At 41.9% G+C, this 70,069-nt stretch overlaps 5 protein-coding genes across 10 annotated transcripts; 1 reads left to right on the top strand and 4 right to left on the bottom strand.

The window, feature by feature from the left end:
* The first annotated feature begins 12,641 nt into the window (after positions 1–12,641).
* lhcgr (luteinizing hormone/choriogonadotropin receptor) lies at positions 12,642–21,142 on the top strand. Its single transcript, XM_029521914.1, has 11 exons — positions 12,642–12,896; positions 13,103–13,174; positions 15,108–15,182; positions 15,434–15,508; positions 15,977–16,051; positions 16,322–16,399; positions 16,577–16,645; positions 17,083–17,157; positions 18,554–18,742; positions 18,919–18,969; positions 19,741–21,142. The coding sequence occupies exons 1-11, from the start codon at positions 12,733–12,735 to the stop codon at positions 20,888–20,890; spliced, it is 2,073 nt and encodes a 690-aa protein (XP_029377774.1). The 5' UTR covers positions 12,642–12,732; the 3' UTR covers positions 20,891–21,142.
* A 1,153-nt stretch (positions 21,143–22,295) lies between these two features.
* Positions 22,296–26,711, bottom strand: gtf2a1l (general transcription factor IIA, 1-like). The gene is made up of 7 exons (XM_029521790.1): positions 26,688–26,711; positions 25,983–26,084; positions 25,669–25,792; positions 24,296–24,786; positions 22,953–23,195; positions 22,699–22,788; positions 22,296–22,597 (listed from the first exon to the last, which is right to left on the bottom strand). The coding sequence occupies exons 1-7, from the start codon at positions 26,709–26,711 to the stop codon at positions 22,490–22,492; spliced, it is 1,182 nt and encodes a 393-aa protein (XP_029377650.1). The 3' UTR covers positions 22,296–22,489.
* A 1,702-nt stretch (positions 26,712–28,413) lies between these two features.
* Positions 28,414–35,628, bottom strand: ston1 (stonin 1). Of its 2 annotated transcripts, none has more exons than XM_029521911.1 (4): positions 35,501–35,628; positions 29,717–31,634; positions 29,404–29,606; positions 28,414–29,297 (listed from the first exon to the last, which is right to left on the bottom strand). In XM_029521911.1, the coding sequence occupies exons 2-4, from the start codon at positions 31,548–31,550 to the stop codon at positions 29,232–29,234; spliced, it is 2,103 nt and encodes a 700-aa protein (XP_029377771.1). In that variant the 5' UTR covers positions 31,551–31,634; positions 35,501–35,628; the 3' UTR covers positions 28,414–29,231. The 2 variants fall into 2 exon arrangements, with proteins under 2 accessions (XP_029377771.1, XP_029377772.1); XM_029521912.1 differs by having other exon boundaries at positions 29,404–29,603.
* An 813-nt stretch (positions 35,629–36,441) lies between these two features.
* Positions 36,442–48,942, bottom strand: ppp1r21 (protein phosphatase 1, regulatory subunit 21). Of its 5 annotated transcripts, none has more exons than XM_029521595.1 (22): positions 48,274–48,942; positions 47,161–47,229; positions 46,356–46,502; positions 46,013–46,114; positions 45,745–45,909; positions 45,606–45,664; positions 45,139–45,233; positions 44,854–44,906; positions 44,383–44,532; positions 44,179–44,280; positions 44,011–44,099; positions 43,794–43,930; positions 43,497–43,589; positions 42,882–43,009; positions 42,171–42,320; positions 41,780–41,872; positions 40,700–40,954; positions 40,269–40,308; positions 39,404–39,513; positions 38,708–38,806; positions 38,504–38,632; positions 36,442–37,910 (listed from the first exon to the last, which is right to left on the bottom strand). In XM_029521595.1, the coding sequence occupies exons 1-22, from the start codon at positions 48,331–48,333 to the stop codon at positions 37,881–37,883; spliced, it is 2,355 nt and encodes a 784-aa protein (XP_029377455.1). In that variant the 5' UTR covers positions 48,334–48,942; the 3' UTR covers positions 36,442–37,880. The 5 variants fall into 5 exon arrangements, with proteins under 5 accessions (XP_029377455.1, XP_029377454.1, XP_029377456.1 ...); XM_029521594.1 differs by having other exon boundaries at positions 39,404–39,520; positions 40,273–40,308; XM_029521596.1 differs by having other exon boundaries at positions 39,404–39,520; positions 40,273–40,308; positions 46,013–46,090.
* A 2,251-nt stretch (positions 48,943–51,193) lies between these two features.
* On the bottom strand, positions 51,194–68,742 carry foxn2a (forkhead box N2a). The gene is made up of 6 exons (XM_029521874.1): positions 68,598–68,742; positions 58,431–59,008; positions 56,237–56,361; positions 56,011–56,060; positions 55,306–55,374; positions 51,194–54,396 (listed from the first exon to the last, which is right to left on the bottom strand). Exons 2-6 carry the CDS (start codon positions 58,992–58,994, stop codon positions 53,972–53,974), a joined length of 1,233 nt encoding a protein of 410 aa, XP_029377734.1. The 5' UTR covers positions 58,995–59,008; positions 68,598–68,742; the 3' UTR covers positions 51,194–53,971.
* Between the last annotated feature and the right edge of the window lie 1,327 nt (positions 68,743–70,069).

The raw sequence follows: 70,069 nt of genomic DNA, 5'->3' as shown, positions 1-70,069 counted from the left end.
AGTGGTCACCATGGTAACCTACAGCAGGATACAGTACAGTCCGTTTACATGCAGAGGAGTTGGAGGTGTGCAGGCGATGGTGGCTGTGTTTTATTTTGTTTTTTGCCGTTTGCCTTATTCCTTTGCAAAATACATAACTGGCCAAACTGCCAAAAAAAAAACTGCAGGAAAAAAAAAATACATTGTTTTCTAAATACTGAATATGTTGTCTGCTGTCAGTGAGTCAGAATAAAAAACCCTATCCATTGTTTCACCCGCTGACACTTGAATCTAAAGCAGCAGTAGGGTGCACCGTATGCATCAGGATAAGCGATGTGACAGTAAACTGTGAGGCTGATATTAATGAGATTATATGCAAAGGATTACATGCATGCATCATTTACTGTGAGTCCCTCATGCTTAGGTAGATAATATGACAGTTCTCTGCCTCTACTGATCAAATGTGCTTCACATAGGGATCATTTCTACATGTCAATGCAGTAAGTGGCCATTACTGAAGAACCATGAACAGGGTTTTAATTCCTTTTTATTTATTTTTTTATGTTAGGGATTATAGTTGAATCGCGACTATTTCAAAAGCCCCCGAAATGCCCCTTTGGCAAATTACAGTAAATTGCATCACCTCCATTTTGGATCTGTGTAGAAGTTGTGACCTTAGGGACTTAACCGATAGTTTCCTGAACAGAACATGGAGGCGCACAGCATCTTAAAGTTTATATTTGTCAAAGAAAGAGAACCTGTTCTGTGTCCTCAAAGGGCCTCCTAACAATGTCATTGACCTTTTCTCTGACACTGACTGTATTTCAGTCAGCAGAATGCTCAAACAGCCAAAGCTGGAGCCCGGGAGATGTGGTTTGGTGTGGCATGATTAACACCTTTCTCTCCCAATCTCTGACAAGCACAAGGGCCACCATGTCCGTGTGATACACTCCTTCCCAAATTGAATCCTCTCCTCCGTTTCTTGTCCGTGATGTAATCGCACTCGGTACGGCCACTTCTCACAGGACAGCTATCCTCTTTTCATTTCCAGCAATAAAATATAATGTGTGAGCCAACTTCGGCGGCGGCTTACAGGATGCGTTTTGGGGGGTATTGAGGTCAACACGGGTATTCATCAGTGCTGCTCCCTGCTGTGGATGTAATGATCAAAGTTTGTGTACCACTGGCGGAGCACAATTTGCAGCATCCCCAAGCGCCCTTGCCCGTCATTCTGCACAGCACTAAGCTTATTGTTCAGCCCAATTATGCGCCCCAGTCAAAAGAACACAATTGCCATTCAGTAACAGTGGTTTGCCATATAAATACGTGCTTTAATGACCTTCTCGCTTCCCTTTCTCTACTTAATTACGGGAGGGGGATTGTCGAGGCAGTATTTGTCGGATGGATTGTGTTACAACAGCAGACTATTAATCTGCATTTGTTTGTGTTCTTCATTTTGTTTGTTTGTCTGAGCCCTTTAACTATGGCTGACCAGCATCAAACCCAGTTGTGTAGTTGCAACCATTTGAGCATCACGCTGCAGCACGTCCAAGAAACCACAGAGACCGATCCTGCCGTCGGGGCTGCAGGTTGCAGTCTCTGATGTGGCGTGTGTGTGGTGAATTAGAATCAAATATAGTCAGTGACATTTTTATATTCCGTTACAGTGACAGCACACTGCCGATTTCTACGAGGCTGACATGTGACACATTATGCAACCTCTCCCAATAAAAACAGCTTGATGAACAAACATTGAACATTCACAAGAACGAGTTCTTCGATAAATGAAATTGCACAAACCACAAAATATAAATATAAAGACATCAGAATGACATGGAGACTAAATGGGATGTCTGGTATAAGACAGGCATTTAACTGGTGGTATTTATGGTGCTGCCACTTTAAAAATCCTTCCCGGCAAACACTGTGCACAATAATCATTAAAGCCATTGACTTTGCCTTTCATCACTCTTACACATCAGCAAAACAACGGGAGCTCATCATACATCTGTGCAATCTATGTAAATTTCCTGCTTAAGCACAGCAGAAGCCAAAAATCAGCAGTGTCTGACAAGAATCAGAACAAGATCAGGCTGTTTAAAGGGAAGGTGGTTTCATCTTCTTCCTTGTGCCCATTATAATTTTACCCGGTGGCAGTCGGTTGGCTGGACTTCTTTGTGTTAAAAGTATCTGTATGTGCGAGAGCGTCCCCTGTTCCTCACATCATGACATCATTACCTCTTTTCATTGCTGTTCTTTCATTCTTTTTGTCAGCTTTTTTGCATCTGCTAACGCAGAGGTTGACATTTTTGTTAGTCTCCTCTCAGTTATGTCAATTGCAGAGTCGTCATCAAGAAACAAGCCAGAAACAAGGTGACTTTCCAAAATCCTCTTAGTCAGCAACCGGACCACTTACATTTAACATTTTGTTTTTTATACAATTTAGATGCAACGATTGGCATAATATTTCTGCTTTGCCTGAAGATTCAATTATTTCAGACTTCTTGGCTCGCCTTAATGCAATTCTTACTGAGCATTTCCGTGATATTATTGATATTCCTTTTTTCTTTTTTTTTTTCTTCAGCATAACACTCCCTTTAAGAGACTTGTGAAGTATCCTGTTAGGGGTGACCACTGGTGTCACTGTCCTTTCCTCGCAGGACACTGTGGTGTGTTAGCAGAGTCAGCACTTAGCACCTGATTGACAAGAAACAAATAAGTTTCTGCTCACTCATATCTGATAGTAGCTGATTACGCTCAGGAATGTTGTAAAAGACAAACGTTCACAGAGCAAAGAGAGGAAATAAGGGTGGAGGAATTGAGATGCAACAAAAGGTCCTGAGATAAACTCCAACTGGGCATGCTGAGGTTCCTCAGCTGGTGTCTCAACCCCAGGGCTCAGTCTCGCCTTAATTTTTCTTAGTAGTAAGTGAAGTCATGGATGTGGAGGGCAATGCATTAAATGCAAGTGTTTCATCCACATACAAATCCCTTTCATTGGGACAAAGGTGCCTTAGTCAAACAAAGAGTAATTAACCTTTACACTCAACCAGAAACTGATCAGTCATCTCTGTTCTTCGCCCAAATTGCTATTTGGTGGCTTAATGTTTTCACTGTTTTCACATGTCAGATAATGATTCGCATCTCATTAAAAATGCAGCTTTTCTGATTTTCAATTTTTAATTAGCATATTTGGTTGACACCAGGAGTACCAGCTGCTTGTGTATGTTGATCGGCAGCACCAGCTGCCCTCTGCACACAGATCTGCCTCATACACAGAAGCACGAGAAAATGAAGATTTCCTCCTTTATGAGTCATTTTGGCTCAAATGGCCCCCAAATTATTCATACTGTGAATGTTGTTGAAGAGTGTGGAACTAAATTAACTCTGTCTCTTTTGGTTGATACAAAGTCTTCTATCAGGAATACTTGCTTATTGTTTGTATCACTGATAAAAACATAGATTATAGTAGTTGGTCAAAAGCCCAGTATTCCTTTCAGCAAATAAATTCAAGGTGCTTGACGTCCAGGGCCAGGCTCAGATCGTGTCCAAGTACAGACAGTGCCGTCCTCAGACATCCCGAAGAAAATGAGTGGGAGTGTTTTTAGGGACTTGAGTGGATCGTTCTGTAGAGCCACCAGGCAACCAAAATGTCTTTCCTTCAGCGAGATGTGTCCTCAGTGAACAACAACTCTTCTCCTTGATAAACGTCACAGCATCCAGAGGAAAAGGTGTGCTAAGATGTGTTTATAAAAACAAATATGCCAAGGGCTGGGACTTAGTCCAAGTCTCACACACACACACACACACACACACACACCACTGCTGCAGTCCAGCTGGCACTGAAAGAGATGCTTTGATGTTGATGGAAGCCAAAAAAATCTGCTGGAATTGCATGAAGGGGAGAAGTTGTGAGCAGATCTGCCTGTAGTAAACATATTTTAGCTACTGTGCTGGAGCTGATGTTGAGAGACTTGGAACAAAAACATTTAAATGACTGCAAACTTCCCTAAGATCTTTGTATGCGTGTCGCTTGGACCTGCAGACTGGACACAGACTCTGCTGGTTGGCAAAAATTGAAATATTGAAGGGGTTTCGATTTTGGACACTGAAGAAAACAAAGAACAGTTTCAAATTCAGATTTTTCATCTTTAAACTCATCTAAAGGTTTAAAATAAAGTATTTAAAAGGAACTGTTACTATCCCTCTTTGCTAATTGGCAGCAATTATCTCATAGGAAGAGAAGACCATTAGGGGGAGAAATTAATTTCATCAAATGCTAAAAAACACAGATTTTTTTTTTCTTAAAATTTATTCAAACCTGTCATACATTGGATTGGAGATGCTGAAATAACCAGCTCCTCTTTACATCAGGCATCACTCTAAAACAACATAATACCTCTGAAATCTTCATGAACGCAGAGCTAACCGGTCCTGACACGCTATAAAAATAAATAAATGCATTCCTGTACATCCGCCACTCTGTGGACATCATTTCAGTTCACTTTCCTCAACCTACTCTGCAACCAGACCTGTGTCTCATGTTCACAGCACTGATTATTCTACAGCAATAGATCAGAATGACTCCGTGATCAGAGACCAGCTGCCTTTTCACAGGTAGGACCCTGAACTCAATCCCACATATGAAAGAGAAGTGCTCTCTGATGCCTGTTGATCAAACTGAAGAACTACAGCCACTTCTGACAAAAGCTATCAATACAGTAAGAGCATCAAAGGGCGAGGCGCCAAACAAAACACGGCAGAAAAGAATATAGCACGGGCAAGTGAGAGCTTTTCTTTTTGCTGGCCTGTGCACTGGTCAAGAAACCTTAATGTTGCTGCAAAACTCTGCACCGAACGAGGTTCATGTTCTGCCTGGTTGTGAAAGGGTTAACTCAGTTATGATGTGGTATCTCTGTGATGCACTTCGAATGTCCAAGGACCCGTGAATTCCTGCTCCGATAAGCTGTCAGGAGCATTGCCTCGTCTACAAATTGTATGTGCACAAGTGTGTGTGTGTATTATGTACGTTTGTGTGTGTAAATGAGAATTGAGAGAGACAGCTTCAAGGTCATATGCCATTAAAAACAAGACTGCATAAATTCCACCTAATAATTCATAATAATGACTCCCCTGTTTGTTGGTTGCTTGTTTATCCCCTGTTCATTAACATGCCAGCCTCATGGTGCTCATACTGCAAAGTGTCTTATGAGTGGGAGTGAGGAAGAGTGATGAGAGGGCATATGGAAATGATTATAACCTGCTGAAGTGGAAGTTGCCAAGATCCACTGCACTCACTCATGAACACAGAGGATTAAGTTAATAAATTAGTAAGCAGAAGTCCTCTGTGAGAGTGTACAGTATGTGTGTTGAGGTTTGTGAGCGTGTGCTGCTATCGCTGCTTTGTCATGTCGAACTCTCTTGACACTCTCGTCTCCTTGGCCGTCACTTCTTTGTTCATGATATGAGATTCCTGTGGTGCCCTTGAGTTTAGAGCCTTCATTTCTCCATGTCGTGAAGGCAAAAAATCATTTTGGTTTTCCTCCTCCTTCCCAAAGTTTAAATTTTGCTTTTACAGTATTGTACGTATGCTGACATCATGAATTAATGCAAATATATATATATATATAGATTTTGAACCCTCGCTATATATCAGCATAAACTGAAGGCACTGAAGGTAATTTCAGAAATAAGTTCAGGAAGCAAGTTATCCAAAGAACAAGCTGAAGAGATACTGTGAGGGTTCTGGGTTTGGACCCAAAAGCTGGATGTCACTGACCTGGTGCAAGTACTGACGGCGGGCTGGGGGGGCGCAGGCAAGGAACACAGGCAGTCAGCGTAGTCCTCCGAGGCTTGCAGGTCTCAGGAGATGAGGTACTCAGGGGCGAAGGCCGAACCACCAGGCCCTTCTTTTCATGAGCTGATGGAACGGCGGCCTCCTCGTGAAGTGGAAGGGAGGGAGGTGCAGCCTGCTCAGGATCAACCATGAGCTGGCGGTCCAAGATGAACCCAGGAGCGCTCCTCTGTGCCATACTTCTCCCAGTCAACAAGGTACTGCTGACCACAGGTGTGAAGGAGGGCTCACAGCGAACATTTAGCCCCCGATCAGTGAGCTGTGGAGGAGGCGGCGGCGACACCGGGAACCTGGAGTACATTCAGTCAGCAAATAGACTCAACCCCAGAGAAGACTGCTGGTCCGTGTTTGTCGACTGGTTCAACTTTATTCTCTCCTACAAGGGTCTGAACATGCTGGGCCTTCCAGGGAGAGCAGCCAGGGAGCAGAGAATAGGCAAGCCCAGGATCAGATGGCCAGTCAGCTTTCTGGGGCAGAACCAGTCCGGTGGAAGTGGTGGAAAGCCGCACAGGAGGGCTGAGAACAAACTGCCAAACAGTGAGCAAGGGAGCAGGAGAGGCTTATATACTGACTTGATTAGTGATCAGGAGAAGCTGTGTGCAGCAGGTGAGGGGAGGAGCCCAGGTGAGGTGGGCGGGGCTGTGAGTTCAGGTGAGTGGAAACCAACAGAGATTGTGACACATACCAACTAAACACAAAAGGATTAGGGTGAGCACAGGAATACAAAACTCTCTGACGCACTCATACAAGCTTGTATTTATCACATATATTCAAACAGAAAAATCTGTAAAGATAGTCATCCCTGGCTAATTTTAACAAAGTAATAATCACATCAAAGCACTGATCCAGAGGAAAAACGAGTCATGAAGAGTGAACATATTAAGTGCATTTTATTGACTTTTAATTTCATTTGACCAGCTTTACAGGGATCAATAGAAGTGTTTGGTTAAATGGGTATTTTTAAGTTCAGCCACTTGCCAGTAAAAAGGAAACATAGTGAGTTTGGCATGAAACAGAACTTTTGTTCCCCTCCATTCGTGGAAATCAACCCTTCTATCACTATCCTTATTTTCAGCCACTGATATTAGCATACTAATATAATTGTGTAATATAACAGGATGCTGTGCGTCATGCCGCTGTGGTTTCATTTGAATGAAAACAAGCTCTTTCCCGGAAATCATCTATTTACATGACAAGTGCAACTATTTATATGGCCATTCACAAACACCTGGCCAGCATGAACAGGAAATTGATTGTGTACTATAAAATGTGCTTGCCTGATAAATTGTAAACAAAAAAAAAAAAAAAACTATGAGTGCAGAACCACAAAGGCAGTTAAGGCGTTAACACTGTGTTAACGTGCAGAATTTCACCACCACAACAGCTGCTAACAAAGACAGCAAGGTCAGTGACACTCATGTTGCTTTCGCTGACTTTCTGGCAGTCATGGCTGAGCCCACACCCAGTAATGGGATTGAGTTATCTGGCTTCAGTTTCAGGGCTTTCTAAAATTCTAGCAATGTGGAAGGGAGGCGAAAACGATGCAGTATATGCTTTTCAAAACAAAAGCAGAGCAGTGTGGTCGAAGCCTGCTCAGAGGGTTTGTCTGCCCTATTTTCCTGCAAAGCAACAGTGGCTGGAGCTCTTTGCAGGACGGATTGGTTCATGCTAACACCCCATGAAGCAAAAACAAAACTTAACAAAAAGCAATTTCAAAAACTTGAAGTAATATGTGTTATATTACCGGTTTAATGTGGCTGGGAGTGGGCTCACATAATCCCTGTTCACTTTTTAAGAGATCATAGTTCAGTCTGATAGAGATGGGGACAAGTTGTTGTTCACTTCTGGGCTGCAGCTTGAGTGAAGTGCAAAACAAAGGGAATTTCAGAGCACACACAGTTGCCCTTGTTGCCAATTACTGCAAATGCCACACTGATGTGTGCTCGCTCTTGAACCCACTCCCTGAAAATGTCACTTTATGTGGAAATAACAAGTAAACAGCATTTGACACAGATTGCCGCTTCCACCACTCTTCTGTAATGATTGCAAGCCGGTTCTGTCTCAGACCTGATGTGTTTTACTGATGTTTGTCCTGAGGTGCAATTTCCCCCTTTGTGCTGTGCGGTGTTGTTTCGTTTTGCGTTCCACTGTTTCGTGATAGACTGTATATTGCACTGTTTCGCTGTCGTCGTGCTAGATCACATCATTTCAGGTTGTGTTGTTGGGTTTCTCGCACTCTCCTTATGCGCCCTGGTAACCGGCAGGATGCTAACAGGTCAACAACTTTCTAACCAGAGCCTCGAAGAAGCTCGTCCCTAAAAAAGGAACCTCTAACGACATACAGCAACAAGGAAGAGAAGGTGACGGTGTGGAGTGCAATCCTACAGGAAGTCTTTGAAGCCACTTTCTCGTAGTTCTGAGTGGCAACTATTCTCATCTGCCCCCCACTTGCTCTACAAAAAGAGTTTTAGTCCATCTTCCCCTCATGTGGAGTTGATTCATTAGTGTTTACGTGTCAAGGGGTTTAAACGCTCACCAGCATTTGCAGATTGTTGTTTTCTGCTGCAAACATGAATGGATAAAAAAAAATTGCAAGGTCAGAAGTGTTCAAAAAAGGGATGTTTCGATGTTAATCTGCGTGTGTGGACACGCTCAGATCCTGCTCAGTAAGCATGACCTGAGTCCCCTTCGGACGACGTGCAGTTTGTTCGTACTGAGAATGTCTGAATCTGAGCACATTAGGAGAGCTGCGCCAACCACCAGTAGTTTTGTTGTTTTGTTCTGATATTTGAAAAACGTCAAATCAACTTGCAATGTGGGCTGAATGTCGTTTTTTTTGGGGGGGTGTGTGCGGGGGGACATGCTAACTTCCCTCCTGTCTCAAGTAAAGAAATATTGGATCACAGCATGACAACCAAAGCAACTGGCAAATTACCGTGATGAGTAAAAAAAAAAAAAAAAAAAAGACCACGATGAGGACAAATAGGGAAAACAAATTAACCACAAACAGAATCACAACGAAGCATTTTGCATGTGTGTGTCCAGGGGTAGGATGCTTCATAAGCTAGAGGCCATTTTGACTCGCAAATACCAACTGTTTATGTCAAATATTAGAATAATTTATTGTGCATTCTTCTATCACACTAAATAATGAATAGAGAATGTTACTATTAATTATGTAGTTAGCTGCAGACTTTAAAACAGAGTCTGGGCTCATTTTCACTCGGTTTCTAAATGTGCCCTCCCAGATTAAAACACAGCCAACACAGTCAACTCAGCAGCTACTGGAATACTCTGTTAAGCACTTCTGAAATGTTAATGGGCTGTAACTCGGATTTTGAAATCACTGCTTTTCTGCCCGAACGCCCCCCCACCCTGCTGCGTGTGACCTTCTAGGTGTGATGTGATGCACAGCGTGGCGGTTAGTGCGAAGACATGGGGCTGAATCATCAAGGTCCGCGTGCATAAATTAGTCTGTCTTCCGCTGTCAGTGTGTTTTTTTCTTCGGCACAGTTCAACCTACTGGAACTTGACAATGTTCTCAGCAGAGAGGCTGGCAGGGAATTCAAGAGTCGGTGGTAAACAGCACTGGGCAGTAACCCCTCCGGGGAGCTGAGTGGAGTGTGTGTGTGTGTGTGTGTGTGTGTGCAAGTGCTCCTCAGCAGCAGTCAAAAGAAGGTGTTGCTGCTCTGTTGACATGGGTTATGGTGGCAGGGTGCAGGGGTTGGATGAGGAAGCTGTATAAAGAGGGTCAGGGTCACTGACAGCTGAGGAGATGTTGGTGACACAAAGCTTTACGTTTGACAAACCGGTGTAAATGGGACACGGCCTGTCGTTGATGTAAGGTGTAAAAGACCGTGTGGTTTTACAGCAGAAAGGTTATGTTGAATTTGTGCTGTTGCATTTCTCTCTCTCTCTCTCTCTCTCTCTCTCTCTCACCAAGTTTGAAAAGCCATCCTGTGAAAAGGACAAACAGAAGAGCAGAAGCATTTTCATCCATTGACAGTCGCTGCAGCAAGAAACATTTTCCGCAGATTAAGCACTGCACTGATTCAATGGAGCCAACCCCCAATGTTAGCGATCAGATCACTGAGGTTCAACATCACACATCCAGCTGACATCAGCCTTGGCTTTCCGCAGACATGGTCTACACCAGAAAGTAAACATCAGTCCCTCACATTTTAGTCTAAAACTTCAGACAAGCTTTAATAATGATAATAAATAAAACTGCCGCATACCAACAAAGTAAACAGTGTTTTGTTTTTAAGTCGCAGCTTTCACAGCTACTCCCCATGTGAATTCATATTTAGATTGGTGTGACTCACGAATAACAACACTTCTCTGCGGCATATGTCTCAATTTTGATTTGCAACATTTTAAATCACACAACCAGAGGGCTTTTATTCCCATTAGCCTTTTGTTTTTATGTTTTTGTGTTTGTTTTTTCTTCTAATTGTATCGGTGTTTCCTTTCAGGGGTCGTTGGAGCACAGCTACAGCGACTATCGTGTTCTTCGTCACCTCTCTTACCAAGGCCCTTTTCCACTCAAATGCTCAGTTTGACCAGTTAAAAGGTAGAACGCTTTACTTTCATTTAGGAACCACAGAAGCCAAAATGCTTTCAGGAACCTTCAATACAGGAACCTCTTTTTTTTTTTGGAGCATTCTGTGCTTCAACACAATCCTGTCTCAGCTCTGCCGTCGGCCTTTCAGAGAAAGATGTATTCCTTCCCACATTATGTCCAATTTATTGAATTTATCACACCTGGAGTCCGATTAAAGGCGTAGAAAAATCTCAGCTATGAGGAGCAAGAGAAATTGGAGGCACCTGAACTGAAACACTTTTGTTTTTCATAGTTCATAGTTTTTCATACATAGTTTAAAAAAAAAAAAAAAAAAAACTTCACTAAAATTCTGTCTTCATTTTGTCATTATGGGATGTTGAGTGTGTATTGTTTCTTTACAACACTACGAGACCTTTGACCACTTTCTGGATGCATCATATATACGTTTCTAGGGGGTTTTAATAGCGCCTAAAACTCCTCCACACTAAACGAGGGTTAACCTTAACCCTAACCCATCCATAGATAATTTGTGAACTAATATTTTTGCTTTATATAATTTTTATTGGCCGAGGATGTCATTCATTTCCACTAACCTAGTCCACTTTCTAAAACAATTTAATCTATCTGACTGACCAACAAGTAAGACTGACTTTCTAGCTGAGAGCTGGTCTAAGAAACTTGCTTGCAGTCCATTTGAAGGATACGTTCCACAAACGTGGCACATACCACTGTCCACATAATCTAGATGTGCACACTTTTAATCAAATGAAAATGGTGGTATCCATATGTAGAGAGCGACAACCATCAACTGTACATAAGAATGGATGTGAAAAATTAAACCAATCCAGAGGTGGGTCAAACCTGCACGATGTCTGATGTCCATCAGGGGGCGACTTCCAACTGACTTCTGACTTCATTTAAGAGGTCAGTGTTCATTTTCCAAATGATTTTTTGCTCTCAGATTCCAGTTTTACATCTTCTATGATACAAACTAATGTAAATTTTTCATTAAATCTAGAGTAAAATCAACCATAAAGCAAGGTATGCTTTAGGGCGTGGCTACCATGTGATTGGCGTGCGTTGTAATCAGGACAGACTACAGAGCCAGCCGGAGCGGAGTCAACCTTCTGTCCTTCTGAGCTCCACCTTTTCCTCCTGGTCTCAGAAAACCAAGATGCCGATGGCCAAATTATAAACTCAAGGCCTCAAAAACGAACCAGACGGTGATGTAGCAGTGGATTGCTGCTTGGTTACAGCACAAATGGCAATCCCCTTCTACCGCTTATCCATTTCCGGGCCGCGGGGGGGGTTGAAGCCAGCTCACATTGAGCGAGGGCGGGGTCACCCTTGAAAGGTCACCAGTCCATCACAGGGCCAACACACAGAGACAGACAGAGACCAACAACCACTCGCACTCAGACCTACAGACGATTCGGAGTCGCCACAACCTAAACACGATGTGTTTGGGCAGTGGGAGGAAACCCACGCAGGCACAGGGAGAACATGCAACCTCCACACAGAGAGGCCCCAGGCCGGGAACCGAACCTGCCTTGTTTGGGTGGGCAGCACAGCAGCATAGTGGTTAGCCCTGTTGCCCCACAACAAGAAGGGCTGTTTGTTTGCTAATAAACAGACCTTCTTTTTGTGGGGCAACATTGCGGGGGCACTGACCCTAACCATAAGTGTTTTTAAATGTTAACTGAACTTTAAATAGCAGGAGGAGCATACCCTTGGAGCCAAATTTGTGCACCATGCAAGTAGAAATGGTTAATTAAAAGTCTAAATGATGTACTGCTAATTAGAAAACTAAATTATGGTCCATTAGCTTTAAATCAGTCGGGGGGGGGCAACTAAAACAACTACAACAATAATTACCAATAATTACACTTAAAACCTATGAAACTGGAGTTTCCAAAAAACAAATATATATAAGAAGAGAGGAAAGGATAAGAAACTCACTCAGCATCCTTATAGGCGGCAGTGAGGGACCCCATCAGTCTTTCACGCCAGATCTCCACCCACTGAACGTCACATCGCTGCAGCCCAGCTGTCAAGTCTCACTGTCAGAGCAGAGCACTGAGAGCAACCTCGCATTTACGGGAGCACCTGAAGGCAGCACTCGATCCTGGGACTCAGTTATAGAGCAGCTAAAAAAAAAAAAGAGAGAGAGAGACTATCATACTATTTTAACCTGCTGGCGTTGGCTTCATATGTGAGGTCTCTTAGAGAAGTTTATCGGACTGCAACTTTCAGGAGACTCGGAGTTAGTTTTTATTTTTTTAAATTTAGATTTTATAAATATATAATTTTTTTTTATAGCTCCGTGGTGGCACACATGGCTCCCCGGGCGGTCTGGCTCCTGGTCTCACTGTCCGGTGTCCTGGCTGTGCGCTCCTGCTGGGCTTATAGCTGCCCGGCCATCTGCCGCTGCAGCGCCGACACCTTTGGGTGCAGCAGGGACAGTCAGCTGTCCCGCACCGAGACGTCCGCAGCTCGGCTGTAAGTAAACACAGCTCCTCACATCCAGCCCGGATCCTCTCTGGCACTTTCTTCTATGACTTCACTCTGTGGGCACTGTTGCGGTTTTCATTTTAATTAGATGTATTAGATGTAGAAATTGAATTTGAAGGACAATATGTTTGCATTAATTTTTTTTTTTCTTGAAAAAGTGTAAATGTGCTTCATTTGATTTCTGATTGTTCCAGGAGGTTCACTCACCTGCCCCTGACTGAAGTGCCCACTCATGCCTTCAAAGAGCTGATCAACATCACAAGAATGTAAGTGAGATACACAAAGAACACACAACATTAATGCTGCATTAAAGTGGGCTTCGTTTAGAAAAGGACACACTCTGCTTCAGCCTTGAAGAAACATTCAAGCAAAGAAGAGCTACTGCCGAATGATGACTATTCGAATGATTGAACAAACTGACCAGAATAATCCAGTTGAATTTGTACACACGAATTTGTGCACAAATGTTTAATTGTCAGTAACACTACCTTGTGCTTTGGGTGAACTTAATGCAAAGAATCTCACTTTAGTGTGATGTGATGTTTTGGAAAATAGAAAATAAGCAGGCGGGTAGATTTACAAATTATGTCCCAAGTACAGTTACACTTCTATTGGTCTGTGTGTGCAGAATATTCACAATGTCTATTTGGCATCGGAAAACTAATTCATCCAAATATGGGAGCATGTTGCAGCAGGAGCAGAGAGTATATCCTTGTAGCATGAGCATAGGCACCACAGAAACCTGGAAACAATCCTTTGTACTGAAAAAAAAAAAAAAAAAAAAAAGATTGTCTTTTAAAATGACTCAGGAATTGAAGTTTCTTGTGTCACTTTATTAGACAGAGAATACCTCCGCAGCCGTGAGACAATGAAAACAATGTCAATTTCAGAAATCGGTCATTGAAGTGGGTAAAAAATGTCAAATGATGCTGCTGTCTGTACTCTCACTTCCTGGTGCACATCTCCAGAGTGAAAGAAGTGTAAGTTCAGTGAGACAAAAGATTCACCCGCATGCTTCTGTCACCATTTTTCTAAGAAACCATGACGACTGTTTCTTTTTTTTTTTTTGTCACAGTAGATTACGTCTGTATTGCCAACTTGTTTTTTCCATTTAGAGGAGACAAAGACAAAAAAATATATATAAATAAAAACATGAGAGGTGACCTGTTCTATTCAAGGATAGTGTTTGTTAAATATCAACTGACATCTACATCTCTTAATTACTCAGCAGTCCTGGAGCCTTATCATTCGTCTTCATTGGAGTTTTACCATTTAATTAGTTTTCTACCCAACAGTTTCATGAAAATATATGAAACATACAGATACCCTGGGGGGGGGTCTCAGATGCTCTATTATCCATCTACTTATCTATCTACTATTTACATACATCTACTATTTACATGGAATGGGTTCATTCAAAAATATGCTCAGGCTTAAACGAAGTTGCAAATTTAATCCGTGAAAAGCTGGGTCAAGGTAAAATGACACGAGGAGCGTTGTGAGGATTGCCAGCGATGACAAGCTGGAAATCGCAGTCCAGTTTTATCCAGATGACCAAGTGAAAAAGCTTTTCATGAACTGTAAATGGTAATTATGACATTACATGCGATGCCATCAGAGGAGGGGATTAAAAGTAAAAAAATATGCAGATGGAGGTATTTAATTGCTTCTTATAGTGAGATTGAAATAGAATTGCATTAACCCCAAGAACAGTGTTGGCTAATTGTAGCAGAGTGGGAGTCTGAAACGATGATTACAAAAAGAAGATGGAGATGAAAGTGAGCTGTCAGAAAACAAAGTGTTCAAGGGCAAATCAAGGAGTCTTGTTGATTTTCTTTGTCTCTAAATGTCTTTGTTTAGTCCTCCTTTTTAAACATCATCTCTTCATCATCTCGGCCCAGATGCATCCAAAATGTATGTTTGGATTCTTTCCAGAAAGGAAGCGAAGGCATGCATGTCTGTGTGTGCTGTGTCCTGCAAGTATGAATTATTGTGTTTGGTATTTTAATATTTCCCTCTTGGTTTGTGTCCGTGTATCAATCAACTCTGCCCTATTTCTCAGAGAAAGCGCGTCAGTGTGGACATTAATCCAAAATAAACTCAAGTCAGCATCTATATTTGTTGAAGTGAAATTTTATAGCTCGTTGTTGTCTCCTGTCAATCTGTTGACTAATGTGAAGCCGTTTCTTTGTGTCACAGTGATATTTCTCAGAGTGAGTACATCACACTGATCCAGAGACGGGCCTTCCTCTCTCTGCACAGCCTGACGGAAATGTAAGTGGCACTCACCTTTCCATCGCACGTCGCATTCAAAGTCTGTGGAAGTAATTGTTCATTTAATAAACCGGTGTGTGTCCTGCATCTAAGTTCCCCAGGATTAGCCTCACAATTACAAATCAGCACATTTAATGCCCGACTTCCACCGCTGCTGATGGATTCACTGCTTTTTCTGTTTGTTTGTTGACAGCGACTGACAGCATTGTTGTAATTACTCATATTTTTTGTCCTTGTTTCTGTTCCAACAGTTCATTGCAGAATATTAACAGTCTGAGAGTTATTGAAAAAGGGGCCTTCACTGACCTGCCAAAACTGGAATATTTGTAAGTTTTATTATTTCTTATATTTACTATACACCTATTTCAACCCCACTGAACAATCCGCCGCTCGGTCATTACAATCTCACTCTCACAGTTCAAATTTGGTTTTATATAGAAGAGATAGCAAAATATTGAATATTGAGACAGAGTGTGGAAAAATGCTAACATGCCAAAGTGACACGGTGAACATCATTAACACACTAAGGTAAAGAGCGTGAAGGTGCGCTCTATAATGTATTTCTATAAAGCGACAGACACTGGGGACAGGCTCTGCTTATGAATGCTGGTGCGTTGCATTGGTCCACGTCTGTAAATCCAAATGGACAGGGATGACAAACATACAGAATATGAGTGACACTGTCGGACAGTGATGAGAAATACCAGAGAACCCAGCCGGGATAATCTGCATCTCTTTTGGAAGCACTTTAAAGATTCGGCCTAAGAGGTCTCTGATCATCTGTGTCTTCGCAGGAGTATCTCTAACACAGGATTGATAAACTTCCCAGACTTCTCAACTATCTCTTCGTTGGCGCCAAATCTTATCCTGTAAGTAATTCCTTTTTAAAATGAGTGCTTCCTGCATGTTACAAGCCTGCACGTTGCCCATGCTGTAACTCATGTTGCTCATTCTGAGGCCAGTTTTAACGTTATCTATCAATGTCACGATGCCACGAGTCCTGCTGCAAAGACTGCAAATTGGGTCACAGTTCATCCAACAGCTTTTTTTTCCCCGATGTATATACATAATTTTGTCTAACTGATAATTTGGGCCAAACTGCCTGAGTGAACAGAAGATGTTATCTCCTCCCTGTACAGAGAAATAGCAGACAACATGAGGATCGACTTCATTCCTGCCAACTCCTTCCAGGGTATCGCAGAGGACTCTGTTGACATGTAAGTGCAGAATTTTGCTACATTATCGGAGCTCGGAGCAACAATTCGTCACCATTTGTTCAGAATGTTTTTCGATGTGTCTTAATACGTTTATGTAATTGGATGTTCAGTTCTCTGACCTTGGTGATAGGTGCCTAAGACAGCAAACTCAAATTTATAACATTGTGTCCTTGGCAGGAACCTCGTTAGAAACGGCTTCAAGGAAATAAAATCCCATGCATTCAATGGCACCAAGCTCAATACACTGTAAGTATTTTGATAATACACATTTTTCCCCTCATACGGTAAAAACACAACATTATCATAGCGGGTCGGATACAATGTGTCACTCTTCAGTATGCAGTTCACTTTTAAGGCTTTTCTTTTTCTAATCATAAAAAAACGGAGTGTACCAGTAAATAAACGGTTATATAAGACTAAACAAAGATTGGACGCCCTGTTGTTTTCTCGCTCTGCTCTGTGTTGTTGAATGTTGATGGGGACAAGATATGTGCCAGCCCCCTGCAGTCTAAAAATAATGCTCCTCTTCCTCGGTGTTAAATGAAAAATGTTTTTTGGGCACTGTCAGACATTAGTGTGTCCTTTTCAATTTTTCTTTCATATTGTATGGATAATACAAAATGAAAGTAAGAAGTAGACGCCATTTGTTTGGCAGCTGTTATTTTTGTGTGTCTGTTTTGTAGGATTTTGAGAGACAACAGGTATCTCCATTACATTGAAGAAGATGCTTTTGAAGGAGCCACCGGTCCAAGTTTACTGTAAGTGACACTAATTCGAGTTCACAATAATTAAAGACAATTTTTAAAAATCTGTTTAGATTCTTATTTAAAGCAGCCAACGATAAGAAGTTCCCCTCAGCTTTGGAGCACTGTGTATTTCACTGGTTTGGTTTTATGACCTGATTAAAAAAAAAAAAAACTGACTGACTAATGAATGCAGTAGATAGGATTCCAAATGCTTTCCTCAGGAGGGCGAAACTGACCTACAAGCAGAGCGATGCATCACTCACATCCACCAGGTGGTCAGAAATATGACTGCAAGTGAAAGCCAGCTGTGATATTTAGCTGTGGAAAGAAAATTGGTTGCTGACACATCAGCTATAATCAACTTGAAAGTTGCACTCCCACACTCGAGATGCTGCACGTCACGTAAAAGCTCTCCGCGTTGAAAATGTTAGCGAAATTTAAACGTTCCTTGCCATGCAGGCAAGTGTTTTTACGCTTTTTTGGAGGAGCATGACAGTGAAAAGTTTCCCGACTGAGGCGAAGTAAAATATGACAAAGTCGCATATTATCTATCGCTGTCCAAATCAACAACATGGGGGAAATCATTTGAACTGGGTCAGTGAAGCAAGATTAATATTCATAACAATGTTTATCATTTTAATGTATAAACATTTGGGCAGTGACAGTCTGTCTACATAAACAACCAACAAGGCAGCCTGTCCTGCCAAATACTGATTACTGTGAGCAAACAGCCAAGTCTGAGGATCTTACAGCTCACAAGGTCTCCGACTACAAGCAATCCTATTTGGTCGATATAAAATTTCCCACTTATCGTGCTTATCAATGAGTGCCTGTTATATTCACTGACATGCCAGAAATATCAAAGGTCCTCCTCTAGGGCAGGGGGTTCAAAGTGTCAGGTTACAAGTATCCAGTGAAGTGAGCCCACCTCGGAGATCCTGAATATAATTTTACTTCGGATAAAATGATTTCAGTTTTTGTAATTATGATCTCACTGTGTGATGAGGCATTTTGTCTTGTGAAAGCGCATCTCTTTTGAAGAAAAAAAAAAAAAGCCCAGCATGATTTGCTCAGTGGTTTGATTAAAATGAAAACACTGTGAATGAGGGTTTGGCTGCCACAGTCACTAGAACTCAATAAACACCTGTGGGAGGTTCAGCGAATTTTCCCTGCAACGGCGTTTCCCAGCACCATCAACAGAACACAAAATGACAGGCCCTTCACAGGAAAACCTGGCTTTGTAACCCTCCAACAGAGTTTAAATACACATCAAATCCCACTCCACATAGACCAAAGCTGTTGTGGTGGCTTGTGGCAGTCCAGTGCATCATAAAAACTCTGTTTTATTGGTAGGAACTTCACTAATCTCCACTCAAATGTATGTTTACTTTCTCTGCGTGTGATTCAGGGATGTTTCCTTCACAGCGCTGAGCTCCCTTCCACCCAAAGGCCTGCAGCAGGTGAGGTTTCTGAAAGCCCGCTCTGCCCTCGCTCTGAAGAGCCTCCCCCCCCTGGACAGTTTGGCTGAGCTGGTGGAGGCCACGCTCACGTACCCGAGCCACTGCTGTGCCTTCCACACGTGGCGTCGGAAACAAAGGTAGCTGGCGGCCGCTCCCAGAGATGTTACCAATCCATTCACATTTGCATAAAGAACAAAAGCTCCGTCCAGTGAATACAGATCATCTGCGGTTTGGTAATTACCAGTTGAGCTTATTGACATCTGTGCAGTCTAACTACTTTCCTTTCTTCTCTCTCTCTTTTTTATTTTTAAAGGGAAAGTGCCTTGAAGAACTTCACAAAGTTTTGTGATCTCAGTGCTGTAAGGTAAGTTACTTCACTTGGGGACTGTACCTAGAGAAGCAATTAAGGTGGGAAGGAAGGTGGACTTTATAGCTCACACTTTAAAACATTTATATCCTCCCCAACTTTATTATTATTTCATCAGGACAAACCCCAACTCTGCTGAAAAAAAGCAGTTCATTTTGCCATTTAATAACTAAAAGTGTACAAAGACTTTGACATCTACTCTGGCAGTCAATATATATATATATATATATATATATAAAAAAAAAAAAAAATAATAAAAAAAAAAGCGTAATTGGAAAACTCAAGGAATATATAAACGGCCCTGTTTGTTAAATCCATCTGCTTTTTAACCACGAGCTGTCATTTTACATCACGAACTTCTCTGTATTTTAATTATCAGCAATAACAAACATCCACCTCACAAAACTGACACAAATCAGATCATGGGCCTGCACCCGAAAAGACTTTTGTTCCTAGTTGCTTTGTTACAGAAAGTGTTTGACTCCCAAGATCAGTATAGTAAAGTATTCTGTCATTGTGTCCCTTATTGAGGGAAAGTATTTTTGCTGGGGGACCTCAAGGACCCCTCTGGGACCCCTGGCCACACTTTTCAAACACGTTCTGCAATTAGAACAAGTTAAAGAGCCTTCTCGCTGTGCTCCCAAAATAAGTTTGCGCTCTACAGCAAAAAGATAGTAATCCGTCCCCCTTCTTTGCATCACCTCACCTCAATAATCTCCATTAGTCCCTTTATTTTTGTCAATCCTCCTGTTTGTTTGTGTTCCTCAGAGAGCCCGCCGCTGATAGTGTGAGTCTTACTGATGACATCAACTTCCAGTATCCTGACCTGGAACTTCATTGTCTTAATAGCCCCTTTGTCGAGTGCACCCCAAAGCCAGATGCTTTTAACCCCTGTGAGGACCTGCTGGGCTTTTCCTTCCTGCGCTGCCTCACCTGGATGATAACAGCTTTCGCTGTGAGCGGTAACCTGGCTGTACTTCTTATTCTGCTAATTAGCCACCATAAACTCACCATCTCCAGATTTCTCATGTGTAACCTGGCTTTCGCTGACCTGTGCATGGGGCTCTACCTGATGCTCATCGCCTTCATGGACCACTACTCCCGTCACGAGTACTACAACCACGCTACGGACTGGCAGACGGGGCCTGGGTGTGGCGTCGCAGGGTTTTTGACGGTGTTTGCCAGCGAGCTGTCAGTATATACGCTGACAGTGATTAGCCTTGAACGCTGGCACACCATCACCAATGCCATGCGAGTCAACAAGAGGCTGCGGATGCACCACGTGGCAGCCATGATGGGGGCAGGCTGGGGCTTCTCTCTGCTGGTTGCCCTGCTCCCTCTTGTGGGGGTTAGCAGTTACAGCAAAGTGAGCATCTGTCTGCCCATGGACATCGACACGCTGGGCTCTCAGGTCTACATTGTGGCTGTGCTCATCCTCAATGTTGTTGCTTTCATCGTGGTCTGTTACTGTTACATTTGTATATATCTGAGCGTTCACAACCCGGAGCACTCGACTCGCCACGGAGACACCAAGATTGCCAAACGCATGGCTGTGCTCATTTTCACCGACTTTGTGTGCATGGCGCCAATCTCCTTCTTCGCCATCTCTGCAGCCCTGCGTATGCCCCTCATTACTGTGTCTCACTCAAAGATCCTGCTCATCCTTTTTTATCCCATTAACTCCCTCTGCAACCCTTTCCTGTACACCATCTTCACACGTGCTTTCAGGAAGGACATGTGTCTGCTGCTGAGCCGCTGTGGCTGCTGCCAAGCCAGCTCTGACTTCTACAGGTCACAGACTCTGGCTTCACACCTCACCTGCACCCAAACAATGTCCACCAGAAAACCCCACTCACTCAGCTTCTATGCCTACCACATCAAGACGAAGGGTTGCTTTCTTAGCAAGGGAACCACATGAGAACTCAACTATGAACTTAAAAGGCAGCGTCTGCTGTCTTGCTAAAGATGTAGCATTTCCTCAAAAATTTAGGTCAAGGTGAAGCTCTTCGGTCTTGTACGTGGCAGACGGCCAGCCAGATTTGATCTAGGTTAGTTCACTAAGTTTCATCAGTCAGGATCACGAGACCTCAAATTGAAGACAAGTGCTGCAGCCTCCACTTCTACACAGGTAATGTGGTTTTAAAAAAAAAAAAACTAAACAAAAAAAAAACTAAACAACACAATGATGGAGCAGGAATGATGAGATCAAGTGATATTATACAGCACCTGAATAAGATGGGTTTTTTGAGCAGAGACATTATTTCCATTAAAGATCAACACGTGGAAATTATTTATTATTGTTACCTTACAGAGGCGGAAGTTTTGAAGTTTGAATACGTTGAAGTAAATGTGATCAAATGTGAGTCATAGCTTCAGCTCAGAGATGAGTTTTAGTGCCATCTGTTGGGGTTGTTGTCCTCGGGAGACTGAAACCGCCACAGAGGTCTCAGGGAGCTCACGTTCTCAGCTGAGGCTGTGCCTGGTTAATGAGAAATATTACTGCTGTTTAAATCAGCCTGGATTTTCACAATGAGCCGTTTAATTAAAAATAAATGGTTAAGCACTGCAAACCATCTTTTTCAATTATTTTCTCCATTTGGAAACAGCTGTTGAGTATTACATCCAATAATATATAAAAATTCACATGCCAAACCTGGACTTCCACTCCACCGGTTCCCTGCCACAAACACATGGTTCTTCTAATTCTCCCTCTGCGCCAAACAATGTCTAATTGTGAACCTGACAAATCAATAGTAAAAATATTTGCGAAGGATATAGTTAAGCTGACTTTTTTGTTTTGTGAGTTCTGGTTGGATTTGTCACTTATATATGTACAGACAGACTCACACACGCCACTGGGACATGCTTAGTCATTAATTATTCGGCAGATGCCTAAGAAGAGATTACTTGTGAGAAATATCACTAAGCTTCTTTGCAGCAGGAGACCTTGGAATAAGTATCAAGTACCTACATTTAATTAATCAATGATCAAGAGAGATTTAAAAAAAAAAAAAAAAACAATGTAGAGAGTATAAAACCTAATCTCTGGCTTTGTTAGTGGCTCAGAAAAAAAGAGTTGATTGCAGCAGAAATGTACATTAAGTGTATTTGATACATACATGACTAAAAAGGGAAAAGATTACAATGTCAGAAAATCAAATAGCAGTAGGCACCGTCAAAGCAACAGACTCCACATGAAATAAAGGTTTGTTCCTCTAAGTGAATGAGCCTAAACACTAAACAAAATGAATTCATGCTGTTTGTCTTTGTAAACTGGGTTTACAAGCAACACTGGAAGCAACCGGTTGTATCGTCATGAAGGACGTGCAAGGACTGCTCTGATAATTGCACAAAAAAAATGTAATAAAATAAAACTAAAGTGTCAGTGATTTGGCTCAGTGGTGTTTTAACCCCCGCCACATGTACTGAATTACACCACTGAGGTCTACATTCACTGCTTCCTTTCCCCCTTTTAAATCTTTGTTTCATCTGATCTTGGCAGTAAGGCTGAAGTTTGTTACCACTCAGCTTCACCAACAGCTTTAGAGAACACGTAGTCTCTGCCTGCGTAGCACATCACACCATCTTTCAAATGAAACTTCCAACGGTTCTTACTCCGGTGAATCTGCGATAAGAGGAATATTTTACAATTTGAGCAGGCAGTAATCAGCATCGGGCTTTATCTAGCTGTGAGTAACGGCAAGCAGAGAGCTGAAACTTTCTTACTTTGTCGTACTGGCAAACGATCACATTGTCAGTGTCGAATAGATCTGGGATGTCTTGCTCAATCACGTCATCACCTGAATTCAGAGGATCCTTATCAACAGAAAGTGCGTCAGAGGAAGAAAACTGTTAAAATGTGTAGTCGAAAGAAAAACAATGTCTGCGAAACATGGCCTTGTAAATGTCTTTTCTGTGGAAAGACGATCTCCGGGGCTTCAAAGTGTAAAAACCTAAAACATCAAAAATCACCCTCTCACCTCTTCCTCTGCATCCGCAAGTTCATTGGCTCTCTCGCTGTCGCTGCTGCTGGAGGAGATGCTGTTGCCGTCGCTGCTTCCATCTCCTTCCTGCATGGCCTTGATGGCCTCGGCATTGATGATTCCCAGAAAGTCATTCTCTTCCAGCGGAACGCTGTTCTCCTCTTCAGCGTCAGAGTTGTCTACAGGACCATCCAGCTGGACGATGTCTGACAGTTCACTGTAGCTGTAGCCTTGGTCCATCTGAGCAGGAGCGTCCAAAAAAAAAAAAAAGCATGCATGGCAGTCATTACAGTGCTCTGAAAGCTGATGTGGGACTAATGGTTATAATAAAACTGCTGCTCATTAAATAACCCCTCTGCACCTTTAAAACACTTCTCAGGTGATTAAAGTCAACTTTGAATGTTAATTGCAAATCATATTTTCACTAATGGCAAGAGGTAAATTCTTCTAATTTACGATTTAAAAAAAAAAAAAAAAAATTTGGATTTAGTATTGAATATATTCATTAACCCGAAGCTACGACTAAAAACGTGTGTTATTTCAGACAAATTTAAGGGGTGCTTCAACAATTTAGTGTAGAACATCTGTAAATATAAGGGACATTCAACCTGCACCGCTTAAAGGAAGAAGCCAAATAAATTTGAGAAATAAACTGTGCAGATGACATGAAGGCAGAAACTGTTGTAAACATGTTTAACTCTGACTTTCTTTTTTTTTTTTTTTAAACAATGGGGGTCTTTGGGATTGACTCCCTTTTGGAACCAGCCTCTCCACTGCCGGACTTCATTTTTCAGTTCTGCCACTTAACCTTTTTCTCGCTAGAACAGGTACAAGTTTCTGCAGCTAATAATCACCCGTTTCTTCTAAACCCCAGATTTTTTTTTTTTTTTAAGACTGACTGAGCACCTCTTTAAGAGGAAACTTCAGGAGATTTGTACATTCTCGTCTCACTGAGCGTTAGATGGGAGGATCGACGCCACTTAATGTTGATCCTGCCAATATTAAGATACAAGCCGGCTGCTGGTGATCTTATCTTAGCACAGAGGATTAAACTAACCAACATGTTTATTAATGAGCATTAGAGTTGCTGGAAGGCAGATTTGTTTCCAGTCTTTTCGCCAAGCTAAGCTACCCAGCTGCTGGCTCCAGCTACAACTTTAGCATACAGATTTAAAGGTTGTGTCGAGTGAAAAAGGTGTTCTGTTCTAAAATGTGCCATTATTCATTGAACAATACAGATACTGCAGTATCTGGTCTTGTGTTCCTGTCAAACAAATAAATAAAAACATGGATTGAATTATTTAATGATGTTCTCCCTCCCCAGGTACAAGTTTTCTCACCCTTTCTGCTTTCTCTCGCTCCTCCTCGATCACTTTTTTCAGGATGTCGTCAATGTCTCTGGTCTTTAATTGTGCCGCCTGTGTCAACGCCTCCTCAGTGCTGAGTGGGAAGTCCAATAACTGAGCGCAGGGTGAGGCAGCCACACTTAAGTTCACGGGCTCGGCTTGTTGACCTGGCTCGGTTTCTCCCAGCGTGACCTGGGGCGATGGAGAGCGAGCGCCCTGAAGCGGCGAGGTGTCAGCAGCAGGAAACTGTGGCTGCAGGGGGGCGCTGCTCTCCTGACCGGGGAGTAAATTAGTCTTTGGCTGAGGCATCTGCGAGGCCGACGTAGCTGGAAGAGGGGATGGCTCCACCTCGTGAGGAGGTAGGGTATTTGGTGGGATATTAGCTGACTGAGGAGCAGGAACTTTGTGTGCGGGGCGAGAAATGGGCTGCTGACCTGCTGGGGCCTGAGTCACCACAACAGGAACGTTGACCTTGTAAAGTTGACCTTGGTGAGACCGAAGAGAAGAGCAAAATGTTATTTCCACCAGATGATCCAGGCGTAAAAGAGCCATAACAGGTGAAGTCATTATGTACCAGAGGCTGTCTGCAGAGTGACTCCTGCTGGTATCTGCACAGGATAGGATAAACCAGCAGGAAGAGCAAAAGTGGCAACCATCTCCGAGTTGTTCTACAATAGACATTTATATTTAAAACAAAAAAAAAAAAAAAAAAAAAAAAAAGGAGAAAAGACATAAATATTTTTCAATGTATTTTCATGCGGTGTATCGTTTTGTTTTTTTGTAAAGCAACATCCATCCTGCTTAAATATACATAGTGAAGTTCTGATGCAAGTAAAAACATTTCATTTTCTGAAATTTATTAAAAAAAATAAATACATATCATACCTGCGCCTCAGGAATACCAAACACAAAATCATCACAGATCAGACAGGTCAGTCAGTAACAAGTCAAGAAATTTGCTCAAGTCTGAAATTTACAAATTCAATTTTAGCAACTGGATTTTTTAAAAATGTTATTTTACTACATTGATTCATTTAGCTACAAAAGGAAATGGTCATTTCTGAGGACACTTGCCCTGTCTGCAAAGTTGTGAATATTCCTTCTTCCAGGGATTACAACTGAAGCTGAGAAGAAAAAAAAAAAAAAAAAAAAACCAGAGCAGATGACACACAGATTTCTTCTCTCTAAATCATCATCATCATTAATCGTTTCTCATCTAAAAGTACATAATCAAATCATAAAAGATGAAAATCTGCTGTAATGAGCTGCTTTACAATAGTTTGACCATCTGCCACCAGTCAAAAACGCACCCCAAAGACGTTCGTTTTTGCTGATAGGCACTTGAGTTTCTTGCAGCACTGTCTTACTTGTCAGGTCTTGATCAGTCTGGCTGTAGCTGGCGGGGAGCTGAAGTACAAAGTTGGATGAGTTGATGTTGTTTTTCCTGAAGTCTTCCATTGCCTTCGACTGCATCATCTTTGACTCCCAAAGCTGCACAGCAGAAGACACAGCAGTCTGTCTCCTCACCATGGTGCACACTTCCTCACTAGATGATCCAACTTTGCTGTGACTGACAACTTGAGAAACTTTCATTATGACCAAATAGGATTGATATAAAGTTGTTGTTTTTTTTTCCCCCCATTTTCAAAAATGAAGCAGAGTCATGTAAAATACGGCTCACACGTCTCAGTTCGTCTAGGACGCAGTCTTCCAGCCCTTCCTCCAGGAAGAGCTCCTTCATGCTCTCAATCACATCATCAATTATGGACAAGTAGAGTTTGGCCTACAGTTGGTTTCAGAAAGTCAAAGTCAGACACACACTGTGTAAGCTTTATACGAGGAAAACCAAACCACATTCAAAAATGTCACTTTTCTGAATTTCTGACCATTGTTTGAAAAAAAAGGGGGGGGGGGGGGGGGGGGGGGGGGAGTTCACTTTCATTTCTAAACTCAACTTCAGACACTTTTTGAAAATTTCTCAGTCACTCTTCATTTCAGCTGACATATAATACACCAACAGCCTGGAAGAGGATTTTTTTTTCTAAGTATTTCACGGATGGATATATGAAACATGAAAAATCACCCTTGTTGAAATCCTGATGGAATAAGACATTTCTGAGCATTTGCTTGAGGAGCCAATGAACGATGTTACACTTAAATAAACGGTGGACAGATGGCGATGATGAAAAGCAATGTCACACATAACTGATTGATTTCTGAGCGACGTTTTGTTTGATATGTACATATATATATATATATATATATAAGAAAAACAGAAATGTACTGAACTAATACAGAGAAATAGCTGAGGACTCATAACAAATAGGCTGCAGTTGTCTAACGCGGTTAGTCCACAACATTTGTTAGAAAAAGTGGGCCCACTTACCACTGGGCCTGTGTTGGTCAACATGATCCGTGTTCACAAATGAAACACACAAAAGGAGGCAATGTTTCCATCTAACTGAGATGAACAAATGATGAAGTTGTCGGTGATAATCTGGTTGTCTGGCCGGAAGCACCCTGAATGAACAGGTGACAATAATCAGCATCCTGGGGGCGTTTAGGTGTTCACATAAAGAGTGGGAAAAAACAGTGATGGTTGGTACCAGAGGTTGGATTCAACCTCAGGAAGAAAAAAAAAGAAAAGTCAGTAAAAAGTTTGCACCAAAGACACAAACACTGAGTAGGCTATGGCTTCATGACCTCAGTAGTAGCTTACCTCAGACGTGTATTTTCAGAGATCACTGCTGTTATTCAATCCCTCCAACATTCCTGTCCTGCAGAAACCTTTCCATCTCTCTTACTCTGGTTGCTTTCAACAGAAAAGTTACACTGCTGCAATGGGTTTTTTTTTTTTTTTTCTGTGTGTGTATGTGTTTGTTTTTTTTTCCCCGTAGCGCTGGGAGCTCTGTACAGTTCTGATCCCAGGAGTGCAAAAAGCCAGGAGTTAAAAATATTTCACCCTTTACAAAACACTTCATTTTGAACTCGCCGTTCAATAGATTTGTAGCAGCAGCGAGGAGCCGTGACCCCGGCTTCCTCCAAGCATCCATCTGGCAAGGCTGGATCTCTTTCAACGCTGTAGTTTGGCTCCTCTGAGGAGGATGAGGGCTCTGTGGCTGAAAAGCAGCAACATGAGACGGCCCTGTGAACACTGCAGTTGCTGAAACCAGAAGCGTCGAGCTGTCGCACAAAATCTGGACTGTTCTTGAATTTTAGGATGACACTCAGTGGAAGACATTATCCTTTTTGATGGTCAGTTCACAGCAGAAAAAAAAAAACAAACCCAAAAAAGAAAACAAAACACTAAACCGCTCTTTTGTGGATTTCAATGCTTTTTCTTCCCTTCTGACTAATACATCACTCTCCTGATCATGATCATCTTCCTTTAGTAGAGCGTGTCAGGCGGATTATTGTGGTGTTTCAGCATATGCATTTCCTCCAGATTTGGGCGACCACAGACAAAGGATTTGCGTGGGAGCTCAGCCATCAGGAGATTTTAAAACATTTTGGCACTGCAGCTTTGCCTTCAGCACAGATATATCCCAGCACACGCCGCCTTCAAAACATGATTATGAGGAAGTGGTTTTGGGACTAAAACAATGTTGTTTTTAAATTTATTATTTTATCTGAAGATTTAGTAGAATGAGTACACGACAGCAAGATAATTTATTTCAGTTGGTGAAGAGGTACCGGTCATTTCGGTTTAATTCAGTTTTTACTCTTGATGTGCATAATATCCAGCTTTAGCAAGCTACCTCATACATCATCATCATCACTGAAGGACCTGTTGTTGTTGTTCACTATGAAACTTTGCCACTTTAATTCAAACTTTTACCCACCCAGAGACAGAAATCACATAAAGATTTTGTTTAAATAGCTTCACAGCCCTCCAGAATAGAGCCTGGCGTAAAGTCAAAGGTCAGCTCAAGGTAAGCAGCAAAAGTAATGAGGTGTATTAATTCATTCATTTCTTAATTTTATATAATAATATTAACATCCAATGTTGCAGTTATATTTTGCACAGAAGCGTTTGTGTAAAGCTGCTGCTGTGCAACAAAACTCCCTGATTACCTCTTTGGTCTTATTTCACTTTTATTTGCTTTGTCTGCTTTTAATGGATTTTTCTACAACACTGTTAAGAAAAGTGCTACTTAAAGAATGATTTCTTCTTTTTTTTTTTTTTTTCATTATAACTGTGATTAAGCCACTTTAGACAAACGCCGCTCTGTGGGACTCGGTACCATGTGACCCACCATTGAACCAAACCTTTCATGCAACTATAATAAGATTGCTTTAGTCCTCTTCCACAGGGTGTTTATATTGTTTGAAGATAAACTGGGTTATCTACTTACTGATAGCACAATATTCAAATATATATAACACTACAGTTGAATAACAATCTGGTGAAATGTGGAGGACTCACATTGGAAGCATCGCTGAGCAACAACTAGAGCTTAATGTTGAACTTCTACTAAAAATTAGTTTCCCACAGAAAATGTTCCACATTACTTCAGCAGTTTATCTCATGCAGCCTGTTATGCAGTCATACAGTTTATTAAGGCTGCAAAGGATTCTGGAGAGCAGTGCAGATGATGCAAATGCGAGCTTATATACAATACTCATTAAAACTGGAATCGCACAATTAATAAATCTATTAAATGTAAAGTGCTAGGCAAAAAGACCACGTTAATTTTGCTGATTAGGTCTAAAAAAAAAAAAAAAAAAAATTCAGTCTCAGTAAAAGAATACAAGAATCGGTTACCAGGCTACGTGTTATTAGAAGAATTTGACACCGGATATAAGCTGAGTAGTCCCTCATCACCCATGTTAGAGTTCAGTTTTCTCTCATCCCTTTTCACTGCTAAGAAGATTTTGGAAAAAGTCTTGGACCAGAAGGATAACGTCCTCTTCACAGCTTCTTTGATCATTACTGTGTCATACAGCCAGACTGCCTCTGTGATTCTGTTTCAACCCATTTCTTCTCCACTTCCACCTAAAAAAAAAAAAAAAAAAAAAAAAAGTGAGGCATTAGTTTGATGTGCACTGGGTGTTTTCTCTGCGTGCACAGAGTGGGACATTGTCCTGATAAAAGATCTTACCTGACAGTGATAGCGAGTCCAACTGGTCAAATGTTTCTGTGGCTGGATGTCGTTGGTGGTACCCAGCGACTTCACCCTGGTCTGTGACACAACTGCGCCCATTATTTCACATTCCATCGTGACAAAGGGGTACCAGTCATTTGGGATCTCCTGATCGGATCCCAGCTCTAGCTTGCAGGAAAATGAATGGGGGTGATCCACTGCTGAAAAGGAGAAAACAAAGGTCGCTTATAGTTAAGAGTGTTCGTCCACTGAGGCACCGAGGAAGCTGATGAGAACTTGAGATGTGGACTTTTAATCTGAAATGCGATACCTGTATTTTTCGCTGGCAGCCTGTCGATCCTCCACACGATGGCTGAATATACATTCTCATATTTGACGGTACCAACTGACACCTGCATGACAGGCTGTGAATCTGCATTGCTGACCGAGCCCAAGCAGGCGTTCCTGTTCATGCGGGCCTTCAGTGACCTCTGTCGCAGCAAGGCCACCGTCTGAGTCACTTTCACCCAATTGCCTGGCACTGGCACCCGGATGACTACGTTCTCGCACAGAGGGGGCCGGTCAGACCCCCCACAGGAAGAAAGGAAGTTGGCTGACATGTTAAGAAAGGCCTGGAGCTCCACGTAGGCGCCTTGAACTGTCACTACGGCTTTGATTGAGAAAGGGATCTCTGTGCAACCCAAACTTGTCGTCTTGTACCGCATCAGCTCCACCCTGCAGGCGTCAGGAGGCGAGAACTTAATCAGCCTGGACCTCTGAAACTCCATCTCATTCACACATTTGTGAAAATGGACGTCAGCAATCTCCATCCAGAGTTCATCCTCAGACCCGTAGCTGGAGTCAAATCGCAGCAGCCCGAGATTGTTGAGGGCCAGAAAACAATCCCCGAGTCCATTCAGAAAGGCCAGACAGTGAATCTGAGTGAAAGCTGTCCGCTCTATGACGCCTCCAGACTTATCAAATTGTTGCCAAATATGATCGGTGATCTGCAGCGACAACTCCTGCTCCTCGTAGTGCCTCCTCGGCTGATGGGGCACACACAGTTTGAAGATTTCCTCTTCCATGGAGACTACCAGGTCCTCCATGTCTTCATGCACTGTGGAGCCAAACTTGAGCAGCTGCTCCACCTCAGCATCATGACTCACTTCCAACTTTGGGTGAAAGCGTTTCTTTTCGGTGTAGGAAAAATGCTCCACCTTCAACGTGAGGACCTTGCGGGGCTCTCCGTAGCTTTCCAGTTTAAGCTCTGAGGGCCGACACTGAGGGAGAAGCTGGAATTCCTTGAACGGTTTCTCCAGGCCTTTCTCGTAGTACATCTGCAGCACACCTCCCGGGAGCAAGCGGAGATAGATCGGCCCCCACTGTCGAGAGGACATGCGGTTCTTTTTTTCAGGAATCCTGAGCATGACAGGCCAGCCGTCTCGCTTCTGGCTACGAAACAGACCCCGGGGGACGTACCGCGATGCACCTTCACTTAACACCTCATTTTTGCAACTTAGCTGCCTGTCCCCATCCTTTTCTGCCTCCGTTTCAGTCTGCAGGCCCTCGAGTCTTTGACAAACATATGAAAAGGAGCTCTGCAGCTGGTCACGTGAAGGCTCACTGCCATCTTTGGTCCGAATAAAGAAACGTGGTAGGGTGTTGTCACATTCTGAATCTGAAGAAGAGCTGTCCGCTTCTGCACTGTGTGTAGACTCAACCCAAAAGGGGTTATAGTGTCCTGAGTTTCCCTGAAAAGAAGGGAAAGGGCTTGGTCCATCTGAGGTCTGACTCTGGGCCTCCAGTGCAGGAGAGGGAGCGGAGGTGGTTGACGTGCTCAACAAACTCTGGAAGTAGTCGTTCTTTTCCCACGTGTGAAATGGGGATGACGCACTGCTAGGGACCCCGCTCACGGGAGTGCAAAAGGGCGTGCGACACGGTGCACAGGAATTTCCACTTGGACTTGAGTGGTTCTGTGTGGATTCCAAGGAACGACTGAAGCTCCAGGAAGTGTCTCTGATCGGAGGAAGCACTAATTTCAGACCATTGGGACGTGGAACAGATGCCTTGATAAGCCCTGGTGACTGTAGGGTCTTCTGAGGTGATGAGAGCGGCGTATTGTCATCCTCAAATGTGACCCAGTTTGAATGATTGGTGGAACACATGGTCGCAGATGGCTGACGTCCAGTCCAGAAAAACAGTTCCTCCTTTGTTGAATTTGTTGTTTCCCCACGACAAGACCTTCTCCTCTACAAGGGGGAAAAAAAAATAAATAAATAAAGTCAGAAATATATTCCAGCGGTAACACACTTTGAACAGATCAGCTCTAAATCTGAAGGCATGAAAAAGTCCAGCTATCCTGGGGGACATGAATATAACATATTTCCTTAATGTTGTCCATGAAAGCTTAATGAAAGACCGACCTTGACAACCTAGAACAAGTTAATATCTGTTAACCCCACAATGAATTCAGGGTAATTTTGTATCAAAGGTGAATTTCTGCAGCTCAGACTCAGAAAGAGTTTCTCTCAGTAACACTGCAGATCTTTTTTTCCCCTTCATTTTTGAAGAATCTGTCACACAATCATTTACATCATTTATAAAGTGCATGGTCAGAAGTGTCCTACAATTGCGTGATCACCGTTTAGCCAAAAAACCTGTAGCGAAAGACAGCTCCTGAAAATTATTATTGAATCATCATGTACTAATTATGCTGCAGTTATCTGACAGTGATTTGTTCCGTGAAGCTGAATTGAAAAGTAGTCTTGATGAGGAGTGCTCTTGATTTGATACAAAAGTAGAAAAAGAGACAATTCAAAATCTATTTAAACTTCAAAAAACATGAGTCTCAAGGACATTTATCATAAATGAAACACTTGTGTCTTTAAATTCTGACAGTTTAACACTTCTGAGGTTTGGAATGATGGCAGCCAAGGGAAAAAAAAAAAAAAAAGTACGAGGGGAAAAAGAAAAAGTGCAGGGAGATGTTGTTTGTCGTTTTTCAAAAGGAGTTTAAAGTTCAGAGGCTTTGGACATTCAGAGGTTTTGTAATGCAAATCAACGATGTAAATTGTGGAATTTTAGGCATACTGTGCTTCCAAATGAGCATAGTCTAAATATTTCATAGCAAGGCTGCTCTCGAATGTGTGTGAAAGAAGTCAGCCATGGCAGCAAAGATCCTGCCTCATTAGGCAGCATGAATTTTGGCTGTGAGAAGCAGGTATAATGTAGAACAGCAGCTGCATGGAGCTTCGGAGAATAACGAAGCTGCTTTAATGGGGTAAAACATCTCTGAAAATTTTATGTTTCATCCCGTCTGGTATTAAATCAACATGAGAGAATACTTCTTATACTTCATGGTTATGGTTAATTTTGCGGTGGTGCAACGAGGGGAACGTGCTGTTATCTTTGTACGATCTCACAGTCAAATTTTCTTCTACTCAATCACAATCTGTCCTTTGACTTGCTGGCTGCTCGACTCTCACTAACATCCAGCTCTGAGGCCACAGAGAAGCCACTCTGAAAACGCTGAAAGTTAAAAATCACTGTTAAATTCTCGAAAATCATAATTGAAAGCAGAAAGCCTCAATTATAGCCTCGCTCCTCCCTCAAAGATCACAGCCTTGACTTTGCGTGAAGGAGACATCCAGCGGCAAGTTCTTCTCAGCTATAAATAAACAGTGAAGCAGGGGCTCCTATTCAGCGGTGAATTGACGAATGTTCATTCAAACACGGGAGAACATCTTTCTAATGAGAGGATGTTTGCAGGGGAACGCACACCCTTCCACAAGTTCATCCCTCCTCTCCCGACTTACACAAGCTTTGGTTCTAAGAGACAGGCGTGGACAGGGATGAGTTCTCCACAGGGGTTACTGACAGTCTTTCAGACTTATTTCCAGCTTGTCGTCTCTCCCCAGGCTCTCTAGTAGGCAGGAGAGAAATGAGATGCTGCCAAATCTACAGAGGACAAAAGAATACATTCCTCACATTCCTCTGGGACGAGCAGCTTTGCACACAGGAAATACCAGCCTGCTATATCCATGTGAACTGACAACAAATATTATCTTAATGTCAATTTATCACATGTCAGAAATATACCAGACTTACATAAACACGGCTTCATCAGGTTATTTCAGGATCCGAAGAATCAGGATTGGCGTTATAGAAATATGTCTGAGGAATCATGATTATATAGGTTTTTACATTATTATGCTAAGTTATTGCAATCATTTTTAATTTTCTGTTACAAATGCTAAACATGTTTGTCCCTCGTTTCATTGCTGCTCTGGAACTAAGAATAAGAGGAGGCAAATCCCGTAAAGTATCTCGTGTTTATCACCACTGATTATTACTATACTTAGACAAATTAATACACTTGCTAAACCTGGGGAGTACAGCCCTCAAGGGCAAAAGCTTAAAGTCTGAAGTCTCTGAATCATAATTGTGGCCATCTTAAAATGTTGCCACATAGTGACATTTGTCTGCTTTGAAAGAGGCCAATCAGCACTTTGAGATGATAGACACGCAAAACTGCACTGTGGATTAATGTGGCATGACAGCATGAGAATTTTTTGCTAAAATGTAGGAATTGATATCAACAAACAGGAACATCAAACACGAACTGAAACTCTCTGGTCGGGATATGAGAAAACAAATGCAAACTTTGTCATCAATCTACTTAGGCCTTGACCGATTCCTGGACTGCTGTTTTTTTGGGGATCATTGACTATCGTAGCTGAAGAATAGAACGGCTGAATTTACAGAAAGACTTGACATTGGATTCCAGTTCAGCAGACAGATGCTTCCTGGTAAAGTGAGATAAGTTCCTGTTGGATGCTCTGGACATTTCCTGTATCCTGACATAGAATGAACCTGATAATTTATATACTTCTTTTTTTTTTTATATACTTCTCTGAGTAAGACACATAAAGACATTTTCCAGTTGACTTTATCTGGAGGTTACTACTGTTGTGACCACAATGACTGTGTAATCTAGTGCTGAGCTGAAAATGGGATGACCCATTTCGAATGGCGCTGCCTGAAATGGGATCTGTGCCCCCCCCTGTTTAACAAAGCAGAGAAGCCACTCCTTTTTCTTTTCTTTTTTTTTTTTGTTCACACACCTTGAACAAACTGAACAAATCAAAGTTACGTTAGATACATACTGTTAGTAAAGGGCTCGCTGGTTTTCTGTTGCAGAGATTTGTTCCAATTCAGAAAAGCAGAGACTGGAAAACGACGCATCAGCAGGAATGAATGGAGTTGAAGTGTTTCATTACAGTTTTTGAATAGTATTTAGGGATAAACTAACAGTACATTTATGTAATTCATCATAGTTTTATGACTTTTTAAATAATAACTGGCAAAAGTTGACAGATTGAAGTCCAAACTCTCAGGTGTTTTACTGCCACAGCCTCATTTACTGTCTGTAGCTTTTCTCTATTACAGTTTGGCAAACTTTCACTTGATATTACGCAAGTTTGTTGTCTCCTTTCAGTCAAACTCAATTAAAAAAAAAAAAGAAAAGAAGTTTGTATGTCTGAACAGGCAAGCACATTCAGATATTCATTAAAAGCTTTATTTCTACTGAATGTCATCTACGTTTGAATCCCTCTCTAAGTAACACAGTTTGTTGCGTTGTTTGCTCGCATTGTTGTTATTTGTTGAGACACATTCTTGCAGCGTTGGCTCACAAAAAAAAAAAACCAAAACAAACAAAACACATAATTGAGAAAACAGCAGCAGCTCGCTGTCAACCACAACAGAGCCAGGCCCAGATCCCGGGTCCAGATCCCGGGTCCTAGACCCGGACCCGGACCAGGAGGCCCGCTGCTGGGACCTCTCCCACGCCTTTGTCGTGATAAGAAGTCCGGGGTAAAGTTGTCGCTTTAGGCGGACTCACTAACACTTTGCACACTTTTCACGAAGTGCAACATGCGCCATTCAGTCAGCAGAACAAAAACACTTCTTCGTTGGTTAATAACAGGAGCTGCTCACTTCAAAAAAAAAAAAAAAAAGAAAAAGAAAAAAGGAAAAAGAGAAACAAACAAAAATAAATAAAAACACACACGTGTAGATGTACAGACAAACGCGAGTGCAACAAATAAATACTCACAGACTCCGCCGCAGCCGTCCTCTGACCCACTCATGGTTTGTGTTTGACGGACGAGCTCGCTTTTGCTCAAAATGGCAGAGAGTGAATCCTGCGAGTTTTAACAGCGCTGAGATCACCGACGGTCCGCCAACGGGACACGGCGCTGCTGCGTTCACGGCCCTGGGAAATGTCGCCTATAGCCAGACAGAAGGAGGGGGCGACTGGAGTGAACGCACAACGCACACAGCGGAGGAAAAAGGTTTAGATAATGGCTTTACAGCTATAACTACAAACTAATTAAGTATCTCATATTCAACTTTAATTCACTGTTACTGGGATCTGATTAATGCAAAGTGAATAAAGTATTTAACTAGATGTCGGAGCTTCTACTGTATTTTAAGTTTTCCAAATTATGGACGTGATTACATATTATTACTATAATAAAACATGAAGCAGACCATATGCTTCCTGTTTAGAAAGCACTAGTTTGTTTTGTTCATCGCATTGATAATATGGAATTATTTGTATGAGACTTCAGACTTTGCTGTATATAAAGACATGTATGTAGGTATATAGCATTTATTGTGACCACTCTTTTCGACCCCACAACATGCTGAGTAAACAAACAAGTGGTGGTTGTTTATACTACTTTTACTTCTTTGACCAATGAAGCACCAAGAGCACATGAAAGCATCACAAATTCAGATAAAATGACACATGTTTTTCCTTCCAAAACAAAGTGACGGCATCAAATAGTAATCTTCCAGTTCTCAGACGTCCAGTTTAATGGTGCTACCTCATTCCCAGTGGCTAGGGTGTGTTACAAGCTGTTCTTTTGGTTTTGTTTCGTTTTTTGTTGTTTTTAAACTTATAGCCAGTTTAAAATCCCAGTCTTCTCCAAATCCCAGAAATGCAGCATGGGAATTTTAAGGATGATTATTAAACAGATGTAAGTATTGCGCAAGTTCTTTATTTAGTTTCACATACTTAAATGTGCTTTTGAACAAGTTGGGGTTTTTTTTTGTGTGTGTGTTTTTTTTTTCCTCTAATCAGCTCAGGGGCACTGACAAACCTTTAATCACAAAGGTTTCTTGGCAGGTGTAGACTGGCAAACAGGAAGTTTGAATGCTCACTGCTAGGCCTTTCTTTCAGTTATCATGTCACCATTCCTTGGAGTTTTTGTTTTACTGTAAACTTCGACTGCACTCTCCCATGACTCATGAATCACTTCGCTAAAGCACCAGTTAGAGCATGTGCCAAGCCCTCTACGACATCTCCTCCCAGATCTTATAGGAGACAGAAACTGGCTGCAGATAGTCTTCCAAATTTTGTGGAAAATAAAGTTTGTAACCTCTAAATAAATGCCTTTTGTGTGTGTGTGTGTGTGTGTGTGTGTATATATATGTATATATATATTTTTTTTTTTTTATTATATAGTACAGTTTCATCATGATTTGAAGTGTGTGTATATATATTCATATTAACCCTTTTTATCCATAGATATTACATCAATTCAAAGGCTGTTGTGCCACAGCAGTGCAGGTCCACACTTACTTTGGTGATAAAAAAAGAACTCATTACAGAGTAACATCACAGACAAACTGACACCATTTTACAAGCTCCAACTTGTCCATCCTACTGCTGTTGTCTAGGTAAACACAGTTAATCAGTGCCTCAAGGACGGGAAGTGTCAGTTGTTCATTCCATGTTTTAAAGCCCTTCATTAAAGAAGATTGCAGTAAATGCATGTGTTAGAGGGGGAACAAATAATATCATATTGTATCTATAAAAAAAAATTATAATAAAAGTGTAAAACGAGACTCACATGTTGTAAAGCCTGGTGCCACAGTAACACAATGGCACGACACATTTGTTCCATTCACCTGCTCTCATCAACAAGCACAAAAAAATGCAGCTGCATCTGCTCTCATGTGTACACTAAGCAAGAAAAGTACACACACTGATCAACAGGGTTTGGTCTTCAAGTCTCAACTTCAGCGACCATTACCAGCGTCTTCTGTCACCAGCTGTTTTTCTTCCTCTGGGCCGTTTTGAGGGAAAGCTGTTTCTCCCATCCTACTTCAACAAACAGGTCAGAACAGCAGCAGAAATGATGCAGTTTCTGAAAGTGTCTTTTTAGAAAATCATGTTATGCATTAACTGGTGCTGTGACAGGGAAAAGGGAACAAAGAGAAGCTTCTTTCGAGATGTTACAGCCTCCACGCAGTTCATTTCAATCGCTACTGTCCTTCTGCGGAGGAATCTGAGGCTCGATAAGCTGTCCTGTGGTTTGGTGACAGTGGTAATGGTGGTACCAAGACACTGCTGGGAGGCTCCACAGTCCAACTCAACTCTCAGGGTGCCCTTTGTGATGCCTGATGGAGCCAGAGTGAGGGCAGCTCTAACGACCTTTGTTCTTTTTAGCATTTCCCTAAAAGAAACAAAAAACATACAGCTCAATTCCACAAAATTTGATATGAAGTCATGAAGGATTGTTGAAAGCGCCATGCTGCATTTAAGCTGAGGCAGATCAGGTTCATTTTGTTTAAAACTCTGCAAACAAGCTGAGGCTGGTTTCTGGTCTTCAAGAGAAATTCGTCACCTGTAGATCGCCAAACGTGTTCTGTCGTGCAACTTCCCAACATGCAGCCCAGTGTGGACATACGTGCAGCAACATGTATGCTTAAAGCAGGCCTCTGCACTTCTGCAGCTTCAACTTAATAACTTTCTCAGATGTTTCCAGCAGGTGCTTTTTCCCGTCTGTGGATGACCTCCTGGTTCACCTCATAACTGACAAAAACTTTACAATGTCACATTTCCCCACCAGGGCCTGAATTGATCCTTCACACTCCGGTAGGCCAGTAGATTATTATCACTGCTCTTTAGTAACGGAGGTTTAGGTTAGGTTTATTTATATGATGACAGACTGTATGTGACAGATGGAAACAAACCTGAGAGCACAAGCTTTAATTTAAAAAGGAGGGTGGTGGGGGGCACAATAGAAATCTGCTTCAAGTTTTGTACCTTGTTGCCAAGTTTAAGTGTGTCGATTTCCTCTCTCTGTTTGGTCAAAGTTTCGTTCATGCTACACAGGTGGTCACTCATCATGCTGAGCTGGTCTTCGTAGCTCCTCTTCGTCGTCGTCAGCTCATCCTTTGTGACAAAAACACACAGTTAAGAGTAATATTTGGGAGGAAAATGATCTTTGGAAAGGAAACTGCAGCTTACCTGCAAGCGTGTGATGTTCTGATTGGCCATTTTGACCTCCTCACTCAGAGTCTCCCGTGATTTCTCTGCTATGGCTAATCTCTTGGCCAAAGCTCGACACTAACAGAGGAGAAAGAAAAATAAACCACTTTGCCCTGATAGGTTTAATGCACATCTCATGGAGTCCAGAGATCTGTGTCAGAAGCTGTAATAAATATTTCTCACTGACTCAGGATCCGGTGTATTTTCTGCTGCTAAAAAATGAGGATGACTGAAATGCCAGCTATGACAATGCAACAGGAGGTTGTCCAAACATGAGTCTAGCACCAGATGTAAGTAGTACATCTACTAGTAATACTAAAACTACTGGGTGTCAGTGAAAGGCAACACTATGTTAATATTGGTGGTGGTGACTACGGTAATCATGTTTAAGGCCAATTATCAAAAAACAAAGAAATAAGGTGGACTTCTGGTTCACTTTCTCTTAAGCAAATTAAAGCAGCAGAAAAAATGCTTGTGAAATAATTATAGGAAGGAATACAAGAGGGAACTGGCAACAAGAGGCTGTTTTGTGCTAAATGCATTTGGCTGCTCAGTGCAGGTCACGAGAGTTTCCGTATCTGTTCTGAGCTGACATGTTAGAGAAGCTGTGTACTATGAAAAGGTCTTTGTTGTAAGATGCAGTTAGTGAGATAAAAATTCTACGAAGGGCTTCACCTCAGAATGAAAGTGCACAGATTTGCTGTCTGAAATCTGAAGCTGGGTGGTGAGTTCTCCTACTCTGGTCATGTAGTGAGTCTTTATCAGCTGCTCCCGAGACTCTTCGTCTCCCACCTGCAGACACAGACACAACATACGGTTAGATAAGATTTTCTTCTCCCTCTTGGAGACAGTGTAATGTCACTACTTTAAAACGACATGCTTCCAATTTAAAACCTATTTAAACTTATAATCTACCATATTTTGCGGACCTTAAGGCGCATGATAAAACATATAAAGCGAAGCACAGTATTTACTGGTATTACAAAAAGTGGCAGAGGTAAGCGTACTGTGGACTGTTCTCTGATTGCTTTATCGTTGCCAGCGATAGCAAACACCTGAAGTTAGTGTGGCATTGGAACAATGTTGCCTCCCAACATTTGATTACAATTGGATTATGGTATGGATTTGAAAATTGGGTTTACGTTAGAAACCTAACATTGGCTTGACGTCTAATTATAGTAAGGTAACACTAACTAAATGTTGGATGGTGGTTGGTTGCCAGCACTACATAATTAGTCATCTAATGTTGTCTGACGTTGCAACCCATATCCAACCAAGGACCAACGTTAATACAACGTCCCTGTGTCAGCTGGAAATGCTCCGACAATCCATCAAGCGGAGCGGTTTCTTCTCTTACCAAAGTCGCACTAAAACATTGACAGATTTTTGAGCACAGTGTACCACATAAAATTGGTTCAAGGTCAGTAAGCACAACAAGAATTCATACATAAGGCGCACTGCTGATTTTTGAGAAAATGTAAGGATTTTAAGTGCGCCTTATAGTGTGAAAAATATGGTAATTGGTTAAGATAATGACAACTCACATGTTCAATTGTAGGTGTGGTGCACAACATGCCAACCTGAAAACAACAAGACAACTTAGAGAAACATGCCTGAAGACTGAATCGTGGATCAGATTTTGTTAAATCCACTACAGGCACAGACAAGCTTGTACCACTGCCAAGACAAACTAGTCATGCAAAATAACAATAAAATCTAATATGCAACTCTTACAAAGGCTAGTGAGACAAATAGCTCAGGGTTGTGATTGTAGACTTAGCACTGACTTGCATAAACAACAGGATTCCTTTGTTCTGCCAGATCAGCACAAGTCTGAATTTTATCAAGCAAAAACTTATTAAGCAGGGAAGCTAGAAGAAAAGACCAATAACACTCCCTTTGTTGCAGCAAAGCAGGCATCGGTGCCCTGGGCTGAAATTTTCCTCAGCAAGTGTAATACAAAGACTGTACCAGGCTGGTGCACAGCGTAGTCTCTTTCACCGCAGCTTTCGGCTCTGCCTCGGCTTCCTCGTGGCTCTGCGCAAGTGTGCTGGTTGCAGCTGGTTGTGAGTTCGGACTTCCCCCTAGAGCTGCTGCGAGCTGTGCTTCCAGGTCTCCAATGCGCTGGTTCTCCTTTTCCAACCGCACCTTCCCCAGCTGGGCCTCCAGGAGCCAGTGCTCCTTCTCCTGCTCCAGCCGAGCGATCTTCTCCTGGCTCTGCTGCACCTGCAGGAGGCCAGTGGGTAGAAGAAAGTGAGCTTATGACAACAGGCCTGAGCAGAAGGTTAGGAGAAGAGAAAAGATAACAGAGTATAGGAAGAAAAGGGGAAAATCTTTATGTATATATAATTTATGGGGTAATATAAAAGATGGGACTGATTCTTCTATCCTAGGCTCTTTGTTCCAAAACCTGGAGGCTAAAATTGCAAAAGCCAAGCTTGACCTTTGCAGATTAAATTTAGTGCTTTTATGACATCATAATAAACTCAGCGCTGAAGTGACAAACTTAAAAGGTTAATATGGACCAAAGGACAAAAAAAAAAGAAAAAAAAAAGATATTTCAAAGGCAGAATAAGGACAGATCAAAGGACCAAACACAACCCTTTACATATCCCAAAAGAGCAGCTATTTCCATATCAGACTAAATTTCCAACACAAAGTTGTTTTATCATTTTAAGATGGTTTTGTGCACTTCCGTAGTTCTTTGACCAACCTGTACATACCCATCTTATTTTCTCAGCAATTATTTACGCTGTTGTGCTGTCTTCCAGTTTTCTTGCATCTTTCAGTTGGGTCTTTAATTGTAATTTGCCACAAAAAACATAAAGCCACAATAAACATAACTGCATGTGGAACCACTTGTGACTGTATCTCTTATTACACTGAGAGTTCAGGGCTGGCACACAGACTCATTCTTAGCAATTTCCCACACACTTAATTCCTGGTTGTTGGCCAGATGTAACCTCTTTAAAATTTAAATGCGAAAACATTTAATGCATCACCTCAAAAGAAAAAGGATTATAGGAGAATTGTTTTATCTGAGGGACATACCTGTTGAGTGAGTCCCTCTCTGCTCTCAGTGGAACTGGTAAGTATACGGCGGTTTGACAGAGCCTCTCTATGTGGAACTGACTGGGGCCTTGGCTGAAAAAAAAAAAAAACAAAACAAAACATAATGAGCAGTAAAATGAGGGAACAGTCATTTATTAACATTTATCAATTATTCATGGACGAAAAATGGCCGCGAGATAAAACCAGATGGAACGTATGAAATATTCACAAAGACTTCCTCATAAAAGAATGTTTTAAGAAGCGATTCAAGAGATGTTAGTGATGTTTTCCTTTGTGAGCAGAGCGAGCCGAACTGGGGGGGTTTCAATGGCAAAAGCATGGTCACCTCTTGCCACCAACTGAGATCTGACAGATTTAAACTGATACTCACCTTCTTGATAGCATGGATATAGGCAGCTGCTTTCTTTTTGTTGGCAAGCATAGTCTCTGCTTGCAAGGGGTTGAGGGTGACTGTGCTGCCTCTCGGACTGTAGCCTGAGGATGTGAAGAAGTCCAAGTTGTTGCTGAAGAAAGTGGCAATCTGCAACAAAACAGTAATATTATTTCATCCCATTCAAAGGACAGAGAACAAATCACTAATTGATGCTTACATGTCTGAGTGCTGATTGCAATTCTTTTGTTTCCCCTCTGTGTTTACAGCAGAGGTATGATTCCACTGCAAACTGCCCACAGTAATAAATGTCTGAGCAATTAAGATTCGCCTGTAGAGACGATCACTCTCACAATGCAGCTCAGCCCACTCTTTGCATGCCAGTGTGTTACTTGACGTGGCAACCCATCAGTGCATACATCTCACTTGATTCACAAAAACAGAAATTGTTTATCCCATCATTCTGACTGGGAAGCAGCTGTACAAACTGCGATTGGGACATCCTCTTTGAGCATTTAACGGCCACCCACCTGAGTCCTGACGTTCACTGTCATCATATTAGTGGCAAATTACCAACATTATCCAGTTGCGGTGAAGCCCTTACTGCTACTCACAACTAACCCTTTGTGCTTTACAAAAAGCAAACACAAACTGCTTGACACACAACACACTTTGTAAATCTGGCTGCTGCCTGCCCTCTCTTGGTTGTACCTTGCCAGTGCTACTGGTGAGTGAGCCCAGAGATCCCAGCAGACACTCAGTGGTGGTGGAGAGCTTCTGGGTGATCGTGGGGAGCTCCTTCTCCAGGCCAGCCTTCTGGTTGTAGTGCTTTGACATCTCTGAATACACAGAAAGGAAAAAGCATAGCATGGGTGGCATTTAAAGCATTTGGCTCCTTACTGAGGTTCAATGTTGGATGGGATCATTTTCACAATATTTTCACAGTGTAAAGTGTGTGTGTGTGTATGTGTGTGTGTGTGTGTATATATATATCATATTTGGCCATAAGTACAAACAGGAAAAGGTACATACTCGTTAAATAAACAGATATACACTCACCAGATGTTTTGGCTGTTTTATGTGACTCTTCTCTACCAGAGCAAAGTAAATTTATACTCTAATTTGGCAGCACAATGTGACAGATGCTACACTGATCCCCCTGGTTAGCTACGTCATAAAATCTAGGCTGTTGGTGTACTGTTGTGAAAACAGAAAATGACGGTGACTTTAATGAATGGCTAAAGCAGTTAGGTGGCTACATGAGGGACTAGTCTCACTGTGGCTTGCTGGTCACAGATTGCAAAACTGACTCACAGTGCTGCTCACCTTTAATGGCATCGTGAAGACTGTGTAGGCAGGCAGCCAGCTGGGTGAAAACAGCTGAGGTGCTGCTCAGAGGCATTGCATCCTGCTGAACACCTGAGAAAGTATTGCACAAATAAAAAAAGCATATCATAAATCACTTGATGAGCTTTTTTTTTTTAAACTTACCAAAAATTAGCAAATTGCATATTTTATAGAAGAATTATGTTCTAGAAGCATTTGTAAAATATTCATTCCAATCTTTCAATAACTGTGATAAGTGACAGTGCTTTTAGGCAAAACACTGAAATGAGAACATACTGGGTAAGGCCAAAAGGTTAATATAGTTCTGCAGCTTCTCAAACACAGAAGTTACTCTTTTCATGTCAGTCTGCAGCTCCTGGTTTTTCACAGTAAGGGCAGCAGTACAAAGACTCGCCTCACACTCTTCTTCCAAGCTGAGAGAAAAAAGAGAAGATAGCCATCAGTACATCTTACTCCACTCAATTTCTCTAGCACACGCACACACAGGACTGACCTTTTCAGCTGGTACGGAAGAATCTTCTGAAGAAAGTGTGTGTATGAACAGAAATTATCAGCAAAGCTCTTCAGCTTGACCACAGTCTCCTGCAAGTCAATAACAGGAAAAAAATATTGATTAATTATACACACATACCCAAATAGCACCTCTATGAAAACCACTCACCAACACTGTAACAGTGTCCTCTGTGATGCTTTGGTGTAACTGCAGGAAACTGTCCTCCAGGGGGCGCACATAGGCTGCGTTCTCATGCAGGTACTGAGAAAACTAGGTGAGAAGAAGAAATGGGCTTTGAGTCCACAAAAATCAAGGACCAGTCGTTACTTGGATTACTCATCTGACTTTCTTGTGTGGTCATGGTTACCTCACCTTCTGGTTAAGAGGGGAGATGGGCTCAATGGAAGAATCCCGGGGGTAGATGTGTACTCTCTGCTCTGTGTAGGAGTGGAAGTTCAACAGTGCAGCAATCAAATCCTGAATAAAGCTCAGAGCCTGACCTGCCACATCTCGAGCCTTGAGCTGAATCCACAGAGAGAATTGTCTGTATTATTACTCCAGCTCAGAGATAAAGAAGTACGAATTAATCTTTGCCATGCTGGATGCACCCAAGGCAATATCATATTGCCATATACGAATTCTTAAATGCATCAAAGTGTCATTAAATGCTTATTACGTTAAATTTAAAAAAGGATTATAAATGTGATAAAAAGTTTAAATATTGTTTTTGAGCTGGAGTTTTCAAACAAAACAATACAAATGAATACTGGAATTATTACAGAAATATAAAGCTGTAAGCTTGCAGTAACAACACACACTAACACATGGGTTTGTCTTAATTACCTGGTGCCTTCGATTGTGTGGTGGTACATTCAGGCTGTTGTAGTCACTAAATTCTGCAGGATCACAGAGAAGAGCAGTTATACCAGTGCAGATTCTCAATTACTTCAGCAAACTATATTGACTCAACAAAGACAAACTTGAAGGGTTTGGCCTCTTGCCTCATGTGCAGTATTAATAGTGTGGTGTAGCATTACATTATTTACTCCTGGGCAGAATACAGTATCAGTGACACAGACATTAGACGTCTGCTCCAAGGCAGATAGTTCTTGTTCAAGTGATACTCACTGGTGTCATTGAAGGGCACTTTCTCCTGAATCACACTGCTGCTTTGTTTAACCTGTTTGTTCAACTCTGACTGACACTGCCTCAACTGCTGCTGACTGCAGAGACAAATAGATTAGGAAATGTATGTTAATGGTAAATACATATCAAAGTAAGTTTTAATTCAGTCAAACTACAATGTGCAAATTTAAATTCAAGGTATATGGAATAAAAGTACAAATTGCTTTGCTAATGTGTAACAAAGTAAATTGTAATCCAGTTCTTCAAAAATTAGAGATGTGGATATTTTATTATTTAAGTTTTTATTCTGGTATATTGATATATTTTTGGTGTTTCCATAAATCTCATGTATTACTATGATGTAAGGTTTCGATGTAATTCCTGTAAAGGTTGTTAGTTGCATAGATGGGTTTCTCCTATATTTTGGTAGATTAAGTTATTTTGAAACTCTGGATGAAAACCAGATTTACCACTCATCTGTTCGCATTCTGCACTCTTTTGCTTCCCTCTCCAGTGTCTGAGCTTTCACCTGTCAGACAAAAAAGGAAAAAAACTGACTATAATTAACGTTAATAAATCTGACAGTCATTTAATGTTCTTCTTCCTCACCTCTAATCGTGCCTTATCGCTCTGCAGCCGCTCAATCGTTGCCATGTACTTTGTGGTGAGTCCGTCCACGACAGCCTGATGCTGCTCAGAGTCTTTCTCCAGCTCATCTAACTGTGCCCTCAGCTCAGCTTCCTGCCTCTTGTGCTGTTCATCTGCTTCGTAGAACTAATGAGTACACAGCAGAGAAGACAGCCAAAGTCCAGTGCATTAAATTTAAAGGTACACACAGAACAGTGGCAGACATACAGACGTGGACATAGTTGTTTACTTGGATATGAAGTCGCTCATTCTCTTCTATCTTTTTCTGCAGGTCCTCGTCAAAAACACTCTGGGTCTGCTGGCCATGCTGTGAGGGAGAGTCTCCTTTAGTCTGGAGGAATTGATTATAGATTAAAGTCAGTAAATCATGATCTTTTAGCTTCTCAAATGTTTGTGATGAATTATTACCATATTGAGTTTTAAAATTCTATCATCTCTCTTTAAGCAAATGATCTTGCTATTTGATACATGGTCCATTGCAAAAAAAAGAAACTAATAAAATACACAATATAACCTGTATATCCTCTACACAACTGGGTGGCCCCTGCCTTGTATTTCCCCATCATGATCACCTTCCCCTTTTTGCCCTTGGCTTCACTAGCAGCCAGCTCCTCCTGCAGCAGCTCCACCCTCTTGGCCAGTTGTTGGTTTCTGAAGCTGAGACTATCCATCTCCTGCTCCTGCTTCCTCAAACTCTGGTCCCTCTGCTTCAGCTGCTCCTGATCAGGAAGAGAAAAAGAAAAAAAAAAAAAAGTATACAAACAAGCACCTGTCAACCACAAGTGTTGTCAATGTGTTCTTATAAGCCAAAATTACTTCTTACGTTGATCACGTTTGTAGTAATCAACTTCTAATATGGGTCAAAAAGAGATAATAATTTTTACTTCTCAGTGAGCTTTGATTACTTTGCGTATAGTAAACAAACAAACAATCCACACTGTGTTTATCTTCAGTATTTTCATCTAAATGTAGTAAACTACACTGTAGGCTGTCATATCCTTAGTCACCTCTAACTTATTTGAATTTGTTTGTTGTTTTTTTCTGACCTTTCCTGCCTGTTTGCCTAACACATGTTCACTGTGTGTGTATGTTTGGCTTATTTTGCCCTTCTGCCCCAGCACTGCTCACATTTTGGATTTTTACAGAGCCTCCTTGGTAAACAAACCAACAGCTGCAGGTGTGTTAGATGTGGATAGAGAGTGGATTGTGATGTTTTCAATCTGTCCATTCAACTTAGGCTTGGAGCAGCAGAGCAAAATCGCCCAATTAGTGTTAAGCTGTACTTTTGAAATTAAAAATGAAAAATCCACACAAAAATGTGTTGCCATACTTATTTCATCACTAATAGAGGTATTTTCTTTTTACATGACGCTTTACCTTCAGGGAAGCAGAGCTGGCCTGTTCATCCACAACGGCCTTTTTCAAGACCTGATTCTGGGCACGGAGCTGTGAAAAACAGAAAAATGTCAAGACTTGAAAACACTTGAATAAAACTTCATCAAGATTGAGATTTTCAGACCATACATGCATCTTAAAATGAATGTACATTTACAAAGATTGTGTCTGCGGTATGTTTGTGTGTGGTTACTATTTTAACAATCTGTTGTATACTAAAATAGTTCAAACCCAAGGTTCTTTATTCAGCGGATTCTGGTGTTTAACACAAATGGTTTATTAACCTCGTGACAGTTACAGAGTCAGCACTTTCTGAGCAGGATATGGTTCTTGGCTAACAGAGAGTTCAGCGCGAACCGAGAAGCAGCACATACTGTCAGCTGACACAGAAACAAAGGGCACATACTTCTCAGATGAGAAACAGCATTTACTCTCACTGATAAATCACCACTATACTTTGGCAATGTGAAAAATAGCAACAGTTAAATGCTGACTGAATAAAAAATATCCTTTAGGAGGTGAGTGACACACCGTCTATATTAACGGCTTGGTAGATTCATTACACTTTACTGTTGGATTTTCAACAAATGATTGTAAAGCAAACCCATCTTTGTTATGGACAAACTGGAGAGTCATATGTCACTTTAGTAATTCAGCAGCTGGACAATAAATCCTTCCTTCAAGCTAAAACATTGCAGATAAAGTGTCTTGAACTTACAGTCATTACAGTCAGAGCCTGTAGTTTTGTGTGCTGACAGACTTGCGCTTCATTCATTTTAAATGCATTTCCCGATTTTTATCAACTAATAGCATTGAAAGGAGCAATAACTAAAGCCTTCCCTTGTAAGGGAAACTAATGCACAAGCACCGACTCCACAACTTCAATAAAAAGACAATATCACCATTTATTTGTTAGTTATGGTTGGATTTACTTCAGAAACTGAGTGTATCTGAAAAACATCGACCTGATTTTTCATGAGCATGAATCAGTAAAAGGTAGCTAATGCTAACCATTAGCTAATATTTGAATGTGTGTGCGGATAACTAACTTCAACAAACTGACACTAAACGAGCCGACATGTCTGGGTGTTTCACCTTGGAGTACTCCTGTGCCAGTTTGCTGTATTTTGTTTGCAGGTCCGTTACGTTGGCCATGGTCGGTAGAAATGTTATCCCGCCGCCGACCGCTGCTGCTGCTAAATAAACGTTATCCTAGCTTAGCCCCGGTTAGCTTCACGGACACCCGGTTGGCTCTCCCGGACAGAGCCCCCTCCCTCCCCGCTGCTTCAGGTGTTGACGGTGGGACGCGGCTAGCTGCGACTAGCTCAGGTGGGCTAGCTCACTGCTATTAACCGCTTTACGGAGGCTTGTTCCGTTACTTGGCACAACCGAGCTCATGGTGAGAAGAGGAGACGGCCGTGGGCCCCGGAGGAAGAAGCGGTGGTGGATCGTCTGATTTAAGATGACTTCTGAAGCAGGATGTGAGCTGACAGCGGCTCGTTTGCTACGTTAGCAGCGCTAGCTATGACAGAGCTCGGCTAGCTTGCTAGCCGAGAGCTAAATAGCTATGTAGCAAAACAAAACCCCGACACCGAGAGACATGTGTATCCCCGGTCAGGGTGCGTGACAGCGGCTGTGTGAACTCGCTGCCTCCGCAAGTTGCATCCGAGAGCCGGCACAGCCCCCGAAAGAGCTTCAGTGGTCCATTAATGCGAAGAAACACTTTCTTTTTCTAAAGCCGAAAGTCCTCCCCCTCTGATGAGATCAAACCACAGACCGAAGCGCAGAGGTCAGAGTTCATTCAAGGGACGCTGGTGACTCAGGGCGCCGTCTAGTGTCCGGAAGTCAGAGATAAACAGAACAAAATGTGACGCTTAACACAGCTGAAACTGCCCAAATAGTTACCAATCAAAAGGAATATATATTAAAAAAAGACATGATTATCAGTGTGCAGCAAGGCTACTGCTGCAAATGATAACAACAATAATAATAAACAGCAGTGGTCTGAATGCAAAGCTGCCATTGTACTTGAGTATTTGAACACTATGTCATTCCTACTCTTCGGAAAGTCAGACACTTGATACACAGATAGAGGTGAGGATCCAACAAGGCATATTTTTAAATATAAAATGTAATACTGTACCCGTGGTGTAATTTATTATATCTGTTTATACACTTATGCAACTTCACAGCCAACTATAAGGAGGTCTGGATGTTGTGTTTAATATAAAGTCATAAAATGGAAATATTGCTGTTATTATAACATTCTTTCCTCTGTTTTTAGCTTCCTATTGAGAGCCTTAATCATGTTCGCAATTAAGAAATGTGATGTCACTGATAAATTATTGACTGCTGAGTTTGAGGATTGCATTAACAAAAACCAGGTCAGAAAATAACAAGTGGGATGCAGCACAGTGAAGGATAGTGTCTGCAAGCACATTAAAACGCACATGACCTGGTTTAGACTAGAAGTGAAAAGCCATGTTGCTAATGCAGCCATCATTGCTCAAATCCTACATGATTAATTTCAACTAATCCATAATAATCTCTTTGTACTTTCACCATAGTATTGCTGTCTCTTTAAAGAAATCATAACTGTGAGGTTCTTAGTCTACCAGCTGTTAATTTTGCAACATGTTCACTGCTCGCAGAAGGGTTGAATGAAAGGGAGACATTTCCTCCGCTGCTGTCTCACTATTCCTGATCTTAAATGCATACACGCAAAACACAAACTCTCTCACACGCACACTACAGCCAGTGGCTCCAGTATTGTCTGGTTGCCTGGCAACTGTCGGCGTGGCGTGGTTGCTAGGGCCGTGTGGGAGGGGGGGAGGTGATGCTGCTCTGATTTCCAGCTGAATTGAGGCAGTCAGTAGGGAGAAGCCCCCCTCTTCCAGTCGACACACAGGACTCTATTGAACAATAGAGCTGTGCCAATGGGCCTGAGGCTAGTCAGACAAGCCCTTGTTCAGGGTCACCCTGTGTTCATCCCACAGTCCTCCATGACTAATTAACTTACAGCGAGGAGTGTTATAGAGGACATCTGATGATGCATCCATCACTGGCACAGCCCAGGAATCTACATTAATGTGAGGTGCATTTTGGGCAGCCTGCCATGTTGGTGCATTCAAAGAAACATGCATTAGAAGAAGAGGGGAAAAGTGCGGCGAAGGCGCCACACGTGGTGCTGAGCGCAGCTTGCGCAGTCAAAGTGGCATTGAACTGCTGGACATGGTGTGGGAAATATTTGCCAGCTGTAATGTTGTTACGTGAAAGCTGAGAAACCAGCCACATGGAGAGGTGGCTATTCTAAAGGACAGGCGTTCTTCAAGAGATTGCGGCCATCACAGCAGGTGGCAATGTTGATCAAAAATTTCACAAATGTAGGCTACTAACGTAAAGCGATGGTATTCTTCTGTTGTGCAGGAGACTTTGTAGGACGAAAAACATGTCATGTCTTATTTGCAGTGATAAAACATTAAAGCTTAGCAACAGCTGCTCAGACTAGAGCAAAAAGATGCTCACAGTGATAACAAGAACAGGTTTTTATTAATATTTTGTAATACCATATATAATGCAATTGCATATCTTTGGCGAAAATAAATCTTATAAACATTTTATCAACAGAGGTTAGCATACAAAAACCAAAAGGTGTGTCGGTCTAACAGACATGGCAGACAACTGACACAAAAAGATACTGGGTTGGCAGCTTTATCAAATGCAACAAAATGTTCATTATACCCATAGGAACTGCAATAGAATTTAGAGAATCACATAATCAGTTTTCAATCACAGCTGCTGTGCAGCTGGGTTTTAAGTCCTGGGACCCCGACACGTTTAGGTAGCTTGACCACACACTTATTGTCACTTTGAGAATACTGTAACTTTTCTTTTGCAAGTGCTACAGAAAGAATAAGTGAGATTTACCTTTACATGTCTGTCCATAATTTTCTCCAGAAATGTGGGGTCTAAAACTAAACAGCAGCAGTCTGGGGACTGACTTAGTCTGATCCAGTTCTCCAGTAAAACAATTCAAAATCTGATAGTGACACCTGGAAGCTTGAGTTAGGAGCGGCAGTCTTTTTTTTTTTTCTTCATCAGTGATGAGATCAAGAACTAATCTTTTTTGTCACTACTTAGTCATAATATCTAAAATATAAAACAATACATGTGACAAATGTAAAAATAATTAAATTAGCCTCAGAGAAGTTCTACAGTACACGGGGAATGTGTGCCTCTCTTTCATTTTAAACCCCGGCTGTACATCAATTTTGGCAACAAAAGGTTTCAGGATCAATGTTAATTAACTGTGTTCTAACAAAAAGCAAAACAAAACATCAAGAGAACCTGGCAGTCATGGTTAAAACAAAAACCCGCTCTAAAGACAATAGATATTGGCATATGTAATCACTATAAATAGTGAAGGGGAAAAAAAAGTATTGCTGTAAAATAAGGGAGGAAATCAAAATACTTATAAAGAGGAGTTCACAGAGGGAGGAAAAAAAAGTGCCCAGTCATTTTTATCAAATGACCAGTGTTTGATAGAGTTTGCATTCAATAATCCCATAAATTAACGTCATAAATAAGGTGATGATTAATGAACAATAATTTGTTCTTTTTTTCACAGCTAAATAAAACCAGTGTATCCAAGTATTACTTCTGAGAACTGAAGTTTTCTCTAGTAACAACAGTTCCGACTCTAAAGAGACAAAAATAAACCAAAATGATTGGTTAAGTCACTGTACTGACCAGAGTCCTCTCCCATTTCCTGTTAGGGATGATTCAGAAAACTAGGGCATTGCCGTTCTAAATTACATTTACATTGTGGCAGCAGGGGAATATAGTGATGTGGCCCTTTGCAGTTTTACATCAGTGGCACAAGAAAAGGTTTGGCACTGAGGATGCATGCTATACCAACAATCACAGTGACATAATGTGGTCAAGTACTTTGGGAAGAAATATTTTCAGTTTGTTAGCTTTGCGCGCTTCCATGCTACCTTGGACTGTGCGCCGCAGATGAGATTATTGGCCTTTTTGTTTTTTCTTAAACACAAGTGGCTTGCAACTTCCCCCTCAGTGAACTGCATGCAATCAACTGACAATAAACACTCCATTTCACAGCTTGAGAAGAGAGTGTGCACTTCCTGATTTTGTTCTAAGAAGAAAGAACGAAAAACACCAATGGCCAGCAAGAGGCGAGGACACTACGCAGGAGCAACAGTGCAGGTTCTTGATATCTCGCTTGCGAGTGACTACACATGGAAAGTTCACACTTTTCTGGGTGTGAATGTGGTGTCCCCCTCTGCTTATTTGCACTTTAATATGCTCTAAGCTCTGGATTGTTTGTTTTCCTGAACCAAGTCAAAAACACTGTCCCTCAAGCTGTAGGTGAGCTCGACCACAGGATAAGGAAATGAGCAGAAAAAAATATATATAACATGGAGAACACAGGGGTATAATCAAACTGAAAACCCTAATATGGTGCAAGAAGCTGTAGTAATTCACTGTCCGTTCCTGATCCTGACCAGCTCTGCTTTCAAAAGGATCAGAAGCAGGCAGATTACCAGGCAGCCTTACAATAACAGCTGTAGCGAGGAGATCCGTCAGTACACCACTCGTATTCTAGAGTGGAATGACTAATTTGCCAGAAGAAGAGCGTAGTCTCACCATTCCAGTCTTTTTCTTCTCGTGACCATCATCTCAGGCCAAAGTCGACATGCACTATGATACACACACACGCACACAAAAATAAAATAAGATCTATGGAGGGTAACCTATAAGCACACAGTGAACATCTGGTACTCCGTGGCAGATGTTCACTTTGCATAGGCTGTCACCAAACATGAGAATAATGTTCTGCATCGCCACAATAAATGTAAAAAAAAAAAAAAAAACAACACACTGATGAATGAAGGGGGCTTACAGGAGTAGATCTTAAAAAAAAAAAAAAAAATTAATTTGGATGGCACTGGAAAAGCCATACGAAAGTCAGCGAAATAGTATAGCTAACTTTGTAACTAAATTTGGCAGTGGCAGAGTAATACTATTTCCACATCTTGATAATCCTGAAAGAGAGTTTGTATGTAATAAATTTATCACATAACAAGATCATAATACTACTCCATTCATTCATTCTCTTAACTGTAAAGTTTAACTAGCATACTCGACTCTGAAAACTGCCAACGTGGAATTAATGTCTAAAAGTTGTGGATTAATTATTGCATCTCTCTTTCAAGAGGATTCATAGAGCAAGAATTCCTTTCAAAAACAGTGGCATTTTCTTCTTTAGCACAAAAAGGGAGAAGTGATAACACCAGGAGGTTAGATTTTGTCTGTTACAAACATGCACTCATTTGCTTCATAAATAGATTCACTTGGAAGAGGATACAGGTTTGAGGAGGAAGCATGCAACGCTTTGAGTTATAAAACCTTCAGCTTTTCCCATTTTGTCTTTCAGAGGAAAAAAAAAAAATTGAAGCATCATCTCCCAGTCCGACAGAAGCAGGCAGGTGATTTTGGATAGGTATCTTAATGGTTCTCCACAGCCCAAACACCCACCCCAAGCAGTTACCCCCAAGTTACAAAAGTCTCTATATGGCTTTGTTCTCCTGTGTGAACGATACTATTGCCATTTGTGTTATTGGACAGGGATATTCCCAAAAAAAAGTAAAGGCTCAGAATGGCCAATGAACGATCAGATAAGGAGAAGGAGGCACACTTGGACACACGATCAGGGGTCAGGGTTCACAGGGTCCGGAGTCTGATGGGGGGGCAAAAAAAGAAAAAGAAAAACTCATTTCCTGTTAAGTTTTGTGCTCTTGACAGTACGTTTGGAGCCCTCCAAGCAACTGCGTATACCAGCAAGGTGCAGCAAGGAGCCAGCGGCTTCTTTCAGCTCCTCATCCAACTCTGGCTTGACCTCGCGTCGCGCCCTCTTGCCAGCAGGCCACTTGATGGCGGGTGGACGCCGAGAAGTCTGTAGGACACCCCTTTCGTCCCAGAGGTCGGAGTCCTCATCGCTGTGGAAGCCCTCACTGCCGGCACGGTGGGACTGCCTACGATCAAAGGTTCCTTCATCCAGGGAGGAGAGAGATGAGGAGGAGGAGCGGGAAGAACAGCGCTGCAGAGCTACGCTGCTGTAGTTGTGGTCCTGCTTTGGATCACTGCTCACCAGAACGGAGTCAGGTCTGGAGAGGTCCAGTGGACTGTCAGAATTGCCTGAGGAGAGCAGATGGACAAAGTGATTAGTATGCGTTCAATTACATGAGCATGGTTGACAGGCTTGTTAGTACATGACAAATGTTGCATGTTATAGTCACGTGAGACAAATTTTGCAGACTGTACCCGGGAAACCATATGGTGAACTGCCCTTTTTTTTTTTTTTTTCCCTCACAGAAGAAAAAGCAGAAATTACAGTGCACTTCACAATATGAATTTAGCCTGCTTTGTTTACAAGTATAAAGCAGAACTAAGATCAATCTTTTCCCAACTGGGAAAACCTGATTCAAAAATATCTTGTTGCCTGCATGTTCAAGCAGAACCAACACAGATGAGGAAAGTAAAGCATTAGCCAAAGCCACTCAAACTAAATGGTCTTTCAAGGGCTTTTGCAAGTAATTAATCAAATAAACGAAATAAATTCTAATCTAATCTCAAGTGTAAGCATTAACAGAATGAATTTGGATTGGAAAAAAGATCTTTATCAAATTATTAACTAATCATACGATAAAAGGTCGACAATTTTGGGAGATACTTAGTGAGATGAGATTTTTTGGACAAGTCATTTCCTATCCAGCACATAATACAGTTCCCCATAAAACAGGGAATATTTCTAACACTTGATGTTTTGCACGGAATAAACAGACAACATCTAACATATAACATGTTACTCAATGAGCTACTCTAACCAGCTGCCGCTGTAGGATTTCCCAGATTATGCTCAATCATGTTTAAGTATTATTTTTGAAACTGTTCCTGTGCCAGAACCAAAATTGTATTGACATGTGTAATAAATTAAAGCACACAAAATAACAGAAGACTCAAGCAATGACATGGGGGTATGTAAGGGGTAGGAGACAGAAAGTTGGAAGAGCAGGTGAATGTATGGCTGCTGGTGGATTCTCTTACATGGGTCAACGTGGTGCCCAGGGGCAGAGTTTAAGAGCATCATGGCAGTGGCAGCATCAATGTCAGACTCTGGAAGAGGAGAGAACATGCACGATGGTCAGTCCTAAGGTGTGAAAGCATGGTAGCATGGCATCTCTCTACCAGGACTGTGAGGACTGGGCAGTTAAAGTCATTTTAAACTGGGGACAGTGTTTACTGAATGGCACTGAATGTAGCAGAATCACCAAAACAACCAGAGGATCATTTCTAGCCACTGTTATTGAAAGACTGCATCAGATCTTTTCAGACCTGACAAAGTGTCTGAAAGCTTTATAGCTCACTTCTGGGAATCTAAATTATTAATGATTACAGTGAGACTGAGTGCACGACACTCAGCACCAGCAGAACCTCTGCCTGTCGTCAAGGTTACAAATCCAAGGGGCAGAGGGGGGAAGAGGAGGCTGAGACCTTGACTGGGAGTTCTCAACATTATGGTCTGCATGAGGCATCAATGACTTGAAAACAACAAATCAAACCAAGAGTTGAGGGTAAAAGCACAGTGATGCTGAATGTTCTGGGACTGAAATGTGCAAAGGCAACACACTCAAAATACTGCACAAACACAAGGTAAAAAAAAACTACACTGATTGGATTTTCTCTACTTCTACTGGCAGCTTTTATTGTACTTCCAAATACAAAAACTGAGGTAGTTTGCTTCTCTCTCACCTTTGAATGAGCAGCCTTGTAGAAAGAGATGGCGGGGGGGTGAGGAGGCACTGTGGAAGGTGCACAAAAGACATGAAGACATGAATTTCCCAAGGAATTGTAAGGAAAATCTCAATCTTTTTATTTCTGTGAATGTCATCTCTGTTCAGTAATATTCCTGTAGCACAGACAAAGCTGGTGTTCCAAATACAAACTCCCACTTCCAGGAAAGTGACTGGTGCTTTACCTGGGTGGGGAGGCGGGTGGTGTGCAGAAGGCATGTGCGGCAGGGAAGTGCTGCTTCTTAAGGGCTTGTATCAGGTTGGGGCGATACTCAGGGTCAACACACCAGAGAGAACCTTTTCCATTGGCCTGTGGGAAAGAGCAGGGACAGTCAAACGTCTTCAACCAAAGTGAGAAACCTGTGGCAACAAACTGAGAGGAATTTTGATTCACTGTAAACCGAGATATTCCTATATTGAAAAGGAAAAGCCATACTCTCAGACCATCAAGCGCAAGTTTTAAAGAAATAGTATGGGTTCATTTGGCAGCTGGTCTCATTGCTTTGCTTATTATTAAATGAAATCCAAGTTGAGCTTTCCTGGAAACAAAGAAGGCCATGTCTAAATACTGTATTTATGAAGCATTATACATTAGCAAAGCAGATGTTTTCATTACATAAAATCATCAATTCTTTATATTCACATCTGCCAGCTTTTACACTGGCTTTATTATTTACCTCTATCTTTATCTAAACAATGACAACATATATTATGTGCAGATGTTTTTTGTGAGAAGCTCTTACATTCTGAAACATCTTAAAATATGTGACACAGTGGATTGCACTGTTGCTAGCATAGTGATCTGTCACATTTCATTAATGCAAAACTCATTTAGTCACAAAAGGTAAAAACTCTAAAAGAACTAGTTGTGAGAGAATCTCTGTGTCAGGAACAAAACAGTGGAAAAATACATTAGAAATAATTCCTTAACAGCTTCAACTGAAGGAGGAAATAATTGCTCCATGGCACTATGCAGGGAAAGGCTTTGTCTGTTGGTGATGTGAGCAGAAGTGTGTTAACTGTCAGTTTATCTGATGGTGGCGTATTCTTGCCCATTCTGGGAGGAGAATAGAGTGAGGGAGAGAGGGAGGGAGGGAGGGAGGAGAATAACCTTGACTCAGATTACAAACCAGCCCTGATGCAGGAAGAAGGAAATGTCGCCATGGTAACGGAAACCACCAGCCAGTGTGTCATGTGAAACTGGTGCTGGTCTCTCAGCAGAAGAAGGGCTCATGCTGTGCACCTGCATGCTGAGCGGCCTGCACCGTACCGTATTGCCACTCGCCGAGCATTAAACCACCATCCCCTCCCGTGGTGGGAAAATATCAGGTCTTAGCCAGGCACAGCCTTGGCACCGCGGGCTCTGCCGGTCACAGGTCTGAACTCATACTGAAGCTCAATATGGCTACCATCGTCTCACTCCCTGGATTAGTTATAGTGACATGCAAATTAGGTTGCGTATGTATGTTTGACACAGGTAATCCTGGAAATGTGTTGGCATCCTAAGTCTAATGTCATCAAACCACCACAGTCCTGATGAAGTATTAAACTCACAAAAAAGGTTTTAACTTTTTATCTTCGGTATTATCTTTACTACCGATCTTAACAAAATCATTTGAAATCACATTCCCAGGGAACGGCAAGTTCCCATTTAAGCACTACCTCCATCTTTTGTTCCTTGACACATTTTTGAACACAAAAACACTGGAATGCCGCATGGAAACACAACCATTAGGAAATAAATCAACGATTTCACGAGCAGTGTTTTACTCACATCCTATTCATTTCACAAGAGTGTTTTTCAGGATACGCAGAATGTGTTTAACCTTTTGTCACAAAGCATAAGCATACAGTAAGGCCCACTTCTCCATTTTGTTTGTGCTAACATGACAGAAATACAATTCTGGCAGAACTAGGTTGCCTGAGATTCTTCCTACAAACTCATATTTGCTTACGTTTGGATCATGTTTACTTCCTTCTCACTGCAGGACATTAAGGTTTTAAACTGCAGGATGCTTTGCTCGCTGGTTTAAACAGTTACACTACCTTAGTAGTGTTACAGGAGATAAAGTCCTATCTTAGTGTGCTGTGTTTGCATTTCCTCTGAGGGAGTATCTGTGACCTTGACTGGATTCCACCCTTATCACAGCAGAGTCAGAGGTTCCTGCAGTGGCGTTAGTCTTGCACACTGTCACACGAAAAACACTGCAGCTTCACACTGCAACACACTGTTCATAAACAGTGTGTTGATAAACAAGCAAACAAATTCTCAGGAAATTTGCATATCATATCGAGATATACTGGTGGCAACAAATTCAAAAGGCACACTTTAACTGTGCAGTTAGAGTATGAAAGATAGGACACAATTTGATAACCTACCTTTCCCAAACTCCTTTCAACCTTGCGGAAACATTTGTTCAGGGACAAGTTATGACGAACTGAGTTCTTCCAGCCAGTGGGAGCATTAGAGAAATAAGGGAAGTGCTCAAGAATCCAGCCATATATTTCTTTTACAGGTAGAGACTTGCTAGGAGACTGCTCAATTGCCATGTAGATGAGGAGCGAAAATGAGAATGGGGGCTTAGACTTCAAAGAGTCCCGCTCCCTGCCTCTGCTGTGTGATGAGGATGAGGATGAGGATGATGGACCCTGGCTGGACCCGTAGTCTCCCTCTATGTCGAAAAGGGGGCTGCCACTGGGCTGAGCTTCAGGACCTCCCAGTGTGAAGTTCTGGAGCAGATTTTCATGGAGCCAGTTGAGGTTGGTAAGCTCCTCATCCTCTGTACCTCCGGTGCGATCCACGCTCGTTGCCAGCGGACTGGAGGCACACTCCGCCTCAGGCAGTGTTCCTACACCACAGACACCTCTCAGCCCCGTTCGCTCTTCTTGCATACCCGGAATTTCCGTTTTCTTATCTGGTGACATCCCAATGATTGGACCCATTAAATCAAAGAGGTCTGGAGAGAGAGAGAGAGAGAGAGGGGTTATTAATGTTGCACAGCTTACTCACAGCAAAAACCAGGGTGCCTTGATTTTCAAAGAAAGTTGACATGAAATAACTGGATATGGCATTCAGTGATGTGCACTTCCAAGCATTGACCTTGTTCTCTTATGTTTTCCCTGAGGGCACACCCCCTGTAGTGAAGCCTGTCTGCCTCTATTTCAATTCCTGACCCTCTTATTGCCCCTCTCCTCCGTGCCTGGTAAGGACAGAGCAATTCTCACTCCCCCCCGCCCGTCCCCACCAGCCTCTTGAATCCAGCCGAGGAGCTTTGAGGAGGTCCTCTCAAGCTACTGAACCGACTTAAGGCTCCACTCCTCGACGCCCACCTCGTTTGAGACAAGACCCAACTGCTCGTTATGTGTAAATGAGCTTGAAACCATCCAACAACTGCAGGAATGAGTGGAAAGCATCTGTCTTACAGAGTGGATGGCTCTTACAGACTGATCTGCATTCTGCTCGGATCAAATCTAATTTGTCACATACAAAGTAGTGTGAAGAGTCTACAGCCCCGAAGTTGTCCATCATTTAACAGCAGCAGGAAATTCAATATTGCCGGGAACCCTGTATCATTAACCAATTCCACCTGAGTACTCTTATAAGTAAGACAATGACACTTGTTTTTATATGAGCAGAGACAAAGCGTGTTGCCTCATCCAGTGACATTGATCCTATCAAACATAACGCACTGAGTTAAGCAAAACAAAGAAATTATTGTAAGCACTGGCACAGAAAGAGATATGTCCAAGTGTCATGGCCTAAAACTTAACATTTCACTGCATCCTGTCTACAAACACACCTGTGATTTTACCGCTTTTTTGCTATGGCTGTGCAGACTACTTGGAGAGGCCAAAAGCACAAAGAGATCACTCTTTGGCTCTGCTAACAACAAGCTTTATGTCCTGAGTGTCACCATGACAACCATGCAGTGACTTCAATTAAGAGCAGAAATCCCACAAACAAGAAAATAAGTAATCCATGATGGCTGGCTCTGCCACGCTGACCACTGGATTGCCACCCCCAACCTCCACACCCCTGGGACAAAATCCTCCTCCTGCACCCACGTGTGTAGACACCAGATGTCTCGGGTTCTGGATGGTGGTCCTGGATGCTTGTGATCCTGACCAAGAAAAGAGTAGGGTTCAGTAGCCAGGAGAGGCAAAGGCACTTTACACTGTGGTAAATTTGTGTATCTTTTCATTTCTGGGATAGGAACTGGGTCAAACTTGAGAGTGCTTGTGCAGTAGAAAAGACGGGAGGGGAAGCGAGAGGGGGAGAGAGCGCACACACACGCACGCACGCACGCACACACACACACACACACACACACACACACACACACACACACACACACACACACACAGTTTGTTAAAGCCAGTCATCGAAGACAAGAGGGAGAATGGGAGGCATTAGTGCATTTATACAAATGACCACTTAACTCTGTAACTGTATGGAAAACATACAGCAGAGTGACTTTCTATAGTCTTAAAAGCACTTCACCTGTTCTATAGATGGCATCATGCAAAATTTTGACCCACATTCCCTCTGTCAATCCTCTTTTGTTTGTGTTTCCATTTGTCAGCACACCATTCAAATGTCCTTGTGTACCATGTTATTCTGCAATCCTGAAAGTCAAAGAGCTTTCCAGGTCATAAGTAAAGGGACAGGCAGAGCGAACATAGGAAGAGGTATAACAATAGGGAAATCCTTTTTAAGGAAGGAGAGCAAGACAAGAACAGTGAAAGAGAAACTATGAGACTGAGAGGAAGACAGTGGGAGAGGCAGCTGAGACTCAGTAGGTCATGATGTAGGCTATGGAAATTATCCTTGGTCAAGGATTCAACAGCTCTCAGCAAAGTAGATCAAAGAAGAAGAAAGATAGAGAGCTGTCCTTTTGTGTTTAAAGAAAAATGCTGCTCAAGAGAACAAAACACAAGATATTCCTACTCTGAATGAATTTGGAAATACAAAGAGGATAAATTGGAGACAACTCTACAGTTTTAGACAAAATTGCCATTAGGCACAGTTAACTGTAAATTTGTTGATGGGAGAGAGACAGAAAGGATGAGCGAGAGGGTTTCAAAATATAGTTAAATGGAAACTGTGTAGCCGACAGAGAGTTTGGTGCTATGAACACAGGTGTGGCCTCAGGTTTTCATTTGCTTAAAGGGCGTGGCCAAATGACTGCCTGTAAATTTTACAAGCTGGGCAATGAAAAGGAGTCCTAGGCAGGGTAAAGAGTGAGACCACTGTTTAACCTTAAAAGTACAGGAGAGCTTCCCCTTAGTCCAACTTCACAGTCCTGACCTCTCTGCTCGGCCTTTCGGTGCCAGAGAGTAGTTATCCTCTTTTGAATAGTTCCTCCAGAAGACCCATCATTTGAATATCAACAGAGGCGGGGTGGACAGATGAGAACGCAGCCTTGCATCCAGCCAAACACAGGAAGTGTTTTACCATGATTGCAGCTGGTCAATTACCACTGCTGTAGCAATGATCGCAGTTATCGTTGCTCTTATGAAAAGGCATCAAAGAGAGGCGGCTGGGAATTCGATGGATAATGGGACGCTAGTGTGTAAAGAGAGGAGAGGGGAGAGGAAGCTAATAAGTCGGACTGGCCTGTTGACTGCAACTCATCCCTGAAAACACACCAAAGCTGCAATGGTGCTGACCTGATGGCTCATCTGCAATTTAAATAGCCCAGCGCACCGCCAGCCTCATCATATTCATGTGCAAACAGGCAGGCACTAACAGCAGGTGCCAAGGCACATTTCCCCCCCTTTCAAACTGCTCTTTTATCCTGTTAAGCACTTAGCCTATTCAAAAATACACAAAGACATATGGAGATAGCTTTAAGTGGCAAATCAAGCCGTTGATGTGTCATATTTGTACGGGGGAATGTAAAGGAGATGATGGCGGCATCGAAATGAAGAGGTCCTGGTTTGAGATGTTTTTAGGAGCCAGTCTCACAATCAGGACTCAGTTGCCACGGCAGCCAATGTTGTAAGGGAAGCAATTGTGCTCATGTCTGTGCATGAAGAGAGAGCTAATGTGGGGAGATCAATACAGGCGGAAAATGCTGAGGCCAGCAGTCTGCTGCTGTTCTCCACAAACCTGTTTGACAAAGAGAAGCGAAACAGACCAGAGCCAACCTGGATGTCATGGTGCTACTGACACAAAGTGCCATTAAGGGATACTTTCACAATAATGTATAAACCAACAAGCTATTCTATCAATTAAAATGAAAAAATCATTTCACTATTTGACGTCACAAACACAAGATTGCAAAACCCTACGGATTTTCAGTCTTGTAACTGCATTTACGTACTCACACCACACCCTCCTCACAAGAAATAAACCAGTTGACACAAACCAGTTACACCTCTGTAATAGATACACAAAGGTGTGTCACACAGCCCCATAGCAAGTGGCTGTTATTTGAAACTCTAACTGATATTTAGGTGACTATCCGGTCTGGCTGGAGCGCTAGAACCATGAATGAGACAAAGCGGGGCTGAGTTAGAGTGGGAGAGACAAGGATAGAGAAAGAGGTTGATCCAGAGCAAGGTGGCCAAGTAGCACTCTTTTATTTTATGGGAGGGTAAAATCATGCCATAACAAATAAAGCAGTCACTATTTGAGGCGAGCAAACTGTCTGAGTGATTCATGTTTAAATAAAAATACTCAGTGGATAAAAATTATCTGGCCAGCGTCTGAGGTGGAACCAAAAGAACAAACTTATACAAAGTGTCACAATTGGCCCCACACTCAGTTTATACAAAGGAGCAGTTGTTTTTGCTCTAGTCATGTTTCAGAAGTGCTCAGTATTCACCTCACAGTTTCAAACAGAGGATCGGGAGGGAAGGAAACACCTCCTGCCTGTTGAGGAAGTTCATTCTCAGAAAACAAATTCAGACTTCACACTGAGACAGTTAGACTTGTTCTAAGCCAAAACAGTGGACCCAAGCAGCAAGGTGGCATTTATTAAACCAGCAGTATTTACTTTGGCAATCTATGAATTCCGCCAGCATGTAGCTCATAGACTGCTGACAAACACATGGGCTGATGCAATCACCTAACAGTTAGAGGAAAACAAGTATACAAAACAATGGGTAATGATTGTGGTGTTCATCGAAGACATTAGCTTCACACAGAGTTCTCAAACTCAAGCACACAGTACTGCACTTTGACAGTCAACAGAGGTGAGGCCTTCCAAAGTACATGCCTACCCCCAGCCAACACTGAAACCTTATCTCCTGGGTCATGTGGCTGTAGGGTCAGCGTACAAACACCACCAACGAGATACAATCTCATTACTTTCAAACTACCAAAAGCATAAATGTTCAAGTCATTTGCTCTACTCTAGTTCACCACATATCCAAATAAAACCCCACAAATCTGTGAAAGGAGAAAGTTTTTATATTTCTGGAGCTTAGATGAAGTAGCAACATAAGACCCTCCAGGAATGTGCTCTCAAAGAGATTACTTTCCATGTAAATACTACAAGAAACCACCGGTTAGGTTCTCCATCCTGAATCATAGCAAACGCTAATAAATAAATGTAGTCCGTCAGAGGGATCCAAGTCAAGCGGCTTGGAAGTCTAAAGAAAGTAGCATAAAGACAGACGGGATTATACCCTGCTTTGTGAAAATAGTTACTGACGCTTCTTTAGGGAGTGAAATCAACAAAAGCGTGGACATGCAGTGAGCGGCAGTAAAATAAAAAAAGATGGAAAAGTTTTGAGGTGTCCATGCACTTTCTTTGGCAGCAATGAAGGGTCAACTACCTTTGTGTTACATTACATGCTAATACAATTTTTCAACAACTCTTTTGTCAATAACTAACAGACTAACTTTTGTCTATGACAGACCCTTAAAAAGCAGAACTCAAGATACTGTTCTTATAAATTGAGCTTTTTATTTTGTACACCTGCATTAAGTTTAGTTAAGAAAGCGCACAGCTCTGTGTAAAACTCAATTTCAAATAAGACTAATAAAGGACTAATACATTTTACATTTATCCACACCCAACCAGTGCTGTACTAATGATGAATAGCATTTTACATTTTTGGTTGCATTTTGTGGCACCTCAGTTGATGCTGGCTTTAAAACGCTGGCACTGGCAATCTAATTCTCCTCCAAATCTGAAAAGATCTTGGTAATTTGCACACTAACTGGTTACCCTGTGTTGTTGTTGTCATACTGACATCAATTAAATAGATCCTGTTAATTCAGCCTGAGGTGATGGGACAAAGACCTATTGTAGCACAAGACACACAGCCATGCTTCCCTCTTTCTTTCTCTCCATCAAGGAAACAGTAACATCAGTGTTGCTTTCAGTGAGCCGGGCCCTAATGGGCCGCATCTTGAGTCCACCCCATCAGAAAGGAGACAAGCACGAGGATGGTCAGGAGGTTAGAGTGGGAGGGGCAGCGCACAAGCACTGTGAAGAATTAAGAAACATAAAACAATAGCTAGAGTAGAAGGAGAGGCGTCACAACAGGAATATAAACAGTGCCCATAGGGAACCTCAGACAAACAAGGGCAGGCTTAAAGAGGAAAACTGAAGCAGAAATTCAAAACATTCAGAGACACAGTACATAAGCACTGTGGCCAGTCAAAGAAACAAAAAAACAGTCAATGGAAACTGTATTTTTAGATTTGCAGAACCAAATTTCAACCTGTTCTGCCTTTTTGATGTTGTCATAACATTATCTACAACAAGTTGACCCTATTTGTAAAATAGTGACAGCTATAAAATAGAGGGCTTAAAGGATAAAAATAAATAAATGCCATTTAGCTCCCTTATCTCCTGGGAGATGCTAAATGATGTGAGAAAAAAAAAAAAAAAAAAAAAAAAAAATCACACAAAAAAAAAAAGACAAGTCGATCATCTGATCAGGACAGGCAAGCATGACCAGTGAAACTAAAGAAGGGATGCAGCAACTTGCCTCAGACATTTTACATTTGCATCTCAAATTCATGGCCAGCACCTCTGATCAGCAGAATGTCACAGAACCAAGACAACAGAAAACTGTGTACTCCGGGGGACTTCCCTCTTTCAAAAACACACTAAGGCTTTGAGCAGGTGATATGAGACACATATGTGCAGCTTCTACCACAAAACAACATGAGGCACTCAGTTCCACAGGCCAGACAGGCAAAAGTCAGAGCTGGAGATTACTGATTAGTGGCTGCAATTGTTTTATTTAACAACCTCTTCTGATTACCCAAAATATATATACATAGCATTAGAGTGGCAAAGCTTTTTTTCCTCTTTACATCATGTTGTTTTGTTTTGTTGTTTTTTTTACTATTTTCAACTTTGATAGACTACAATTCAGTTACAACAACATAATTATGGGAAGCAGCTGCTTAAACTCAGAAAACACTTCCAACTTCCCTATTTTGGAAATCAACGAATTATTCAAACTTTACGCTGATCCAACCATTAACACCAGTACCGAAAATCAAAGTCACAAATGACTTGGTAATTATGGGGTTTTCAGAGAATTGCAGGTTATAAATCTTTCATCTTTTCTCTTCAGACTATTCCTGAGAAACCAGGTTCAGGCTTTGTTAAGCAATCACAGAAGTTTCCAAAAGGGTCAGCTTTTGTGATGAATTTAAAACCCAAGTCACTGATATACCTATAAAGGAACATAGTAGATAGTAGATTTTTGAGGACGCAATCTACCCTTTACTCTGGGTCAGAGTACACGATTCTGTGATAAGACTGATTACATGGCAACACCATTGCCATCAACTGCAGATTCTGGGTTATTCTTGCTTGGAAAGTAGGCAACAGCCAGAAGCTGCAGTCCCTGGACCAAGACCATGCCCTATTAAAATGTTTTACAAGTTATATACAGTGTTTTTATGACTGAACAGGAAACTTTGATTTAAAAAAAAAAAAAAATGCTGTGCTCCAGTGGTCCTTTTTGTCACATTCCTTCATTGTTATCATACATCCGCTCGCTCTGTCACCACCAAAGTACAAAGAAGCAACCTTTCAAAAAAAGTGGCAGCAGCGTGTTTACAAAGTTGTAAAAATGAACTGTGGGACCCCAGAGAAATCAAGAGAAGCTCAAGATATATCCCATACTAGTGTGACTACTACTGTGTCCAGCTGGTGTAAAATATCCCAAAAATGTGAGATAAAACCTCTATTAGTTAAGTAAACCCTCAATCTTCTTGTTTTGGGGCAACAATTCGATTCCCAGCCCTGGGACGTTTCTGTGCAGAGTCCGTATGTTCTGCCCCTGCTTATGTGGGATTCCCTCCAGGTACATCCAAAGACATGTATGTTTAGATTAATTGGTGAGTGGTTGTTCGTCTCTGTCCGTCTGTGTGTTGGCCCTGTGATAGAGTGACAACCTGTCCAGGGTGTACCCCGCCCTCGCCCAATGGGAGCTGGGATTGGCTCCAGCATCCCCCGCAACATGGAAACAAATAAGCAGTAGGAGATGAATGACTGAATGAAAAGTCTAGACTTAGATCTTATGTAATAAAAATGAATTTCCAAAATATGCCCCCAGAGCTTACCCTCAAGATTGTGAAGAAAAAAACAACAAATGATATAATGATTAATGAACTCAATTGTCAAGTTGAGTAATTATGAATTTCAGTTGTGAGTTATCATAACTTATAGTTGACCAAAGTCTGTAGGTTATCTTTTAAAATATCATGCTTTGAGCAGACCTAGACAAGACAAGAATATACACAAACACTTGGCTGTCTGCAGGTGATTTCACCTTACTGTGGTAGAAGAGAAACTCAACCCATACAGCAAGACTACCTGTGGTAACTACAGGGTGCTAGCAGCCAATTCCAGTATTTCAGATAATAATATAATGGAAAACAACTAACAGTAATCCAACTCTATATTATATAGAGACAATATTTCAGTACCCTGTTGTGATTATGGCCATTTCACGTCAGCAATAACTTCATCAGTGGGTTACAACAAGTCTTATTTATAGACATGAATGTCAGTAAAGTTAGCAGAGGCTCGTCTATTCTGGGCAGCAAAAGTACTTACCCTTCAGAGCCTTCTATACATAACGACATATATAGGAGTGGATACATGTCAGAACCACGAACAACAGCAAAACAACAGATGGTTTGACCCCCAACATGACCAGGAGATCCTGGCAATAAAATAACAACAAACTGACAACATCTGTTTCTTTTTTTGTCCTTTTTTCCATCCCTTAATGCTCAAATTGCCTCAAGGGACTTACCACCAAGATTTGAACGACTGACAAGCAAAGTGAAAGAAAGGAATATCAGTCTGTGTGTAATGTCACAATTTTTCTGCCACTTTGTACAAACAAACAGATCACAAAACTTCGTTTAAGATGAGGACTGTCCTGCTCAGTAAACAACACAGTGGCAGGCAGCAGGTAGAGACACAACAAGGCAAATGGAGACACGTGGAAAAGCTAAGTAAACGAGGATGAACTCGACATCAACATACTAAGTCTATCCATCTGGATTATACGGAGATATTTTTTCCTACACTCTGACATTGTTTGCAGAGCTCTCTGTATCTGGGACAATCTTGTGATAATCCATTACATCATGTGCTCAGTTAAACCAGTGTAGCCTCCCAACCTTTTATATCGTATATATACATATATAAATAAACAAATATATATATTTACACAATGAAATAACCGATTACACTCAAACAGGGGACGAAGCGAGTGTTGAACGAAGAGCAACTAAAACTCATTTTAACATCTTCGTCTACAACAACTTGACGAGCAGACGCGATTTTTTTTTTTTTTTGGGTGGGGGGGGGGGCTGGGAAATAACGTGAAAGTGTTGTTATCACAGAAAAACTAACACAATTTGTGGCTAAACGCTAAAAAAGACGCCGTGACATTAAAAAAGGCAGCGAGGGAAGCGAACACAGCCAGCAACACAATGAGGAATACAAAGTTACACGTAACGTCGTAGTGAATTGCACAATACTTCCCGACAACGCAGAACTCGTAACGAAGTATCTTCGGCCCAGTTTACCTCGTTACATTTTTGTTTACACCTCTCTTTTTTGGGTCTTGAAGAAGTTGTCTTGTGTGTAACATCGGGTACGTTAGCTCACCCGGCTGGGAGACAAAAGTGGCGTTAGCGGTCGCTCGACGGGTCAATGGAGGTAAATCTACTGCTAGCGTTAGCATAACATTTTTTTTTTTTTAAACTATCTCAGACTGTTCACGGCTATCTTCACAGATAAACAGATAACCCCTGTGGTCTGTGCTGTAAATGTCCGTGTCCACTGTTGGAGGAAGAAAGAGTCAGGACAGTGAGAAGTAACGTTAACACTAGCTTGCCGTGGCCACATGCTGTCGCTTGATCTGCCATGCTGGCTGGCTCTGAAGCAAAGTCACTTGACCACATTTACTTTTAGATCGCTCGAAACACAAACCCTCCCCTGCCAAACCATGACTGAATAACTGGGAATAAAATAGTAAATAAATAAATAAATAAATAAAGAATAAATAAAAAAAATAAAATAGAAATAAAAACGGTCAAACACTTACAATCATGCACGGCGTGCCCCGGTGCGGTTTGTTTAAAGACACGTCTGTGCGCAGTTTATTCAGATGTCTGTCTCACACAATGTCAGAGATCAGATCAGCAGCTGCTTCCTCCATACACGCAGTGCGCAGATCACACACCGCACGGCAACGCTACCAAACCCCTCGCCGTCGTCATGGCAACAGGCCCACTTCAGCCAATCAAAACCCCTCCCCTCCTATCTCCCCTGGCAACTGCCGCAGCGCAGGAGCGCCGAGAACGCGCACGCCATCCTATTTTGCATCGTGCAATGTGCTTTCGCTTCCATTGCCAGCTGCTTGTAACGTCATCTGGAGGAGGGCAGTGGGTTTTTTTTTTTTTTTTTTTTTACATTTTTAACAGGTTTATGGAGTAAAGAGAAATTGTGCTGTTAAATTTTATTAGGTTAGATAGTAAATTAAGGGTAAAAAAAATATCATGAATGATCCAAAACGACAGAGACTGTATATTCCCGCGGCATTTGGTTTGCAAACACCTCAGGCAGGGCGGAGAGAAATGATGTGTTACCACACCCAGCATCGTGACGATAGCGGACCCTCCACGGGGCCCCTCCTGGAGTAAACGGGGACTGAAGCAGAAAACGTGGTGTGTATATACACAACAGACCCATGCTGGGTGATGCCTGGGCATTCGGACAGTGAAAAGAAAGAAAAGAAATAGGACGAGAAAGAGAAGAATAAATGCTCCCTTTCTTCCACCTAGATGCAGTTCATCTAAGGTGCACGTGTGTGCAAAAAGTCAAATCTGCACAAAGCTATGACTGAATGGATTCCATTTTTTTTTTAAGCCAAAAGTGTAGTTCAGGAAAGGCAGCATGTCGGTTTTGTGTCCCTTCCAGACTATCTGTTAAGTGCAGCTTTACTGGCCAACTGACTTCACACCAAACTGTAACTTTCACATAATGGTGATACCTTACTCATCCCAGCCACTCCATTTCATAAGCGCACACTGAGTAGCTCTCTGTGGACTGATCTAATAGCCTCTCTGTTTGCTTTTACTGTGTACAAACCTAGATACCTGCCACAGCAGTGCTGTAGTAAATACTTCTGCACTGGTGTTGATGCACACCCTGTTGTTTTCCCTCTTCTTTCAACTGGACAAACTGGCTTTGCAGTGGTGTAGGAACAGTTTTGTGTCAGAGTTAGTGCTTGACTGATTCCTCAAAAAAGTATTTCTGTTAATCTGTGCTTATCTTGTTTTTTGTTTTGAAGATGAAGTAAATTGTGATCAAATGAATTTGTCAAACGAAAACATGTCTGAAGTATTTTAGCGGGGCATGTGAATGCTGCGATATTCATTCATGTTTTTATGAGCCTTTGCTCAGGTTGCTCTGGATCAGAGAGCTATTCTTAGGGCCAGCAAGCAGCACTCTGCCCCATTTTTCCATCCAGTATCAGTCAAAGGGATGATAAAGTTGCAAAGCTAGCAAATGAGA

This window comes from Echeneis naucrates, chromosome 15 (assembly GCF_900963305.1).
Source record: "Echeneis naucrates chromosome 15, fEcheNa1.1, whole genome shotgun sequence".
NCBI classification, from domain to species: domain Eukaryota; kingdom Metazoa; phylum Chordata; class Actinopteri; order Carangiformes; family Echeneidae; genus Echeneis; species Echeneis naucrates.
The sequence above is the reverse complement of the archived record's forward strand: the minus strand, read 5'-3'. Positions and strand labels throughout refer to the sequence as shown.

Bases quoted from the DNA above. Each gene is read 5' to 3' on its own strand.
- ppp1r21 (XM_029521594.1), bottom strand. From the start codon at position 48,333: ATGGCCAACGTAACGGACCTGCAAACAAAATACAGCAAACTGGCACAG. The intron at 44,907-45,138 runs GTGAGTATCACT...GTGATCCTGCAG, and splicing joins AGTGCCCTTCAATGACACCA to AATTTAGTGACTACAACAGC. The intron at 38,807-39,403 runs GTGAAGCCCTTC...CTCCTCTGTTAG, and splicing joins CTGTGCACTTTCATTCTGAG to TGTCGAGCTTTGGCCAAGAG.
- ston1 (XM_029521911.1), bottom strand. From the start codon at position 31,550: ATGTGTTCCACCAATCATTCAAACTGGGTCACATTTGAGGATGACAAT. The intron at 29,607-29,716 runs GTATCGCATTTC...TCTCCTTTTCAG, and splicing joins GCTGCCAGCGAAAAATACAG to CAGTGGATCACCCCCATTCA. The intron at 29,298-29,403 runs GTAAGATCTTTT...TTTTTTTTTTAG, and splicing joins GGACTCGCTATCACTGTCAG to GTGGAAGTGGAGAAGAAATG.
- foxn2a (XM_029521874.1), bottom strand. From the start codon at position 58,994: ATGGGTCCAATCATTGGGATGTCACCAGATAAGAAAACGGAAATTCCG. The intron at 56,061-56,236 runs GTAAAGCACCAG...CACCTTCCACAG, and splicing joins CCACCCGCCTCCCCACCCAG to TGCCTCCTCACCCCCCCGCC. The intron at 54,397-55,305 runs GTAAGAGAATCC...TGCTCTCCTCAG, and splicing joins TGGGCACCACGTTGACCCAT to GCAATTCTGACAGTCCACTG.
- gtf2a1l (XM_029521790.1), bottom strand. From the start codon at position 26,711: ATGTTGACCAACACAGGCCCAGTG. The intron at 24,787-25,668 runs GTAAGACAGTGC...GGTCTCACCAAG, and splicing joins GACTGATCAAGACCTGACAA to GTCAACTTTACAAGGTCAAC. The intron at 23,196-24,295 runs GTGAGAAAACTT...GCTCCTGCTCAG, and splicing joins AGCGAGAGAAAGCAGAAAGG to ATGGACCAAGGCTACAGCTA.
- lhcgr (XM_029521914.1), top strand. From the start codon at position 12,733: ATGGCTCCCCGGGCGGTCTGGCTCCTGGTCTCACTGTCCGGTGTCCTG. The intron at 15,509-15,976 runs GTAAGTTTTATT...GTGTCTTCGCAG, and splicing joins CTGCCAAAACTGGAATATTT to GAGTATCTCTAACACAGGAT. The intron at 16,400-16,576 runs GTAAGTGCAGAA...TGTCCTTGGCAG, and splicing joins GCAGAGGACTCTGTTGACAT to GAACCTCGTTAGAAACGGCT.